The sequence below is a fragment of the Ruditapes philippinarum genome, unplaced genomic scaffold, assembly GCF_026571515.1.
Source record: "Ruditapes philippinarum isolate M1 unplaced genomic scaffold, ASM2657151v2 ctg866_1_1_1_1, whole genome shotgun sequence".
Taxonomy (NCBI): domain Eukaryota; kingdom Metazoa; phylum Mollusca; class Bivalvia; order Venerida; family Veneridae; genus Ruditapes; species Ruditapes philippinarum.
In genome coordinates, this window is record NW_026855260.1 from 322,301 (window position 1) to 394,389 (window position 72,089).

A 72,089-nucleotide genomic window follows, 5' to 3' on the forward strand; every position below is an offset into this window, starting at 1 on the left:
CCCCCCGAGATATCATCAATTTGTTATATACATGAACAAAATCAAACACCGGCTGTCTTAACAGACGAGTATATCTAGCTATCGGGTAACTGTTTAGTGGAAACTCGATAGAGCCTCGTTGACGCAATAAGCAATTACCCTCGAGCTAGATACATGTCGATCTTTTTCCGCAACCGGTATAAAATTATTATAATCCAAAATGATTTCGTGATAAAATAATCCGTGATAATTGATCTCAAAAATAAATGTTTTTTTGTCTTTCAATGCTGATTCAATTAAACAATTTACATCGTTTTAGTATGGTACGTTATAATCCACAAGGATTATGCACACTACGAAATATCTTGCTCAGAAATATTAAGAATATCTCTCGAAACATTAAGCTTTGCAAATTTCCTTTCTTCTGACATGTCTGATTACATTCAATGTAATGGACTTTTATCGCTAAGTCGTATCCCTATGTGGTAATAAATACGTGTTCAGCTAAGTAAATGCGGTGGCATCAATTTTTGTTTCCAGGCTCAAGTCGACAATATTCGCATAACACGAAGTCAGATAAAATATAAATGAGTTCTTTATTATAATATTAATCATGCATGCACAAGCATGTTTTATTTCCTTACTCCTGTTTGCAATATTTCATGATGATATGCTTCATAAAAATGTAAATTGTATTTTAAGACAAAGACTACAATTACAGCAAGAAGAACTTTTTAAAGTTACTCCCCTTGTGGCTTGGGTTTGCCTTTAATGGTAGAGGCATTATACTTGCAGCCACCGTGAATCCCTTACCTGATCGTAGGAGGGGACTAAATGGGGTTGAATTACTTGTGTAAATGCATCTACAGTAAGAAACTTCGATTTGAGCCTTATGTTGTTTAAAGTTTTTAGCTCCCAAGATTAGATAAAATTAATTTTCCTGCTTTTGCGCCGTATGACAAAATTGTGTTTGGACACCGAAACCCAAACAAAACAAAATTAATGTTAATGCTTCGAACCATATACTATACATGTACGATATTGACATAAGTATTGAGATAAGTATTTGGCTTTATGTTTACAACTTTCGACCCCCTAAATCAGCCGTAAATGCAGTAACGTTCATTATAGAAAAATGAAGGCCGAACAAAAAAGAGCATCGAATTTTGTGTTTACGCTCGTCTATAAAAAGCAACCACTATCAATCAAAATGACTAATTTCAATGACTTCCAAAAGAAATGAAAGAAATATGGACGTAAGCTTTCTTAAAAGTGAATATACATAATTTTTAAACTGCTAAACAAAAATGATAAAACCCATATTTAAATTTATAGAAAAATAATAGTTGGGCCTTTTTGTCGCGAAATAGTTTCCATGCGGGTAACAGGGGAAAAAACAGTACCTTTGAAAATAAAAACTTTAGGGTTTCTTGAAAAAAAACCCCAAAAAAATTTTGAATTTATATCCGAAAAATTTTTTTCCTAATGCTTTTTTTTTTCAAAAAATTTTTGGGGAAAATCCCTTAAAAATTTGCTTTAAATTTTTTAAATATGACAACTGGTATAGGCGACCTTTAAATATACACGAGTTAATTATCTACATTATAGTGTTTGCTTAACAAAGACGTCGACAGCATATTGATTATAATTGCTCGACTTTATTTTATTAATCAGACGACCTAAAGAATTTTTTATTTTAATATGCACATTGTTTGTAAACGATATACTTTCTTATACCAATCTTTAAATAGGGATGCAATTTGAGAGTAAAGAAAGAACAGTATATTTGTGACAAATGCATTTTCGGACGTGGGCAGTTTTTTTTCCAGCTTCATCCATGAACAGCCTGCGCCGGTTTATTTTTTCAAAGTGAATATTGACATCAGATAAAAAAATCAAACCCATTCATGATTTCCAAAGTGTATCACTTTTTATAAAAATACTATTTATTTACAATATATTCACTGCTGGTTTATTGATTTTTCAATTCATCATCATGCAACTTAGAACCGTAGTGCACTTATATTTGCATTTTTACTAACAAAAACGTTGTTATATTATATAATACACTCTCATCAACACGTTTACGGCTTGATTCCTATTTTGTTGAAGCTTTTAACCACATCTTTGTTACTAATGTAATACATGTATGTGTAAGTATTCTTTTAACATTTTGATTAAAAATATTATGATGAAAGGATAAATGGTATCATATATTTTGTTGTTAATTAATCTCGGCCGAAAAAAAAACCCTATGATTTTTTCCCTTTCAAATAGACTGTGTATTGATTAACAAAACCCATGTATCGCACTAGTTTGGACCTTTCAAAACTGTGAATAAACGAAATGCGGGTGATTGAGCCTTTTAGTTGCTGATTTAATGTCAGTATAGAATTGATCTCTGTGGAACCAATTAGTCAACCGTATAGTCTTTTGATTATGCATTTAGGTTAATATATCTAGAGTTTCTTTGAATGAATAAATGAATGAATGAGAAAGCAGGTATAATGAGTGCAAACTGCCGTATTTATCTACATGAATACTCAATAAAATAAATGTATTGTAATCTATCATAGGTTTAAGTATTCCAGACTAATATTGCTTTAAAAGCAGGTGTTATGTGCATGTAAAAAATCCGTCGAGGTAATCGATTCTAATAACTTATTGAGGATTGAGAGATAAACCAAAATGGTTTTGCAACTTCCAACTGATTTATAACAACGTTCAACAAATACAATATTCTGGGTATTCATAAAGCTTTACCGTTTACATATCCCATCTTTTATTCAGTACTGAATAATAAGGAATAGTTTCAACTTTCTAAACCTTCATAACTAGATGACAGGTCAATATATCTGTTTATACTGCCCCATTTAAAGATTGGAAACGTGAGATAATAACAGATCAATCAAATCTTATTTTCGTAAATTTATTTCAGCGTTTATTATTAATGCATAATTATGCATATTCCATTTGTCTATAAAGATTAGATGTAGAAATATTAAAGAACAATCTAGAGAAACAATTATAAATAGCAAAATATTTTTTTACCAATTTCAAAGTTGTTCATCTTACTTCATTTCTACCAAATGCAAAGTTGATCTATGCACTAATTTCAAATCGTATGTATCTAGACTTTTTCTTTCTAAATTGAACTCCTGTTATTAATAAACCTATTTATCATTCATTTTCTAACCAAAATATAAACACGTTCCAGGGAAATTTTCATAATATGTAGTGTTTTGTTGATGACTCAAATCTAAACCTTTAAATTGAAACTGAAAGACTTAAACTTTACCACTGAAGCAAATAATGTAATTGGTCTAAATTGTTCTTTGATATGTTCTAGGCAAGTTTATCAATGATGAAAAATGTGCTAAGATCAGCGTTTCTTTCTGGCAATATAATTATTGTAGAAATTACAATGAATACGATAATACTTTGACTGTTATGATGAATCATTACCATTTGCATTACAATTTTTATTTGTAGTCACAACACTTCCATTTTCCAACACAATTGTAAGCTTGTCATATTAACATATTACGAGCATGGTATGCGGCGCAAACGTTCGTTTGATAAAAAAAAACATCATTTTTTTAAGATTTTAAAAAGTTGGAAAAAAAAACAGTTTTCAAAATAATTCCCGTTGTTGTTATATTATTACTGCCTGTTGTGATGATCAGCAAGTATTCCACAGTTCATATCGAGATATAAAATTGGTCCTAATTGCTTGCATTTGCTTTAAGACGGACGAATTAAAAACGACAAGGCACATACAAATACATATAATTACATTTATTATGTAATCTTTATATTATCTTATTTCTTTTCGATCAGATAATATTGCAAATTGTAGTTTTAGGCTAACCTATCTAATTTTATAATTCTGTCTGGTATGAAAGAAATTTTTAGAAGGATAATAACCCCTGAGATACTTTACTTGTTTTCATCAACTCGTTTCAATATTGCACAGATTTGCAAAAGTATTTGCAAGGCAATGATTTCCTTTAATTATATTTTTATACCATTTTTATGGTTACATTGATTTACAAGTGAAAAGTGACGTTTTAAAGTGTCTTTCCCCTAAATTAGTAACTGCATTGATAATTAATATCTTAATAAAACTGAATTGTGTCTGCACGACAGGCTATAAAATGTAACGTCATTTTTAAGAAATGAATTGCCTATAAATAAGAAAATACATTTTTAAAATTTAAAAATTAGCGATCGCTTTTAAGAAAATTTTTAATTTTTTTGAAGTATTAATAAGAATACTTCTTGGCTCCGCTTTGCGTTTTTTAAAAAAATTTTTGTTTTGATGTATTTTTTAACCCGACATAGTTTTAATAATTTTTAAAAAACTAGAAAAATTTTTTTACCCCCCCTTTTTTCGTAATGAAATTTCCCCCAAGGCCTCTGGATTTAAATTTACTTTTAATGAAAAGTGTACACTGACTAAAATTTGTACTGTTAATAGGTAAAGTTTTTTTTAAAAGTCAGTGGTCTTTTTCCTAAAAAAAATAAATAAAAGGGCCGCCTTTTTTTCTCCGATTTATTCTTATTTTCAACGTTAAAACCCCGATAGGACATAATTTCTCCTCTGGATCCCCATGACACCATAAAAATTGTTGTTTGCACCTGGTGTGCTTTTCGCGTAAAAATACTTTTTGCGAATAGCAAAAAATGAACATCGTTTTTTAACGAAGTAAGCAAAGTTTTAATTTTGTGCAAAATGAGCATGCAGAAGATCTAAACATGCAAAAAAAGGGTTTTTTAACAAATTAACAGGACACTTACAGATATGGGGACATGGGTATCTCTTTTTTTGTCAAAACAGAAATCAATTTCACAATCAAACCGTGTAAATGGGGTTTGTTTTTGTTTCCTAAATAAAACTAGCATTGTATGTTTTTTGATTTTTAGATATTCCCCTTTTCTTTAAAGAATAAAAAAAAAGAGAATTAGGCCCCTGGTACGTACGTAAAATACACTTTAAAAATTAAAATAAGGGAGTTAGTTATGTTACCTTTGGTTTTTTGAAAGTTTTTTAGTTAAATTTTTAGACATCTCATATTTTTGTTCGGGGTAATAAAATAAATAACACATGGGTTTGTGAGTAACAGTTAAAATATCATCCCTCGTAAAAATACTGTTACCCTCGGCTACGCCTCGGGTAACAGTATTTTCCTCGGGATGATATTTTTACTGTTACCGACAAACCCATGTGTTATTTATATAATATTCCGTACAATATAATTATTGTTATCTAAATAGGCGAGTGAAGGGCGATGCTCTCCATGCTGTCAATAAAACAATAAAAACGTCAACAGCGCACAAGAAGGAAGCTTTATTTTTAATTTGTAAAATGAATTAAACTTTGTAAACAACTTCATAAAGCTCCCAAAAATGTTTTTTAATATCAAAATAAAATCATACCTCTGGCAAAATTGTTTTTATTTGAAAGATGTTTTGAACAAAACGTAATGGCTATAATTATGTCCATAAATGGGCAGTTTCAGTACATATTTATGTGAGCTATTTCTTTTAATGACCTGTGTTACGCAACAGTCAGTTGTCTTTACGTAACACGTAACGCGTGGAATTATAAGCAAAGCGATAATTTGCAACACAATTAAATAAAATTAAAAGTGATATTATTATAAAATGTACTTTCAAGTTGTTATTAAAATAAAACTAAAGCTTTTTGCGTGTTTAAGCTTGATTTTAGATGTATGTTATTAACCGATATAGTATAAATATATTTTGTAAGAGCTAGTAATTTACGTTCGATACAACATAATAAGTGAAGGTAGCTTTATTTTTAATTTATACAATTCCTTCAAACTTTGTAAACAAATGCTTAAAGCTTCAAGAAACTATTATTGTAAATATCAAAATAAACTCAAACCTGTGACAACATTTTTATTATTCTTATACCTGATAGATGTTTTGAATCAAGCTTCATGCCTAAATGTCCATAAACGGGCATTTTCAGTACATAATTATGTGAGCTATTTTCCTTTATAACCCGAGGAAGGCAAAACTAAGTTGTATTTTAGTAATACGTAACGCGTGGAATTATAAGCAATGCGATAATTTGCCACACAATTAAATAAAATTTAATGTAAAATTATTATATAATGTACTTTCAATTTGTTATCAAAATAAAACTAACACAGCACGTGTTTTTTGCGTGACATTTTTCTTGACAGTTATATATAATCATGTACAATAACTCTATTAAATATAAGCATGCTTCAGACTCTTACTTCGACAACTCAAAATTGTATAAAAAGTTATAATATCTTTTTTTTCAAAAATAAGGAGTGGTACACGCGCAAGACATTTATGTTTTATTTCGAAAAGAAAAACATTTTTATTAAAATAAAATAAAGACGAAAATATACATACATTAGAATAGCATATTTACATATTAAAAAAAGTGAAATACAATAAACAAACAGAATTAGCAAATTTAATCCAAAATCCTTGATGATCCCCGAAAAAAAATTCATTTTTGAAGGAAAATATGAATAAAACTGATGCATTTTATTACTTTTTTTTTACTTAATTTGATCTATGATTTTTTCCGTGTACAAGCGATATTTTAAAGATGTGCAGACCTACATGCAGGCGACTGATGGGGGTAACTTGTATTCCGGTTGTATATACATGTTACATGTACATGCAAAGTTGCACGATTATGTTCAGCCAATAAAAATTGAGGATGTTTGTTTGTTTTGCAAGTAAGATTAAAATATAATACACTGAGTGAACACCAGATGCAATATTTTGAAAAATATAATAGCTGGTGTTCACGAATGAAATAATTTTCAATCTTATATGTAACACAAATAAATTTTCTTTTTATCTCATGCTTTTTAAGTGATTTTAAGTAATATTTGCTGATTTTGCCACGTAACATCGCGCATTCTCCTTTTTGACGTCATCACATCATGACGTCACATTATCAATTTTGAAATATAGTTCTATTATATCCTCTAACTTTGTTACATTTTAAACATGATATATGGTGAGATCGACTTTCTTTTCCTAAAGAATCAAAATTTACGCATGACGGCTTTTATTTCTGCCTGTTATTCCATTTAGATTTGATGTTCTTCTCATCTGCATTCAGACATAGCTCGGCTACAGTGAAAATTATATTTTATAAATTTCGCTAGTGGTTTACCAGATTATAATCATTTTCCTGTTTTTCATATAGTAGCCTAATACATTAAGCTTGAACGGTTGACTGACCAATCTAACTAACTGTTTTTCCTATCGCCAAACTGTTACGCCTTATTTTACCTGTACGTTTTAAGCACGTAACAACTAATTTGCAACACGTTTGCTTCTTAAAATCTATATAGACAGTTAAAATCAGAAAACGTCTTTCAGTTCTTCAAAAATTATCGGAATAAATGTTTTGGTACTTAGATCCATCAAAATGTATCCAATGATACCATTGATTTGTCTAAAATCAGTGGAGGGCATGTTATGGCGTCATTTGAAAAATGAATTCCGTCACTACTATTAATAAAATGAGTATGGCAGATCCGGTCTTATCCGATCTCTCTAGATCGGCAAATACAGCATACAATATAAAGACTGTATTTTTTGTGCTGAAACTAATGAAATAACTGCTTACGAAGTGAGAATGACCAGCAGAAATATATGTGGCTGTTCGACGATATCCAATATATAATTGACCATATACTGTCATGTGAAATCTCTTATATTTGTTTTAAAGTCTATAAAACACATTTCCACTTTGTTTATTCTGCAAGATCTTAAATTTATCGCCGCCTAGCCTATGCAATTTGAATACCAATATTTACAGAGCTCAGAACAAATCACTCACTCTTTGAATGTGCCATTGCTTTTTGGAGATAAAATGCACAGAAAAGTGTGCATTTATAAGTACATGTACATATAGTCAAACGGACGTTGCGTCATTAGTTATTTCATAAACGTCATATTTTTCTGAAAAAGACTTAAAGTCGAAGCTAAAGAAAAAGGTTTGTTTTCATTGAGCTGATTATACATGCAAAGTACGCACAAAACGTGCGTAAACGAATAAAATTACAAAGCTCGTGCAGTTGTTATGTGTGATTCATGACATCGTTTTCATACAGCTGACAGGTCTACGACTCCGGTAATTCCATATCTAACAAACCTCTACTATGGCAACGCACTCGCACTGCAAAGGATGACAAATTTTTTTTTATATATACGATATGCAAAAATGGGGAGTCCACGGCTGAGGGATAAAAGTCGTTGACTTCAAACCACAAGCCCTTCAACGCATAGGGTTCTAATCTTGTAAGGAACTTTGGATTCTTAAATTTTTGGAAGCTAACCAGCCAGCTTTCTGAACGATTTTAATCCCACTCAGACACCCTTTCTTTTTCGAAGTGTTACTTTTACAGTGTTTGTGTGACTTTAAACCTAGACAAAGAAAAAGATGGCAGGGCACAGATAAGAATCAAATTGGAGGTACATATGGAATGGGTATATTTTATTTTGTTTCTTTCCATAAAACTATACATTTTTCATTTTGATAGTCATAAACAGTTATACATTGGTACTGCGAAGGGAATGCGAGAAAATATTGTGAAGTTATTTAATTGACATATCTTGATCAGCATTCGTTCATTTTTTCAGGTATTGTGTTTAATCTAATACCAAGACTGGCATGCACTGTGACATATATAAAGTGTAATTGATCAATAAAAAATGCATTAAAATGTAGACAACATATTATCAGTGTTTAATCCAACAACTTATGTGACAAGTACGTATTTTGACAATACGTAGACATAGAATGCTACATATTATGTACCTCCAATATTAACATAATGAAATAACCATGCCTATTTAATGTCCACCAGCTGGGTAGATAAACTTCCCCTGATCAGTACAGTAGCCAAGCACGGATCGTTAATGCGTAATATTAACAAATTAAAAAGTGGAAAATTTTGCCTTTGCGTGTGCTGACATGGCTGATCTCAGGTTTCTGATAAAGGCAAACAGAACAGACTGCATGACCTCAAAAGTATGACAAAAAAAAAAAAAAAAAAAAAAAAAAAAAAAAACTAGAAGAAAATATAATTTGAAAAGTAATTTTACTATAATTATGTTTCATTATTTTGTTTTATTTCTGTAAGTATACGTGATTAAATAATGTGTTTTTCTAGCCTTAAAATTGGATGATGATAATTATTATATCTAAAAATTACTATTTACAAAAAGGATTGACCTCTTTGTAGAATTACAAAACTGTATGTGCCCATCATGATGGATTTTTTCTTTACTGTTATACAATATCCTGTGTTATATTTTGTAAACGCAATTAAATAATAATTAATTCAAAATAATATGCATTTTTGTCGGGAGTAACTTGATAAGCTAATATGATAAGTCTGGAATATCTAGAATGACATACGTACCATCTTAAAATAACGTATTATTGTTGTAATAACATGTGTTTATTTCAATTTTATTTATCTTTTTATTTATTTTTTATCTATTTTATTTTTATTTTCATTTTTTATCCATAGGACAGTGTGTGTGGGGGGTTAAGGGTGAAAATTCATAAGAAATATAAATCATTTTCCAGAATAATAATTTCCAAACTCATTTAAATAAAGGTTGAACAATATAAATGTACGCTATTTTCAGTTACTGAATACATATACTCTGTTGAAACAGCTTGGTTACTTAAAACCTGCAGGAAGCGTATAACATAGTTCTACTTATCTCTTCGGGAGTACTTATCTCATTTATTTTAATAGTTGACACTTTTTACGACTCTCTGCAGCCAGTAAATATTGAACAGGGAAATGCTATTTATATTTTATTGACATGCGAAATATAATGATATTTTCTGTGCCTTTTTATTACGACTTAAGATTGCGTTTCTCAAAAATATATTTTTATAGAAAGTATATAAGCAAACTTTTTTTTATCTAATTATTGAATTGAAGTGTCTTCAATCTTACAACACAAATCAGAAATCATGCAAATAATTATTAATTACAATTGCTGTTTTCCTACTGATGGTCATTTACTCTTAAACAGTCATAATTCTATTCTAGAAAAAAAGAAACTATTGTACTGTGCTATGTAGTGTATTGCTGTATAACTTTGGAGAATGAATTTATCATCTTTTCTGTGTCATTGTGCTATAAAGGGAGGCAAGACAGTGACGACATGGTGTGGGCGATGCCCTTGTTGTTTCCTCCCTTGTTAACGCTTTTTTGGAAATTACTCCTTATAAAAAAGCGACTGTTTCACTAGATGATGCAAATACTTTAAAAGTTTAAATTTGTAGACCTTGTCAAAGAGGATCACTAAGAATCTACGGTAGTCGACTACACACAAAAGACATTGTGTTTTTTCAATAAAAGAAACGACAGACGGCTTTTGCCTGTATGATATTGTATGTAGGAATTCGAAATCGATAAAGATACTTATAATGAGCAAAAAAAAATGTATGATCCTAGAGTTCTGTATAAATTATCTGAAAGTGTAACTGAAAGATGAAATTGCAAATAAAGTAGTCCAGTCGTATTGGCTTGTTTCTTTAACAGTTTAAGTTAACTTGAGGCCATAATTAAGTCTAGTTTATTTATACAACAACGTTTATTTCCACATTATATAACACAATTTCAAATGCTTGAAAAACGTCATGATAGTGTTTCTTTACACAGTTAAAAATATATAGCTAACCTGCTATGAACACTGGCCATCAGAAATTCCGTTGGCCATATTTATGTGATGAGCCATTAACGGAATTAAAAAAAAATAAAAAATATTGATTATTGATGTATCAGTGTAGTTTAAAGACGAGTAAGAAACGCAGAAAGGTCAGTGAACATATCCTATGCTGCACGAAACAAAGATTATGTATATGTAATTCTATATTCAAACAGCTTATGTTTGTGGAATTAAAAAAATAAATAAAAAATGTTGATTGATTATTAATGTATTAATGTCGCCTAATGACGAGAAAAAACGCTGAAAAGTATGTGAGCATAAATATCCTATGCACGGAAATAATATTATAAAACTCATTTGTTAACTCATACAACTATTAAGTCTAAGAACTTATAAATAACTCCAACTTACAGGAATAGTTCATATCACACTCGTTACCTCCCTTTAATTGTATCTTACAACTTAGCCTGAGCAGCAGAAAAACGCCACAAGCAGCAGTAGAAAAATACGCATTATACTGTTCATTTTAATACTAATTGATTAAAGGAATGCAAAACTACCTTAGATTTTAATGTAACACATCACTGTTTCATAGGCTATCCGTTTTAATTTGACAAGATAATTTAGTCTAGTTTATTTACGAAGTTAAACTATTCCCACATCATATAAACTCAATTTCAAATGCTTAGATAACGTCTTTATTGTTAAGTTTCGCTAAACTGTTAAGAATAAAAAAGCTAACCCGCTATGAGCACTGGTCATCGGTAAAACGGAGGGAACTAGAGTTTCATTAGTGACAATAATACAGTACCATCATCCATTGCATCTATTGTACTTAGTCTTATTTATTTATAAAGCTGATATGTGACATAATTCCGTTTCGCCACATTAATGTGGTCAGCCATTATCGATCTTTAAAACAAAATATATTGATTATTTATGTATCAGTGGCCAAATAATGAAAAAACAACGTTGAAATGCGGAATATTTCCGTGACGTAATATGAATGTGGTCAGTCATTAGCGGAATGAAAAAAAAATGTATTATTGTAGCCTAATGTCATTGACGGAAAATAAACACTGAATAGTCTGTGAACATTTCGTATGCACGAAAGATTATTAAAATTCAATTATTTACTTATACAACTATAACCCTATAAAGAAAACTAACTCCCTTTTATGATATTTTAGAATTGGGCATTTACGTACCTGATTTAAATAACTGTTCCTAAATACAATTTCATGTTTTAGACCTACGATTGTCTTATTTGTCAATTTGCCACTAACACAAATACACTCCTATATGTATAGACATAACTACAATTATTTGACATTTAAATTACTGATATGGTTAATTGTCTGGGCGGCACATTTCATGCATTGCCACGGGAAGTCAATCTAGTGTAACATTAATCCAATTTAAAACGTTTGACCTTTCCTATAATAATAATGATGATAATAATAATAATAATAATAATAATAATAATAATTATAATAATAATAATAATAATAATAATAATGATCAACATATATTGCATCTATCATCTAGATTAATTTATGAAGCTAATATCGGCATTATGCCATGTGGTCAGCCATTAGCGAATTAACAAAAAATAAGAAAAGAAAAATACATCTTGATTATTGATGTATCGGTGTAGCCTAATGACGGAAAGTCTATGAACTTATCCTATGCACGAAAGAAAGATAATCAAAATTCAATTTATAATCCTCTTAAGATAAATAGCTCATATTTACTCTTATTCGGAAAACTTACTTCTATCTATATGAACATTTAATAGCAAGCTCATTACCTTCCTTTAACGATATTTTAGAGCACTATTGAGCATTTACGAACTGGATTTAAATAACCGTCCCTACATACAAGTTAACGTTTTAGACATCATATTTCTCATTTAACTATTTGCCGCTAAGATAAAAATGTCACATAATCAAATCTAAAATTGGCTTGACTTTTTAAATGCTTGTATATTTAATTGTCTGAACGGCAAATTTCAGACATTGTCCATGAAAAGTCCATCTAGTGTTTAAAAGTACTGCAATTAAGGATTGGACATTCCACTTCTTATTAAAGAGAACAAAAACACTACGCACACTTTATCTTCCACGTATATGTTGAAGCTATAATGCTGAGTATGGATATGAATTTATAGAATTGTGTCCGTTAATAAACTTAAATATTGAGTATTTTGCAGGACAACAGTTAAAGGTGAGGAAAAGAAATATGGCACTAGCACCCGTAGAGAATGAAGCATTATAATTTTCCTGATATATTACTTACTAGACTAAATAAAGGTAAAACTACCTAAACTTTCAAAGAAACACATCATTGTTTCATATGCTAGCTTTTTTAAAACTAACTACTGGGTATTAAGTATTTTAATTCAGCAGTCTATGTAATATTCCCTTTGGAAATACTTCTATTTTATGGGCACATTGGCAACTTATTACTATCAATTGATAAACTAGTGCATCCTATCGTTAGAGATTTAGTGTGATATTTGATTAATTTATTCGGTACTAAATGGTTCTCAGTAAGAACTGCAATCAATTATCTGTTACCAATTTAAAATTAAAGAGTAGGACAAATTTCCCTCTGTCTTCAAATTTATTTATACATTAAAACAATGAAGCATGGATTGAAAATGATAATTTAATTAAGCAATAAGGATTTCAATAATATCCAGTAGGCTACACCTATGCGCTTCCTTCCATTTTATATTCATATCAAACCGTTAGCCATTATAGCCCTTCAGGTCGTTGTTAGGTCGTTTTGCGCAATAAGATCATTCTGAACAAAACGGGGTGACGAATGTCTGTAAAATTTGCACTAAAGTAATTGGTTCCGATCTCCATCAAATGGTACATCACGACTGATGTTGACAGACAAAAATCCAGACCCGTCAAATATCCTTTTAAAAAAGGTCTCCATTTAAATAATTACTATTTTTATTTCCATTCTCGGACGTCCAATTGAACAATAGGGAATTTAGAACGAAGTTAAATTGTTGTTAAAGAAATGTTACATCAATATCTATGAAAACATCTGAAAACACTTAGGTTTTTGAGAAGTCTTGTCAAAATTTAATGAATACGAACAAAGTAGAATATATGTAAGTTATTCGTTGACAATAGCTCTCCATATTCTTTTTCCGATCCACGCACGTTTTCTTTCGCGTTCCCTTTCTTTCATGTCTTCACATTCTACTTGCAGTGCTTCCCTTTCTTTTATTAACCGTTCCATATCGAGCACTTGCTTCACTTCTTCCAGTTCTGTTCTATATTTTTCTAATATGATATTCGCTTCTTCTTTTTCTTTATCAAATTTTTCCATTACTAATACCTCGAACTTTTCCCTTTCGATTTTCAGCTGTTGCAGCTGATCTTCCAAAATATTTTCGTAATGCCTTTTCATATATTGAGCTTTTTGCTGAATTTCTTCCTTTTGCTCTTTCTGTTGTTTCTGTAATATCCTTGCATAGTCCTCTTCCTTACGCCGAAGTTCATCTGCAGATATAAAGTCATACTTGCTTTTTCCTTTTATTTGTTTATAATCATTGACTATATTCATGTATAAATTATTTATATGCATTTATATATCATATTAACATATTCTATATCAAACCGGAACAGCCAGTTGTTTACCTATATTGCATGACTTTGAAAATATGTCTAGGTTGACGAAAATGGGGCAAGAATTGTCAAATTGTTAGTCAGTGTTATTGAATTTTTACAGTGATATTATATGACGCAAAACAAAGGTATGTATAAAAATTAAAACGTATATTTGCCTTTAAAGGCCTTTTACAAATTTCATTTTTGTTAATATGATGTCTAGAATTTATTTAAACTTGCACATGTAAATTAAAATAAGACTTGTCAACATACATGTATGGTTAACATACTACGACACATTTAATGTATCCTTAACGTTTATCTGTAACGAATATTTAATGTTATCTGTAATTTGTCAATAAATAAGATCATTCTATCATGTAAGGCAATAACTATCAATACCCTCTTTTTCTTGTTTGGACATGCCTTCATCGGCCTGAAGTATTCTTTCTTCTGTTTTCTTCATATTTTCCACAAAGTGATGCCACGTCCATGAAATCTGTTTAGTTAAAATATATTTTATTCAAACAAGACAACAGAACAAAATATTGAAAAAGATCCGATCCGAAAACATAACTGGTTTATAAAGTTTTTTTTTATATAGTCGTCGGGTTGTCCGTTCGTCCGTCAGTCAGTTCGTCAGTCTGTTCGTCAGTAAATACGTAACGAATACGTGTCCGGCCTATAACTTCGTTATTTGAAGTCGGATTTTACAACTTTTGTACAGAAATAATCACCATATTGGACGACATGTCAAGTGTAACATTTAGGTCGCTATCTTAAAGGTCAAAGTCAATACATGACCTTGCAGCAAAATCGTGTCCGGCCCAGAACTTTGTTATTTGAAGTCGGATTTTATAACTATTTCACGAAAATGATCACCATTTTGAGACGACGTGTAGCGCGCAATATTTGGGTTGTTTTCACAATTTCAACTTTGTGACATAACTCTGACACTACAAGAGGTATACCTTCCTGTGTCCAAAACCTATTCGGGGAGGATCAACCGTCTCTTGCTTAATTTAGGATTAATTACTTTCAATAAGACGGGTTTTTGAAACATTGTGAAGCATTAGATGAAGAAAAATATCAATACTAGTAGATAAAAGATCATCTCGTACGACTTGAAACTTTTATTAGAGAAGCCCTTGTAAATAAACAATACCTGGTATCAATTTTTTTTTATCTTGAGAAGGCTTACGATACTACTTGGAAATATGGTATCCTAAAAGATCTAAAGGATGCTGGACTTAAAGGCAGACTTTCTCTTTTCATTTCTGGATTTATAATAGATAGGCACTTTAAAGTAAGACTTGGTTCAACTTTTTCTGAGGAGCACCAACAAGAATAAGGTGTTCCTCAAGGAAGCATACTTTCTGTTACACTTTTTGGCCTTATATTAAACAATATTGCTAGCGCGCTTACACCAGGCATAGACTGTCCTCTATATGTAGACAATTTGCTTATCTGCTATCGATCGAAAAGTATGAAAAATTGAAAGGCAACTTCAAAAAATTTAGATAATATTCAAAAATGGGCAATAGAAAATGGTTTTAAATTTTCAAAGTCAAAAACTCAATGTGTTCATTTTTGTCGATTGCGGAAACAACATAATGACCCTAAACTTTACATTTCTGGTTCTAAAATTCCAGTTGTTGATAAGTTAAATTTTTAGGAATTATATTTGATAAAAAAAACTTTTATACCACATATTAAACATTTGAAAACTAAATGCCTAAAAGCCTTAAATTTACTTAAGGTTTTATCAAGTACAAATTGGGGATCAAAATCTTCCACATTACTAAAATTGTACAAAAGTCTTATCCGATAAAAAATTAGATTCTGTAGTATATGGGTCTGCACGAAAATAATATCTTCAAATGCTAGATACCAAACATCACCAGGGTTTACGTTTAGCTTCAGGTGCTTTTCGCACCTCACCTATAGAAAGTCTATATGCGGAAGCTGGGGAACCATTGCTTCATCTTCGTCGAAAAAAGCTATTACTTCAGTATGCAACTAGAATTTCATCTAATAGCAAAAATCCAGCTTAAAATATAATTTTCAAACCAAGTCATACTAAAGAATTTGTTAACAAACCAAAGGAAATTAAACCAATAGACCTCCGTTTAAAATATTATTTAGATAAACTTAAAATTAATCCAGACAGTATCCTTCAAAATGACGATGAGGATGTTCAACCTTGGACTTATAATTCCACGAAAATAAATATTAACCTTTCAAATATAAAAAAGTCATCAAATTCACCTGAACAGTTCAAAGACAAGTTTCTAGCAATTAAGGAAGAACATGAAGATGTTATACATATTTATACGGACGGTTCAAAAGAGGGTTGCAAAGTAGGTGCGGCTGTGTTTGAAAATAATTTTACATATAGTATTAGGTTACCAGATAATGCATCAATTTTTACTGCTGAAGCAAAAGCTATCGATTTAGCATTGTCATACATAGCACAGCATACCCATGATAAATTTGTGATATTTTCTGACTCGTTTTCTGTTTTAATATCTATTAAAAATAAAAAAAAATCTGACAATGACATGATAAAGACACTTCTTTAACGATTTCATGATATACTTAAAACAAAATGTGTTAAATTATATTTGATTCTAAGTCATGTAAGTATATGAGGAAAGAAAAGGTAGATGCTATAGCAAAACAATCATTAAATTTTCAAAAAAAAACTGACTTATTGCTACCTGCTTGCGATTTTAGACCGGCTATAAATAGACTCGTATCATCTGAATGGAAAGCAAATTGGGACAATGCTGTTTTTATTAAAATTCAAGATATAAACCCATCCCTTGATGTGTCACCATCTCTAATTCTGTCAAACCGCCGTGATCAACAGTTCTTCTTCGGTGCCGAATTGGACACACTAAACTTACCCACTCTTATCTCCTCACAAACAACAATGCCCCTTTCTGTGTGGGTTGTAATTAAAATTTTACTGTCAAGCATTTTCTTCTTGAATGTCATGATTTTTCACAGGCCCGTAATAGATTTTATTCTGTAAATTTACTCAAAGCACTCTTTGATACAATTCCATCAAAAAACATCACTGATTATTTGAAAGAGATAAACTTGTATTCTAAGATCTAATTGGCTCATTTTTATTGTCATTTACAAAGTTTTACATAACATGTTAATCCTATTATAGCATTCGGAACGATATGGCCAATTGTGTGTCGGCGTGCCTTGAAAATCCAAACAAACAAACAGATAAAAGAAGATTTAAAATTTGAAAAAGAAGGCGTCACTAAGTTGAATTAACGACATACGAGGCGAAAAAGGACATAAAGTAGATGTTTATATATGACAGAAGTAGGAATAGGGTATGAATCAATTAAACGCAATAATTGTCTTGTAAATAAACGTGTCAGGGTACAGACTTTCATAATTTGAGATAAAAAATAAACATAATGAAAAGAGGAGAATCTATATGATGAGTAAACTGGAGGAACATTACAGGGAAACATACATTATAGAAATCGTTTGCTATTTTGGATATATATTTTATGCTGATGCTGATGTCGTTACTTATGTTTGTGTCACCGTTAAGTAGTGTGTGGAGAATTACATGACAGTCAGCTGGACAAGTCTGTGTCTGAGAGTACTATATTGTTTGCACTTAAAGAAAAAATGATGGTTAGTCAACATTGACAAAACTGTGTAAAAACATAATATTAATACATTTTGTTTTTAATGTTGTTCAAAATGTTTAGCGCTACAATATATAAGCGCATTGGATCAATAGTGAGATGTATATATTTGATTTTCACCTCTTGTGCTGTAAAATCCTGGAGCTCATTCTCATATTGATCCTTGAATTGCTTGACATCTCGTTGAAACATTTGGTATCCGCCTGCTGTTTCGTAATCTTTATCACTGATCTTTTCATCAAAATGCGTCTTGGCTTTAAGTAATTTTTGCTGACAGGTTTCCGTGATTTTTATTTGATTTTCATTCTTAATTTTTCTCCAGATTGCCTCCATTTTTGTCTTTTAGAAAAAAGAAATAAATAATCAGAATATAATGCCATTTATAACAACAAAAAAAACATTAATAAGCAATATACAGATTTAAGAGCAACGTAATACTAGGCCCAAACTAATCCCTGACCTGTGCAAATGAAATAATCTGATCAATTTATTTTTCAAGGCATTGAAAACTCTTTTGATAGGAATAACATAATCATGTATGTCACATATGGGCGGAAAACCTTCAGTAGAAATTAAAATATTTCTTTTGATTTAGTAAGTACCGTATAAAATATCATCTTGTCAGTATACTACAACAGCCACCGGAAAATCTTTGCACCACCGAAAACGTGGCAAACTTCCTTACAGTTTATTCTTGTCCTTAAAACTTGAAAAACATTTTATACGATATATTTACGATAAATTAGAACTATTATTATTATTATAATTATAATTATTATTAACATTATTATAATTATTATTAATTTTTATTATTTTTACTATTATTATTATTATTATTATTATTATTGATGGTGATGATGATGATATTGATTATAATTTTTATTCTAATTGATTAATACTACTACTACTACTACTACTATTACTACCACTACTATTACCACTACCAAAACCACTACCACTACTTCTACTACTTCTACTTTTATTTAATCTTCGGTTTCATTTTGCTCATTTTCGTCTTATTTACGATGACATTAATTAATGTTTATCGGTCATACTTTAAGAAGATAATGAAGAGTGAAAGTTGTGTTTTTTGTCATTTGTATGTTCATTTATTGCCATATTAACCTCTATAGTTGTATATTGTATCGGGCTGTTTTATGTAAATAGTATAAATGAAAACCTGGGCTTCCTTTTCAAATCTTGACTGCTTATCGTGGATAACGTTTTCTCGAAGATATCTTAGAGCTGACTTTTGTGCGTCTGTGTAAAATTCTTTTAATACATTTTCAGACACTGGTAATTTTTTTATTTCCATCTGGTTTCCAAATCTTTTTACAGCCTCATTTTCAACTTTAGCATTTTCGTTTTTCGAAACAACTGTAAAAGCATCATCAACATCTGGAACAGCACCGTCGTTGATTGACTTAATGTAACAGTCTACTAAAGTGGTAAACACTGAAAAAGGATACACTATATATATATAGAAGAATATAAGAAATTGATAAATGGATAAAAGCTAAGGGCTTTTACGGTGGAGGCTATGGTGTTCCTTTGCACATTATTGTAGGCAAAAACGGGAAGCTGAGTAGAACCATCAACGATACGTTAGATAGATGGAGAGCTATCACACACGTATATTAGTTACAAAATAGCAGTGTTTTGATTAGTCTGCTTTAAAACAAAGGCATCTTAAATCAGTTTGCCTCCAGAAGGTAATATAGAAGCTGCTTTATCTTAAATAGATATATAAATGTCGCATTTAAACTTTCGTATTTAATTATTTTTTATTCGAAACAGGAAACACCTGGTAAACTGCATTGATAAATTTATTTTATTGTTTCATCTTGGTTATTTTGTTTAAAGTGATAACAAATGACAACATTGGGATCTGGAACGCGCGGTGACCGAGATCGTCTCACAGAATAAATTGTTTTCAATTGTATGTTTGTCGTAATTTGTTATACTTGATAAATGACAACTTATCATTAATCACGTGTTCATTAATCAAGACGCATAACTTGAACTGAACAAGAATTTGAATTTGTAACACAGTTATCAACATCTCCAACCTCAGGGAAGCTTTACATAATGAAAACAATAAAATTATTTCGAATAAATTTATTTTGAAATATGACCCCGAACCCTACTTTTTCATGATAATATAAATACGTGTTTCTATTTACATCGGCTGTGAAAGTGTTAACTATTGATTTGTTCAACAATGTTTTCTTTAATTCAGAGTTAAAAATAGAGGATCCGTATTGGAAAACATTCTGTTATTTATATGAAATGTAATGGATTTGTCATTTTCATTTTCTTAATAAATTTTCACATTTATTGTTAAATACATAATGGAATATAACATATTTAACAATCGTTGAAGGTTGCATTGATTATTAAAGTATATATGCAAACTTTTAATTCTTAAAACATGTATTAAAACTTATTTGCTTACTCTGTCCATTAATTGGTTTACTGGTTAGCAATTTCTTCGGTTGTATACTGTATATATACGATACAAACCGAGTTGTAACTTCTTTGAATTTTGGAGATAACTCGCACAATCTCAGGCGTTCTAGATTCTCCATAACATCTTCGCCACCTGGTACTGGAAATGCGAAACACCTACGATTCTGGAAGTATTTCTTAATAACTTCACGTGGTTTGTTGTACTTTTCTGATTTGCCAGATTTGTCAGATAGACTTTGTTCAAGATACTCGTTCTCTGATATCATCTTCCCATTTTTTATCAGTTTTAATCTGAAATCCCTCAAACAAAGAACAAAATCTGGCATAATTAGATTAAGTTCTTGGTTGTCTTCCGATGATTTTCCTTTGTATTTGATATTTTTTGCTATTTCCGTTACAAATCTTAAGTATTTAAGTTAATTTGAAATGTAATGTGTACTTAAAAACAACAAACGTTATAAAGCATACATTGTAAATAATGTTTGAGATATTACAGAGTAAATAAATATCGCTTCACATTTGCATGTGTTTTTCAATCTGTCTGTCACAAAACCTGGCCTTGACTTTTTTCCTAAAGCAAATACATGTACTATTAGTTTTGCAAGATTGATCAATAATAGGATTGCACATTGTTTTCTATCTAAATGATTTTTGTCAAAGTGATGACGATTTAATGACCTTATTTTTAAAGTTTGTCCGGACCACTATTATACCCATTAAATGCGTATTTATGAGAATCGTTACGTGATAGATCGGTAACTCAAATACTTGCACATGTTTTTACGGCTAAGTTAGTTGATTAGTTACGCCACTTGAATATCAAGCATTTTGGCTCATTAATGATTATTGCGTTTGCTGTTTCACAGTGGCTGCAATATGCTTCAAAGTAGCTGCAACATATAGGGACAAAATTATCCATTAACCACAGAAAACAACAACTTAATTGTTTATCAATGGGACATACATGTGACAAAGGATCGCACTAGTTACCATGAGTATGGTACTATATTAGATACAAACTTAATTAAATCAAACAACAGAAAACAGTAAGGATCCTCGGCTGAGATTTACGCCATAATTATCCAGATGTTTTTGATATTTCATCATCTCTATATATGTTTAAAAATGTGTTCACTTCCGGTTAGTAGGGTTCTGAAGTTAAACAAATGTTCCAATTAAAGTTAACAGACGAACTAAGGAAGTCAATTTTTATATATTTTTTGTTAAAGATGGATCATCTTTTGCTTTGCCATTAAGTCCGTCTAAGCCAGTTCGTACTTAAATACTTTGTTTGCATCTACAAATATTTTTTTTCTTTTTTCTATTACATTATTGAAAAATGAGCTGGTGTCTGTTTCACAATTTAAGAAATGATTGGACTGTACAGACGATAACTCGAGAGCTGAAAGGGTATAATTCATTTGTAAAATTTCTAAGACATGTGATGTTTGTAAACTAAAAGGATACGTAAGCTTGGCAACTGCGTCGTTATTGAAAACACCCATCATATTATAAACTAGACAATTACATAAAAGTGTCGCTAATGTGAATATCTTGTTGTCGTGACCTGAGTCGCCCTGTTAAATGGACAAAATAGTAATTGTTCGCTTTTTACATGAAGAAATAATAAAAATCATTAGAAATCTTATAACATTAGTTTGACGTTAACTTTTAAAATTAATATATTACGGTATTTTATTTTTTTCCACAAGATTTCGCTAGTATCACGCGATAATTATCGTCTCAAAGGGCGAAATGTAGTACTAAATTTCGCATGTCTTAAATTCAGCTAGTCTCTTAAGCGCCTTTTCTTTAGAAAGGAAATATATACAAGCAAAATTGTAAAATTCGCCTCGATAATAATCGTCTTAATGTTCGTATGGGTAGTGGTATGAGACCTAAGCACAGGTTTTTTGTTGGCGGAGAAAAATTGATGAATTTGTTTGTTTACAAGAGACAAATCAGTTGTATGTGTGTTTAAAAGTTACATCTATATATGGAATTTCCAGACTCGTATATGTTGCCAAAGACAATTACTGCTGAGCTACGGTATTGCAATTAGAACCTTTCAGTACCGGATTAATCACACGAGGCGGAGTTTCTTCTCGAGCTGGTAACAAACGGTAGCACCGTTAACGGAGGCGTTTATATGTTAAGGGGCAGGGCGTGAAGTGGTTGCACACTTGGTTCAAGCGAGCGAATTAGTTGCACACTTGACAAAATGGCGAACACGGCGTGATTTTTTTAAACGGGTGAACGAATTTTTCCCAGGCAAATGGGTTTCTTTGTTATTTTGAAGTTAATTAGTATGCCTATTTCATAATGCAATATATATGCCACACTCGGTTAAAGGTTTCAGCATCCTAGATTCTGTTTTGACGAAGTTATTGAAGATATAAACTGATCATGTACATATTTTGAAATTTGACATGTGACAGTTATGGTCGGTTTTTCTCTTAATTTATTCGGAATTGAACTGCATTTAACAATAACAAAATATGTTTCTGTCAATGCTGTACAAATGGTTTAGCTTGCAAGTCCGACGATAACGTTCAATACACAAAAATATCATGTTCAAGCACATTTTGGTTGCAGATTTATACTTCAAGCATTTTTTGTTGCAAACTTTTGTGTCAATAATATGGCATGCATATTTTTAGCGAGGAATAACTAATCATTTTTTTTTTAAATAATTAGCAATATTATGGCAATTATACCCATTCATCTAATAAGAAATACGTATATATACAAATTGTGCATGCGTGCAGATATATCCTAACACAGGGTCTTTCAAATAGATATATAACACAATATGCTAAATTGAAGTTCAGTTGTGTTTATCTTCATCATTTTTTCTCCTCGATATACTTCTTTTCTTTGTACAAAGTCATATGACTTTTTTTTATATCTTGGCATGACTAAACTAACTGAAAAGGAAAAGAAAAAAAGCAACAAACAGCTTTCATTATTGTTCGTTTTTTGAGATTTGAAATAAATTTGATTATATAGTAGATAAAAGCTATATTAACATTGACACAAGGGCATTAGTCATATGTTTCTTTAAATTGTTACTTATTATTGACCAATCGAAACATCTTCCAAATTCCCTAACTCGAACAATGACTTTAAGTAATTTTGTCACGTATCAGTCAATGTAAACAACCAATCGTATATCAGTTATATTATGATCTAATAGTCAAAGTCATCTTTAGAATACCAATTGACATATGATATACATCAAATCCGAAATATTGTAAACAAGCATGTCATTTTAACTATTGGTTTCTAAAAATATTTTAAGTACATTTACATACTTTATGTCTAAAGCAACTGCTGATCTTTACATACGAAACAAACAAATTAACAGTTCATGTGTTTTTGATAAACTTTGGAAATTTTGCCGAGTAAAATCGTATACATGTGTGCACATGTCCTTATGTTTATGATGAAAATAATTCACTTACATACAACCATACAACCATACTCTCACATACGTTTGTTTTGTATATAGTTTTCATTTGCATTTTACATATGAAGACATATTTTAAAATTGAAGTATCAAAAAACATTTTTCTATATGCTTTTATTTTGCTTCCAGGCTTTTACTGATGATTATAGTATTGAACTGAGAATCATGTAATTTGAAACATAAAGTGCATAATTGTTGTAAAAAAAGAAAGTATAAATAACATTTATAACAAATACAAGTAACACAACATAAATGTCAAAAATTGCAATTGAAAATTACTTCTACACTCCTTTTGCAAAGTTTTACTATGGATTTCAATGGAATAAGAATAAGTTTGCAACAAAAAATGCTTGAAGTATAAGTCTGCAACCAAAACGTGCTTGAACAAGATATTTTTGTGTATTGAACGTTATCTTCGGACTTGCGAACTAAACCACTTGTACAGCATTAACAGAACCATATTTTGTTATTGTTAAATGCAGTTCAAAACTTACAAATTCGAATAAATTAGGGGAAAAACCGACCATAACAGTCACATGTCAAAATTCAAAATATATAGATGATCAGTTTATATCTTCAATAACTTCGTCAAAACAGAATCTAGGATGCTGAGATCTTTGACCGAGTGTGGCATATATATTGCATTATTCACTGTACATTTATTACATATGACGATGGCAGACGGAACAATTAGCGATTTAACAGATGCTAAAGACTATGTTCATTCAGTGATTGAAATCCCATTATTTGTGAACTGTACAAGTGAAAGTAAGTGCTACACAAGGAAAAGACAATTGAGCGAAAGTAACCTATTAGATGATAGTGATGTTTGTGTTAAATCGAAAGTTTTGTACAGGGTAAGAAGTCTAGTACAGGTAGCCCTGGTTCAGAAGATTCTTTAAATGATGCAGACAATTCTGTTTTACTAGAATACTTTTCTTTTTGTTTAAGAAACTCTCTGAAGAAATTGCTTCACTTAACAACAATATGAATGACAGAATAGACCAACTTGAGGTAAATATTTGTCACAAAATTGGTAACATGATTGATAAAAGGGTCAACGCAGAGGCGAAAAAGGTAAGTGCAGATGTAAATAGACAAATAAATTCATTCACAGATGAAATACGCCAGGAAATTGCTCATATAGAAGGAAAAGTGCAAAAGATTTCAGAGTCTGCCGAAACTGGTAATAATAATTCTAATAGGAAATTGAATATTGTGATAAGGGGTTTGTCATTCCATGAAGGTGAAAATCTGTCAATAGAAAAGTTGATTTGATGATCATGAATGTTCGTGGTGTATCTGACGTGTCTGTATTAAAAACAGAAAGAAAAACATCAAACAGAGAAGATAATTGTGGGCTGATAATTGCCACATTTCAGTCTCTGGATGACAGAAGAAAAGTTTTGTCAGTGAAAAACAAGCTCAAGGATTTAAAACAATATGATACTGTATTTATCAACAAGGACGAGTCATATGAAGAGCGACAGGCAAATATGAACTTTAGAGTAATTGTTACCTCCCTTTAAAATAAAGGTAGTAATATAGCGCTACAAGGAAATCGTATTGTACATCAAAACAACAGGGATGATGAACGGATGTCGAGATCCCAGGACTCAAATAGTCAAAAAGAAAATCGCAATTCTAACGGGAATCTCGGATCATGGTCGAACAGGAACAATAGTGAGGATAATGACTCTTATATGAAAAAGAGGAATGCAAACAGATATAGACACAGTAATGAGAAAAGTGACCGTTATGCAAATAACAGAAATGAAAACAGTAATGATAGTGATCAACGTAATAACGGGAGCAATGCTCATAAAAAGCAAAATGAAAATGACAGACTTAATTCTTTTTCAGACAGGTTTAAACAGTCAACCTACAGAGGGCGTGGAAGAAGTAAGAATGGAAGAATAAGAAATAACAGTGGCAACTCGAACTATAGTAGTTAGATATTAGCAGGTTTTTGGAATGGAGGGTTTAATTGTAACCAGTTGTCTGATAATTTTATATTAAGGTCAAAATGTATAAATGTTTTAAATACAGATATAATTGGTGTTGCTGAAACACATTTGATGGGTCAAGATGTTTTGAATTTAGAAAATTACACCTGGTACGGCAATAATAGAAAACAGATACATCGTAATGCTAGAAAGCGTTCTGGTAGGGTAGGATTTTTTGTAAAGAATAGTCTTTTACTTGATTTTAACATCTCAACTTTATATGATACATTAGATGACATACTATGGTTGAAAATGCAACATAAATTTGAAGATTCTTGTATATTACCATGTGTTTGCTACTTACCTCCGGAAAATTCTAGTCGATACATTGATGTTATTAGTTTTTATGATAATCTGTTGGAAAGTATATACACTTATCAAAACGATGGCATGGTATTTATTTGCGGAGATTTAAATAGCCGTTGTGGTAACAATGAAGACTTCATTTCTGGTTTTGATATTATTGAGCATCGTAATGTTGTTGATTTTGTAAGTAATTCATATGGAGATCATTTAATTCAATTTTTTGTTGACACAAATATGTGCATGTTAAATGGTCGTAATTTTATACAAAATGATTTTACTTATATATCTGTAAAAGGAGCCTCTGTTGTAGATTATTGCTAGGTCAGCCACGAAAATCTTACATACTTTACTGATTTTAACGTTAAACATGTATCAGATGTTTTAAATTGTATGAGTATTGGAAATGTTTTAGCTAGAAATATACCTGATCATTCTGTATTATTATGGAATATCAATGTAAATGTTGGCATGCAAACTCTTACATTGAATGAATCTGTACCTGGTTTTGATAAGTTTAACTTAGATACTGTACCAGATAGTTTTCTATCAGAAGATGATACAATTACACAAATTCATGCTCTTAAAGCTAAACTAGAACATATTATGAGAATGCAATCCGACATAGATTTAGCTTATAATGAATGGTGTAAGATTGTAAGCTCAGAAATGTATGATAAAATTGCTTAGAAAAGAATAGATCCTGGAATTCCATCCAGGTTAAGAAATAAGAAACCAAAACCGTGGTGGAACCTCAAACTATCTACTTTATGGACGGCTGTTCATACTGCTGAGCATAATTGGTTGAAAAATTAAAATAGATCTATTAAAACTGAGCTCAAGCATATTTATGTTAATGTAAGAAAACAGTTTGCAAAGAAATCCAAAAAAGTAAAAGATTATTTTGGTATAAATCTCAAAATGATTTACTGTCAAGTTTGAATTCCAATGATAATGAATTTTGGAAATCTATTGGTAAAATAGGAATTGCAAATGATCACAAAAAGTCTATACCATTACAGGTTGTGTTGGATAATGGTGATATATCAGGTGACCCCAAGACAGTTTTGAATAAATGGAAGACTGATTTTAGTAGTTTATACAATGCAAATTCTACTGTTAATAATACAGATTTTAGATGTGATGAAAATGTAACTGATTCTTTACTAGATAATGATATATGTATTTTGGAGGTGAAAAAAGCTATAGACAAGGCAAAATTAAAAAAGGCATCTGGTATTGATCATATACCTTCAGAGGTTCTAAAAAATGACTCCTCAGTTTTTGTTTTACATACTTTATTCAATGTATGCTTTAGTACTGGTCAAGTACCGGCGTTGTGGTCAAAAAGTATTATAAACCCAATACCAAAGTCGTCGTCCACTGATTTAAAAAACCCTCTTTCATACAGAGGAATATCACTGGCATGTACCATGTATAAGATTTATACCAGTATCCTTAGTGAACGCATTGTAAAATGGACTGATGCTAGGGATCTTATTGTTGAAGAGCAAAAATGGCTTTCATCAGAAACGCAGTACTGTAGATCATATCTCAAGCTTAACAAATATTATAGATAAAAGAAAGAAAAGTAAGCAGTCTACTTATACTGCCTTTTATAGACTTTAGTAAGGCATTTGATTCAATTGACATATGTATTCTTTGTCAAAAACTTACAAATGCAGGTATGTCTACAAAGATGCTCTCTGCGATAAGATCCCTGTATCAAGATGTTTCATGTTGTGTACGCGTGAATAGTTATTATACAGAATGGTTTGATGTCACAACCGGTGTACGATACTATTTAACATTTATGTAAATGATTTGGCAATAATGTTAAAACTCTGGGGAAAGGAGTATGTGTTGATGTTGAACGTGTTTGCATCTTGTTATATGCAGATGATATTGTTTTAATTTCAGAAAATGAAAGAGATCAACAAGAAATGCTGAATTTATTAAACGGCTGGTGTTCAACTAATAAAATGTTTGTTAATGCAAAGAAAAGCCATATTGTCCATTTTAGGCCAATGTCTGTACCAAGTTCTTATTTTGTATTTAAATGTGGTGAAATTGTTCTAGAATATTCAAATTGATATGTATATCTCGGTTTGTTGTTATCTGAACATTTGGATCTTAATTCTACTGCAAAAATGGTTGCGCAGAGTGCTGGACGTGCCCTCGGACTTCTCATTGCTAAATATAAAACTTTTAGTTGGTTTCCCTATGATGTTTACACAAAGTTATATTATTCAAATGTAGTACCTATTATCAGATATGGAGCGGCCATTTGGGACACTAAATCGTTTTCATGTATAAATTCCGTTCATCACATAGCAATGAGATTTTTCTTGGGTATCGGAAAGTATACACCTAATGCGGCTGTGCAAGGTGATATGGATGGAAACCTATTATTGTTGAACAATGGAAGGCTGTTTGTAATCACTGGAGCCGTTCTTTTAACTATCATGACTAAAGGATTAATAAGAAAAAAATTTAATTGGTGTTTAAGTAAAGGAAGTAGAACCTGTAAAAACTGGACATGTATTGTTAAATAAAAATTAGCTAACAGTGGACTACATAGTTATGTCAATATTCCATTTACACAAAGAAACTTGTTAGAAGATATTACAAATTGTATTATGAACGAACATATCATTCAGTGGCACAATGACATTTTACGTGTAAATGGAGTCAATGGTAAAGGAAGAAATAAGCTCCGAACCTATAAACTGTTTAAAAGTGTATATGAAAGTTATTGTAAAATGCATATGTCGTATCCTCATAGATCAGCACTGTCTAGGTTCAGATGTGGGGAGCGCCACTTAGACTTGAAACAGGTCGTTATGAAAATATCACAGAAGAGGAAATACTAATATCGTCGGCTTACTCTTAAAATGTCTTAACTGTCAAAATGCTATTTTGAGAAAAACGACTTTTAACATTTTGCATCTTAATATTTTTTTCCACGTGACCCCACTGAATTGAAATTTTTCATACATCTTTATTTAGGATTTTAATGCCCACAAAAGGCGTTTTTTTTTCTTTCTGGAGAAAGACTGAGAGTAAATATGAAAAAAACAAATTTGAGATAGAGCAAAAGGTCAAAATATTTCTTAAAAAGTCACTCTAAAAGTGCGTCATTGGAGATAGAGCAAAGTAATACCAAAATTAAATGAAGGAGCCAGAGATACGATACTTTAATGGTAGAAATTATTACATGCACTTATTATGCTTGTCCGTATGTGCAATTAGATTTTATTGTAAATCATTACATGCCGTCGCCATAATTTTTCAACGCAAATGAGTGACTGGATGTTTCATTGTATATAATAGTATCCAACTTGCTAAATAACTTATGGGAAAATAAATTCAGATAACCAAAAACATCAAAAGCATCAAACCTAATGTGTTAAGACTTTATGATATTGGCCCCCAGATATTTAGTCACAACAAGTTAAACAATTTATAACTGTTTATCATAACTTTTGTAATATTAATAAATATGACATCGTGTCATGACAAATAGAAATTGATATCTTAAACATAAATACTGATCGTAAGTTACGTTACAAAGAAACATATCTTAATTATAGACAAATATTGATATACATCATATAAAAGGTATAAAATTGTCTTTATATTTGCATATACAGAATGTTTCTTTGCAAAATCTCAATCTGTATGTATTAACATAATTATACAACTGACATAAATGCAAAATGTCTGTATTCAACAAAAACATAAAACAGCGTCTCGTCATACCTTAAAAAAAACATGAAAGATTTGAGTTTTCTATTATCTAACATCTTTTCAATGGATTAAGGTTAACATTATTTAAATGTTATTTACTTTATTTAACAATGTAAGAAAACCTGTTGCCAAGGTACTTCATCACATCTGCCATGTAGTAGTCATTATTATTAAACGTAAATCAGCTATTCATGTGGCTTGTAGTTTTAAATATAAATGCAACAATAACATGATGCCAAAGTACAACATCAAAAAAGAAAATATATTCCAACGTCTCATCATAACATTGAATTTAATTCCTCAAACATAATATTAATCACCTGTAGATGTAGATGAGTATTTGATAAATTGTGTTATAGAATAATACCATAATCAAATTCCTATGATGACTGTTTGCGTAATACTATAACACTTGCATTTATAAAGGTTTATATTTTGCACAGACTTTTCATGAACATGCGATCCTCTGTCGGTATAAATCGTAGCATGGTTTCTTTATCATTTTTCTTGTAATCAGACAAACCCTTTCCACATTTTAGAATTTAGGCAAAGGAAGTAGGTTCTTTACAAGATAATTTTGTTGGCCTTAGAATTGTCGCCTCTGTGTACTGGTTTAAAAAACACTTGAAACGGCAATCCGTTCACATATTTGAATGCTTTAACTCTTGTAAATGGGTCAGAGTTAAATGTGAATTATCTGCGACTGCTCGCAAGTAAAAAATCACGTCATTTTTAGTTCTATGATAACGGTTTTATCTGGACGACTTGCTTAAGTTTGCTAATTAGACTTAGAGGACTGTAAATTTCTGAAACTTTCAGCTTTTTCTCTGAATGTGAGTGAATGTTATCAATTTCCTGCATACTGAAATGTCCAGGAGTACAACATTTCTGAACAATTTCAACCACTTCAGGAGCATTTTGTTGAAATAGTTATAAAGCAGTGGTCATCATGCTGTTCCGGTTTTGTGGTACACAACTATCAGATCACAACGTTATTTTCTTAATATGAGGATGAGCATTCAAAGCGTTTTCTAAAATAAGAGTAATAACAGCACTAGCAAGTTCATTAGATCCTCGTCCATCAACTTGTTCATTTCATATAACATTATATTCAACTTTGTCCAGAAAGCAGTGACACAATAGGATAATCAGCCTCAAAATCACACAAAAGTCTTGACAATCGCTTATTGGGTCGTTAAATTTTCTACAAAATTTGTTCATTTTTGTCATGCCGATATAGCCCAAAATGTGTATGAGGACGCCGTCGGGCAACAACACGAGGTTTAACCTATAATGATATTTAAATTAAAGTAGATTATAATATCAGTGATTTAAGCATAGCTCACGATAAAAATGAAAAGGTAAACTTTAGTTTACTTATTAATGTATCCGAAATATTGTTTATCCGAATTATATTTACTAGGTTTTGCAAAACTTCTTAAAATTCTGAGATTACAGTGCATTCGACATTAAAAAAGCAAATTGCAGTTACACGTACAGAGATTTTAGTTTAATATACTCACATATTATTACTTTATCTTGCTTGAAAACACAATCAATGGCATTACAAAAAATATTGGCAAGACAATTCTCTACCGGAAGTTTTGACTTAGCGCACTATCATTGCAAAAACGACCAAGGTCACCTGACCATCAGTTCGTGTTTTGATTGGCTTATTTCAGGTTTCACTATTAAATTGTCCTAAGTAACGTACATACCCTACTATAAGGATAAAACAATCATGCGAAATGTGGACAGAGCAAAGTTCATACTCGGTAACAACGTTTCTAGGTCATCATAACCTTGAACCCAAAGCTTAAAAGATAGAGCAATGAAAGGTAAAAAGAATGGTTCAATTATCTCAAATTTTGCAAAAATGGACATAGGACACTTTTAGAGTTAGGAGACGCTATGTTTGTTCTGTTAAGTCGGCATAGAAAATGAAAAACATGTTCTTTTGGAGTGTCCCATGTATGAATCAGATAGAGCTGAATTAACAAATAAGGCTTATAGTTTAAATGAAGATTACAATACCATGAATGAAACAGATAAACTGGTTTTTCTTTTTACAAACCTAGATACATGTATGATAAGATTACTTACAAAAACCTGTTGTAACATTCTTACTAAAAGAAATAGTATATTATAGTCAAAAAACTCAAGAAAAATAAGATCTTAGCAGATGATTAGTATGTTTTAAGTCAGAATTTTTAGACCATTTTATGTGATATATTATCCCTTTTAATTACTATTTTACGGTGTTTTAACTTGTAAATGTCTGTATGATAGCAAGAATTGTAAATAAGGGAGACAACTACATAATGTAAATAGACAGTATATGTCTGTGTAGGTTATGAAGTTGTCCCCTTATAAGCTATTATACTCTCATATAATTCTATAATAAGAATTGCTATACTTGAAATGTATGTATTATATCTGTTTTATGTCTGTTTTTATATATGTAAATCATGTATAGATGAGACTTAAATAAATAAATATAAATACATATGTTGTGCGTTCTTCACGGAATTAAGACCGCATTAAAGGGCGCTGATTATCTCATAAGAGACTAGCGATAATCATCGCCTCTATAGGGCGACATTAAGGCAATATTTCGCAGTTATTAAATTTCGCCAGTCTTTTGAGCGATAATTAGCGCCCTTCAACGCGATTATTATCGCGTGAGGAACACACAACGTCCAAAAAAAGACGATAATTATTAGTTGAAATTGTTAAATTTCGCTTGTATAAGTGTCCTCGGTTTTTAAAAAGGCGATAATTATCGATTGAGAAACTAGCAAAATTTAAGACATGCGAAATTTAGTACTTAATATCGCCCTTTAGAGGCAATAATCATCGCGTGTTAACTAGCGGAATTTTGTGGACGAAATAGGATACCGTAATATACAGTTTTCTTTTTGTTTGTTTGTTTGATATTCGCAACATAAATGAAACCTTTCTGACAAAAACACACGTCAATACAAACGTATTTTTCTTCTTTAGGTACTGGCAGTGTTAGGGGTTTAACTGTTCGTCGCACCAGCACAGTATATGTCAAATGATTGAGGTGGACCCAATGCGCCCCTGCGTGCATATTTGTAGGTACAAGTGGACACCTTGGTAGAATCACCGATTTTCTGGAAACTACCTTGATTGCTTCCTGACCAACAAACGTCCCATCTACTTTGTAAAGTTGGTATCAGTTGTATGTAAAATCGTAAAATCATGTTTACCTTCATACAAATTTGACATACCTTATCAATATCACCTAATCCCTCTGTATCAATCAGCAACAGAACTGTGTTAGACTTTTTTGGATGTATTTTACACCATGCCCAAATTCCTTTCGTTTGCGATTCAATTGTATCTCCCAATGCAAATCCTGCATCAAAACCATTACTGACAGCATCATGTAACTTAAAAATCAAGGAGTGTCTAAAGGATACAATATTCAATATTCTATAATTATTTGTTTTTCTTTTTGAAATTGACACCAATTTGAAAGTGGAGTGGTCATTTGTATAGTATATGTTGTATGTCTGAAATTTATTTTCCTAAATTTATTTTAAACCTTATAAAGTATATAACATTAAAGAAAAATATCCTTATCTGATATCCAGCGTCAAGTTTGTATTAAGTACACTTTACCTTCAGATGAGACTGCTTCGGCTAACTGATTCATCAGATACGATTTCCCGGTTCTGTACAAACCAACTATGGCTACTACAACTATTGGCCATTCTATTTTACTTATTTCATTTAATACGGTAGGTTCAATCTTTAGAGCGATTTCCGTTTCTTCACCCTTCTCGTTTTTTATACTTTCAGCGCTAATCAAACACATGGGATGTTTAAATATGTCCATGTCATTTGGGGACCAGCAACTGTTATATAAAAACATTTCCTATTGAAAATAAAAAGACCAGTACAACATATTTTTGTTTTGTTTCTGTTTTATATTATTAAGATAATATGTTACTTTAACCGGTTGACTTAATTTTTGATGTAGGTAGAATAAATTCGGTATGTATTATCGTAATTACATATCAAATACAATTTATATCCAATCATTTAATAATATCAAATGTTGCATAATGAAGTTATATTTTTTTCGAATAAAGTAAATGAGTTTTACTCTGTGAATATTGCAATTTTTACGTTGTCTCACCTCGGAAAATGCAATAAAAATGAATATAATTCAACAATCGGTTGCTATACTAAATTACAAATAAGACACCTAGATAAACTAGAACATCTTTGTAAACGACTCAGAGATATAGTTAACAAAACGGCATGAAATATGGTAAACAGCAACCATATGGAAAAACAAACTAACTCTTTTTATGTAGTATTTTTTTATTTAATAAACATCATTGTTTAGTGACTTACAGAGGTCCTTTGATTAACACGTCGTTTACTTTTGCTTGCAGTTCTTTTTTAAATTCTGGTGTTGACCTTTAATGATAAAAAACACTTTGTAAGCAAATATGAACAGGCAATGCAAAACATCCTAGTACCGATATATGAATGTTAACATGTAATTCATTTTTATGGCTTTATATCATACATATAATGCTCAAATGAACATTTATTAATATTTGAAGTTCCAAAAGCATAATTTGTAAGGATATTACAGGTTATTATAGTCATTCTTTCCCAAAAAGAAATGAATGCATATATTTTCCTGATTACATGAATGTGCAGTACATATTTTACATATTTTTCGACGTTTAAAAATGTTTTAGAAGTATGATTATATACATAATATATAAGTGTGGTTACAACCTTAATTACAGCATACAGGATCTTTAAAGGGTGTTTCCTATACTTTCTTTTTTCTCTTGGGTCGACACAATATTTCAATTACAAGACCTTAAGAATAAAATAACGGACATCCGGTACACAGTGACAACAAGAGCAATACACCGGCACCCGCTTAGAAGTATTAATCATTTAATCATTTAAATGATGACCATTTTAATTCAGAGATATCTTATTAACGAACGAAGATCAACATTTTTTTTTACTCAACTTTAATAAAAATCAAATACACATTTATTAATTCGCAGCAGTGTGACTGATCGTCTGAAATGCTATTGAAACATTTAAAAATTGAGATGCATTTTAAAAATTTGTTGTTTAACTTGTAAATGAATACAAAGAAGCACAATTGAAGCACTGGTACTTTTTAAAAGTTTTGGTCATGATCAAATGTATTTATATGGGGTGATATTTAAATATATGAGATCTGTCAGTAATAGGATATGTTAACAAGGATAGGATCAAAGTGAACGGAATGTGTAGATATATCTTTGTCTGCGCGATTTGTTTTATTAAACTAGTCAAAATTAACAACTTATTTTACATTTTTGTTTAAATATTTCGTTAATTTATCGGATTTAAGTCATATCGACCCTATAGAATTGGCAAAATCGGAACGTTTTATAGCGCCAAACAGCAAACTGGAAATGTGGCTCGCTTTGTTCGATTGAACCTATTCATTGAGTAAATTGTTATAACAAGTTATCGTCTATATAATTATGACACATTTTCAGAATAAGTGTAAGTTAACGTCAGGTGTCATTCCGTGCTTTATCACATACACGAGCGATATTTCCATGTCATTTGGGGACCAGCCACTGTTATATAAAAACATTTTCTATTGAAAATAAAAAGACCATTACAACATATTTTTTTCTGTTTTATATTATTAAGATAATATGTTGCTTTAACCGTTTGACTTAATTTTTGATGTAGGTAGAATAAATTCTGTATGTATTATCGTAATTACATATCAAATACAATTTATATCCAATCATTTAATAATAACAAATGTTGCATAATCAAATTATATTTTTTTTCTAATAATTTATAAGTAAATGAGTTTGACACTGTAAATAGTGCAAGGTTTACGTTGTCTCACCTCCGGAAATGCAATAAAAATGAATATATTTCAACAATCGGTTGCTATACTAAATAACAAATAAGACACCTAGATAAACTAGAACATCTTTGTAAACGACTCAGAGATATAGTTAACAAAACGGCATGAAATATGGTAAACAGAAACCATATGGAAAAACAAACTAACTCTTTTGATGTAGTAATTTTTATTTAATAAGCATCATTGTTTAGTGACTTACAGAGGTCCTTTGATTAACACGTCGTTTTCTTTTCCTTGCAGTTCTTTTTTAAATTCTGGTTTTGACCTTTAATGATAAAAACACTTTGTAAGCAAATATGAACAGACAATGCAAAACATCCAAGTACCGATATATGAATGTTAACATGTAATTCATTTTTTATGGCTTTATATCATACATATAATGCTCAAATGAACATTTATTAATATTTGAAGTTCCAAAAGCATAATTTCTAAGGATATTACAGTACATGTTATTATAGTCATTCTTTTCCAAAAAGAAATGAATGCATATATTTTCGTGATTACATGTAAGGTAGACAAAAATGTGCAGTTCATATTTTACATATTCTTCGACGTTTAAAGATGTTTTAGAAGTATGATTATATACATACTATATAAGTGTGGTTACAACCTTAATTACAACATACAGGATTTTAAAGGGTGTGTCTTATACTTTCTGTTTTCTCTTGGGTCGACAAATATTTCAATTACAAGACCTTAAGAATAAAATAACGAACATCCGGTACACAGTGACAACAAGAGCAATACACCGGCACCCGCTTAGAAGTATTAATCATTTAATCATTTAAATGATGACCATTTTAATTCAGAGATATCTTATTAACGAACGAAGATCAACATGTTTTTTTTTCACTCAACTTTTAATAAAAATCAAATACACATTTATTAATTCGCAGCAGTGTGACTGATCGTCTGAAATACTATTGAAACATTTAAAAATTGAGATGCATTTTAAAAATTTGTTGTTTAACTTGTAAATGAATACAAAGAAGCACTATTGAAGCACGGTTACTTTTCAAAAGTTTTGGTCATAATCAAATGTATTTATATGGGGTGATATTTGAATATATGCGATCTGTCAGTAATAGGATATGTTAACAAAGATAGGATCAAAGTGAACGGAATGTGTAGATATATCTTTGTCTGCGCGATTTGTTTTATTAAACTAGTCAAAATTAACAACTTATTTTACATTCTTGTTTAAACATTTCTTAAATTTATCGGATTTAAGTCATATCGACCCTATAGAATTGTCAAAATCGGAACTTTTTAAAGCGCCAAACAGCAAAATGTAAATGTGGCTGGCTTTGTTCGATTGAACATATTCATTGAGTAAATTGTTATAACAAGTTATCGTCTATATAATTATGACACATTTTCAGAATAAGTGGTGTAAGTTAACGTCAGGGGTCATTCCGTGCTTTATCACATACACGAGCGAGCGCAAATATTAACTATCGTATGCCAGAATATAAGTTTCCTGATAGGAAAAAAACTTTTAACAATATTAGAATTGCAGCCACCTTTATCTCTGCGTGATCAAAACTGGGGACTACCAGGGTGTTCTAAAAATAATGTCATTTGTGTATTATCTCGTGAACATCGTGCACTTTGTATTATTAACCACTTTGGACTTGTATAATAATCACTGAAGCATTACAGTTCACATTTTCACTGACCTTGATACAATATACATTGCTTTGTAGCGTATTCATTACACTATACATTAAATGAATGGCAGAAGAGCTAAATATGTGCTTGACATTAGGGCTTATATAAAAGGCCGGACATTACTAGACATAAAGCATGTAGATATTCACCGTGTGGGGTGCAACATTTGTTGGGAGGGTATAATGTCTCACATATATTTTTGTAAATTTTAGAATAAACACAAAAAACAGTCAGCAGCAAGTCAAAGATGCTACTATCCTAGGCCATCCTGCACCAACAAAGAATAAAAGATAGAAACAATAGAAATATTCTGAACACAGATACCCGATACACTTTGAGGAATTTATCATGGTTAATAAATTTGTCTTAAGCACTTAGTCTAGATCGTGGTATTAAAAAGACACATCTTCAACTTCAGAAAATAAATGCAAGGATATCCCATTTGCTAACATACGAACAAAAGAGAACTCGTGTTGCAAATGCAAAAAAAGCTTCTACAAATGTATCCCAAATATAACAAAAAACGCTTTTAACAACTTCGTTACCTGACTACTTGTGACGGGTTTACTATTTTGAGTCAAAGCAGAAATGTAGATTTTTGGGCCAATAAAAATGCAAAACGTCTAAATATCGCAAAGCGCAAACCCACTGTAAAAAATGTTTTGAATGCGATCTCTTTGATAGTAAAGGATCAGTAATTCCGATACCAAAAGACAGAACAGTAACAGTAAAGCTGTACAAAAAAGTTGTTTTGAAAAATTAAGTCCTGCTACAATCGGCTTGTGACCGATTTATTGGCATCAGAAAAAGTTACTGTCCTTCCGCATCCTCCGTAGTCATCAGACTTGGCCGCTTGTGACTTTGTCTTGTTTCAAAAACTCAAATTGTCTGGAACAGGAAACAAGTCGAGAAATGCCCTTGGGTGGTCTGCTGTTTATCAGTACCTAATGAGTGTCCCCATGACTGAGTATGAATTCTGCTTTCAAAGTTAGACTGAGTGACGCAAACTGTGTGTTCAGGTGGGTGGGGAGTATTTTGAGGGCAAGGGAAATTTAAAATGCGGAATAAACTTTTAGTTTAGGAAATTAGAAAAGCAAAGGCTAATGACATTAGTTTTGGAACACCCTCGTAAATTGGTTCGAATTCATGGAATAGAGAAAAACAGAATCCATATGAAAGTCCAACACGGCAAAATTGTCAAATTTTGCAGGCTCGAGTCTATGCATCTCTTTACTCGAGCAGGTTAAGTGGTTTTGCCAACTAAATCATATGTAGGCATTTATTGGGCTACATTGAACGCCACTATTGCCCCAAAAGATAGTGTTAGGGGCATGCGATTAAAAAGTTTTTGATCAAATAATTTTAGTTAAAACAATTTAATTTTTAACAAAAATAGAAACAAAGGGCCAGTGGCTGTTTTTAGCTCTAAATTTTTGGTCTCAGTAAGGAAAAAGTTAAATTTTTTTTATTCCTAAAATAATTAACTAAATCAAAATAATCCTTTTACTATTTCGGTTCACGGAATATATTTTACTTTAAAAATATCTTTAGAGGTAACAAGATAGCCTAACAATACATCAAAAATTTTAAAAATAAAATTGTGTTCCATTTTAAACCAGCTTTAAAGGACAAACTAAAAACACATCGATGATTTAACATTTTTTTACATAGTTATTTTTATAAATGGAAAGTTAATTTTTTTCTTAAGAATTTTTAAAAAGAAACTTTATACTTATCGTACTTTTCTGATTTTTTTTCCTGGAAAAAATTTTATAAACAAAAGGGGCTGAAATGACAAGTATCCATTAAAAAATTACGGCATTTTCTCAAAGAAGAGAACTACATTAATTTTGCTGAGGACACCAGTAATGCTTTGGGTTATACTAGAGACACAAAGAAATTTTATTTGAAACCAAAAAATTGCAGAATTAGGAGGGTTTGGATTTATGCTCATGCATTTAAATATTCTAAAGGGAATTGCATGAATTCATGGTTTTTGTTACAATTTCAAAAAAAAAAAGTAAATTTAAAATTTTTTTCTGGCAATTTTAAAAAAAATTTTTTGGGGAAAAAATTTTGGTAACTACATTAAGGTGGAGTCTGGGTTGAAACCGTTTTGCATGTTTTATTCAAAATATTTTGTGCCAAGGGTTATTTTTAAAACCCCTAAATTGATAAAATATTATAAAAAATTTTAATCATAACTACCTTGAAATGAGGCGTCGCTGTGTGTTTGTGTCTGGCACGACACGTCATCTTTGCGTACTGTGAAACTTTTAGTGTAAAGTATGTTTAATTTTTGTGAATGAAACAGTTATGAACTTAGAACAAATTAACAGACTACAACATAACCATATTAAACATTTGACCTCAAAGTGTGACCTTGAACCGTAGAGATAGAGGTATGGGTGTTTTTGAGCTCGACATATCGTTTTTCTGGTGTAAATAATTGCCAAGTATTTTCAAAATTCCTTGATAGTTAAAAAAGTTATGTACAGGACTCAAAATATACCCTATAACAGACTTTGTAATTATTTGATCTCCAATGATGACCTTGACGTTGTAGATAGGCGATAGGTTAGTGCGCATGACACATTGTCTCAGTATTGTAAACATTTGTGCAAAGTAACGTCAAGTTATGGCCCCGGAACAAAAAATAAATTACCCCTTTAAAAAAAAATGTTAATATTTGACCTTCACCCTGTACAATTGCTTTAGGTTTTCTAATAATAAATTGTCCCGCAAAAGTTCTTCATTTGGTATCGATATCAAAAGAAACTCCATCCCCTTAGTAAATTGAGTTTTTTAATTTGGTTAAAATACTTTTTAAAAGTACAGCTTTTGTTTTTTTTTTTTTTGTGTATTCATTGTAAAATTTCCTTCCCCCTTTCCTTTGCTTTTTAAAACAAATTTTTTTGAATGTCCACAAAATTTATAAACATGCCATCATTAAAAATATCTTGTAAAGATTTTGCTCCCAATAGTAGTCCTCACATCGCGTATTACCCCATGATGTACAACAATTAAAGCTCGTGGCTCTGCATGAAGAGTTAGTTGATGGTACTCTAGTTTTACATTCATCTTGGGAAATATCTTGCAATCATGAAATTTATAAGTAAAGTCTCTTATAACAGGTAAAATTCTGTTTCGCTCAATATAGTTACGTGTTTGGCACTCTCAAATGTACACACGCCTTTATCATATGCAATACCAGTGACTCTTTATCCATATTGAAATGTCTCTGTTTTTCTTGGACAACTAGGAGTGAACACCATTATACAGGCTCTCGTGGGTCCGATGTCTCAAAGATCACTTCTTGTGACTTACGGGTTTCAAACTATCAGTAAAAACCTGAAGTAAAATGGCATTGGTTTTAGGGCTTTTGTTGAACGGGTTTAAAGCTTTTTCCTTTATATAAAATTGCACAAAAATTTTATGTTTTTATTTTTCTTATTCGCAATTTTTCCTAAGTATAAAAAACCTTTTTAAAGTTCAATTTAATCTATTTCCGACGCTCGTATTTTCAAAATTTTTTCGTTTTTTAATTTAAATTCGTTAGGTTTTTGTATGATGCCCCGGTGTATAACTTAATATCATAAAGTTCTTTTGTCTTGGTCCCTTAAATTTTGCAACAAATGTTGTTTTTTTTTGTACAAATTCCTAAACGTACTTCAAAATTACCCAGATACTCCGCCTTTTTTTGAATTTTTTTCAAGTTTATATGCCTGTCTTTGCCCTGCCCTTTTTTTGTTGGGTCCAGCTGGGCTCCTTGCCTCTGTTTCTTGTTGCTTGGTCATATGGGGGTTGCGTTCATTGAACGCCGCCTGTCCTTGTTGATCTTGTTTTTCATATTTTATATGTTCAGTATCACGCAGTTGCTTATGAATGTGATAACATTTTACATGTAACTATAACATCTGCTCCACTGTGAGATTTCATGTAAACAATGACATCATTTAAAATAATTGGAACTGTCGTTTTAAAATTGACTAGTCTGTGTACTCCTACTTACCCAATTCTAAGATGTTTCACTGGATCATTAACAATATGAAGATCTTGTATATCTGAATCATCTGTGTCTGACTCACCCATGGGCCATCGCACGTCTCTGGTAGCTACTCCTCTAGTATGTCTGTTAAAATATCTGTTCTTTTGTGTGTTTACAAAAAAAATTTTCCGCACAATGTTTAACTTACCAAATTTTACCATAGGGGACTCTCGTTATTTTGGGGTTTCCTGGGGACCCCCTTGCTATGGTTCTTGTTTTTGGGTTGTTAGGGGGTTTGGTTTATTGGAAGGCCCGGTCTTTTTGTTTTTGTACATATTCTTTCTGCTTTTCCAGCAACATTATTTATACTTCGAGGGCGCATACTTCTGAACTTTTAAAAGTTAAGTATCTTTGGGGACTTTCATCTCAGTCAATGTTTCATGAAGTGTCCATTCCTTTTGTAATGGTTTCCGATTTTTATCTTGAAAGGTTTTCATCGTGAAGTCTACATATTTCACATTTTGATTGGCCATAAATAGTATATGACTCCTATTGATTTTCGAGTCACTAGTCCAAGGGCAAGATCACAAGGACTTTAAATGTCAGAATGGTTTCCGCTCATTATCTTGGTTACAATTTATTGCAAAGTCTTGATATTTCACAAATTTATTGGTCATACCCAGTAGATGAGCCCTAATGATTTTGGGACATAAGGTCAAATGTCAAGGTCACAGGGGCCTTAAATGTCAGAATGGTTTCCGCTCATTATCTTAATTACAATGTACCACAGGGGCATTGAATGACAATATGATTTCTGCTTATTGTCTTGTCTACTTTTTATCAAAGAGTCTTCATATTTCACATATTGGCCATAACTAGTAGATGACTATTGATTTTGGGGTCACCAGGTCAAAATCAAGGTCAGAGGGTCTTTGAATGGAAATATGATTTCAGATCATTATCATGCAAACTATTTATCATAAAGTCTTCATATTTCACGTACTGATTGGTCATAACTAGTAAGTGACCCCTAGTGACGCCTTGTGATTTTGGGGTCACTAGGTCAAAGGTCAAGGTAACAGGGTTGTTGAATGTTAGTATGGTTTCCGCTCATTATCCTGAAAGCTATTTATCACAAAGTTTTCATATTTTTAATATTGATTGGTCATAACAATTAGATGACACCTATTTATTTTGGGTCACTAGTTCAAAGGTTTATGTCACAGGGGCCTTGAATGTCTCATAAGCTTGAAAACTATTAATAAAACAATCTTCATTATTATTTATTTTTTCCATAATTGAACACTTCAATGTTCCGATTTATGGCAAGTTTCTATAACAAAATTAGCAATTATGTCAGTCAAGTGCTAGAAACGGGGGATATGTGTCGACATTTCTTGTTTGCATTATTTGTTCCAATATTCTTCCATTAATGTTATGAAAGTTGCAGTTTACAGTTTTTTTCTCGAAATCTCGCTGCATATGGTGATGTCCTTTCCCCTTCCGTGAGTCTCATTTTTAATTACATTTATAAATATATCGAATAGTTCAAATACTTTTTCGGTGCAAAATATTCTGTTCTCTAAGCTTGATATAAACATCAACCTCACCCGAGTCTTGAAGTTTCTTGCTTCCCATCAAATACCAGCATTATATCATTTGTGTTGTTTTATGTTGCTTAATGCAGGCAAGTCTCATGTCGCACTCCAGTTCACCTAACCAATAATCCCATCTACTTCACCCCGCTGTGTGGTCTCGAAATAGGAGCTTATAGTTATACTCTAGCATGTGCTAAGTAAGCATCCAAATTCTGATGTTACCTCTCGCCAATGTAGCTATATTAATAACTTATTCATGATTGTAAGTTTTTTATTCACTACTAATAATACACAGAACGTTCTCAATGATATCTAAACTCAAGAAGCTTATTTACATAAGCTGCATAAATTTGTCAATATATTATTAGGAGCCTGGGTCGCGACGTAGTCTCTAATTCTGAATTACATTTTTTTTAATTCTTCAAGATAAAAAGAATTGACCGTAACTACATACACCTAAATAGACAATTGACCTAACGACCGGTGACCATACTTCTAAGTGTCGTGTGCGCAGACACATCTGTCAAATCATATATTTAATGACAAGTTATGTCGGCACGAATTGACTACGACGAGTTATTTTTATCTGTCAGACGTATCTGAGTGGTCACAAGGACTTGTTATTACAAAGGAACTTGCTAGACAGAGTAATAAACGTCTTCCTTGTGCTTCTGTACTTGCTGCGCTTCTAGACTTGCTGCGCTTCCTGGACTTGCTGCACTTTGCTGCGCTTCAAGACTTGCTGCACGTTTGGACTTGCTGCACTCCTGGACTTGCTACGCTTTTGGACTTGCTGCGCTTCCTCAACTTGCTGCGCTTTTGGACTTGCCGCGCTTCCTGGACTTGCTGTGCTTCCTGGACTTGCTGCGCTTCCTGGAATTGCTGCGCTTCCTGGACTTGCCGCGCTTCGTAGACTTGCTGCGCTTCTTAGAATTGCTGCGCTTCCTGGAATTGCTGTGCTTCTTAGACTTGCTTCGCTTCCTGGACTTGCTTCACCACTTCTGCAGAAAACTCTAAGACAATACTGAAAGGTCCTTATTCGGGAACTAAGTTTTTTTTTTATTTTTCTGATCTTCTATTAATGAACATCAGTTCTCTTTATTTGTCTCAATATATATAGCAACGGCACGAACCTGATAGAAAACAATTGACGTGACGTCACAATATAATCGACGTCGCAGTAAAATAAAACAAAAGTGTGTTTCTTTTGACGCACTAAAATACTTATAACTTGAGTTTAAAAATACCTATCAACATGAAATAAAGTGCAAATTAAAATTCAGCTAAATATCTAAAAACTGATTTAAAAATGAATTGAATCAGATTCGTGCTGCTGAAACAAACATAAAATAAAACGATAAAAATACTAAAAAAAATACAATCTTGACATCCTCCCACTTTTCCTTCGAAGAGACGGGGGCAATAAACATATTAACTACATTGTGAAATACATTTACTTAAAAAGGTGTATTAAATATATGATTAAAAATCTGAAATGCCAAAACGTTTCAGAAAAGGATGAAATTATTTATAGTGCAAACCGTTATGTAAGCAATGCGTTTTCTGAGGATGTTTACATGATTTGCTAGCAAAATTGCAAATTGATTAACAGTAATACAACCTTTTGGTGGTCTATGACGTTCTTCTTGTATAATCTTTTGTGGAGTCTGTATGAAACAAACAAAAATGTTTTAGCAAATACAGCAACGAATGTCATAACAAATTGTCCATTCAAATATTGTTAAAGCCGCAAATGTTCTTCAAAAGCAATATCTTAAAAAATATATTTCATATTTTAATATTTGAAATCTGTAAACTATGACATTGGAGAAATTGTGTAATACCTGAATGGGTTGTTTACTTTTCAATTCAAAGAAATCACGTTTTGACTTGACGTCCATGCTTGCCTTTTTGTCACAATAGTCGGCCAATGCACAGGTATAGTTTGGATAGCTAAGGATAAAGATATGATTTTGTCAAAATATTCTTTGTTCTGCTTACCACCCACTAATTTAAAAATGGTTTCAACTTTTAGGTAACTTGAACTTTACAACATTTCACTACAGCTTTACTGACACTGTGATTAATTTTATTGATTAATTGTTTTAAATCGGTAGCATTTTCACTACAGTTTGTACAACGTCAGTTAAATATTGGAAGGACTTAAAAATAAAGTTTTCTTAGATTCAAGCTATATATAGATACAAAACGAAGTACTAAATATAATGTTTATTTATTTTCTGGTAGAATGCATGTTAGAAACTTAATTTTAATTATATTTATTGAAGGGTGTCGGTTGAATTGTAAAGTATACCACTTATGTAAAATGATACAATATCTCACAAATACGTTTGTTTTAATTGTGGCAAAACAGAAATGGTTCATTACACCTATACAAGGATTTTAATTAGAGTTGACTCATAATAACCTTTGTCCTCACATCTAAATATCTGGAGGCAATAATATAACCTTTATGTGTGTTGACTTCTTTTTAAAACCACACGTACTGTGTTTCTCACTCGACATTCATAGTTAAATTTGTCTGACCTCTTTCCTTCTGCACAATTTGTCGTTTGAACGATTTCTATCAAATCATAAGACTGTTTTTCAGTATTCAGTAAATGATAAAACGTTCACAAAACAGTTCGTGTTAAGCCTGCGTATATCTAAAATATATTATTACTGATATATATTTTTTTACAAAAGCAATTGTACAAAATGCATTTAACCATAATTTAATTGAATGGAAAACAAAATGGGCCAAAGCCTTGTTTAACAAACTTCATGATATCAAACCGTGCTTAACATATCGCTATATCTGTCTCTTCTCATGAGCAAATGGTTCTTCTTAGATGTAGAATTGAAAATATTTAAGTTACACATTTTCATCTTTTAACAGGAAATGGCGCTCGTTTTGGTAAAGGTTGCAATAGATATTTCTGTCAAACATTTCCACTTTGATTGCCGTAGTATTACACCAGCTCCTATCTGATAAATTTAAGATTATAGATTCATTTTGATATCTTGCAAGTAGGTGGCTTGCCACCGTATTTCCTTGACCTTCGTTGTGATTCTGTTTTGCAGAGAAACTTATTTTTTGAAACATACAAACAAACCGTACTTTGCAGATAGGCAGCAGACAAAGTATCAAACTATCGCTGTCCTTGAAAGTTCAAAATAATTGTTCACTTACCAAAACAAATAAGTTATTTGAAAGAAATGAACTTTTTGACTCATTTCCTTCTAATGCTTTGATCACTTACGTAAAAGAAATAACACTGTATCATAATATTTTAAGACTTAAAGTGTATAAAAGCTATATATGTGATGCAAAAATTATTGTTTGAATTAAAAATAAGATACACTTCAAAAATGCTTGTATGAAATAAATATGGTAATATATTGCCTTAAAACCGAGTGGCTTATTCGCAAAATCATAGGTAAACGAATAAAATCCTTCTTAAAATAGCAAAATAATATTTTATTATGTTTACGTATGTTATTCATTTGTAGTTAATAACAGTGACATTCTATAATACATCTTTTTCGAGAATCAACCATATAATAATAGAACCAATATAATTTTACTGTTGATGATTTAATTAAAATATTTCATAAGCTATAGGTTTATACTCTTTAACTAACTCATTGTATAACCTTGCACTAACCCTTTCTTAAGGTTTAATAATCTTACAGTCGCCTGCGCTTATAACTATTTCAATCTGACATTGAAATATCGTTCGTTATATCCAAAATTTGCTAACAGCGAAGTAACAGCAACTTCCTGACTTGTTAAGTTGGGCAAATCTGCCGTGAAAAAGCCATACTTATCACTAGTCACATGTGTAATAGCGGTTACTTATTGCGGGGTCATTTTATTGAGCAATACACATGTGCTTATCATTTGTATTCCTTTGATATTTGTTTGTTATTATTCGGGTAATAATGTATACACAAACATCGCTTGAATGGTAATTGTTTGGTATTTACAGCGATTTATCAACTGAAGGTGGGAAATACAAACTTACCGTAACAAGGAAATTATGTTGTGAGAACATTTCATCAAAATATTTACTCCTTGAATCTATTACTGACCTGAGCAATAACTTGATTGAATAATTATAGGATAGCGTTATTCATGATCTTAATTGAGCGCATCCCGATATTTCAATAATAACAGTTTGTGTTTTACCCTAAGAAATTTACATGGTTTTTACCGTTTGGGGCTTTAAAATATGGTAAGCTATGGCGAATCTTCGTTTTTAGCGACTACGTATTAAGCGATATTATTTAATACAAAATAAAAAAAGAATCGACCGGATATATCAGATTTAGTTCGCTTTAAACGATTATTCTTTATAAGCGAGTTTGTTATAAGTGGAGTCGACGAAAAAACAAACACAAAAAAAAAACAACAAAAAAACAAACAAACAACAACAAAAAAAAACAAAGAAGCTACTAAGCATGAAAACACTTATATCTGCATGTTTTTAATCAATAAAATATAGTTTGAATGTTAAATCAGGATATTTCTTTTGAACATTTCCTGAATCGTTTCCGGAGTTAGCACAATGAATAAAAGACATTTTCTGTTGTTTCATAAACACAGTTGCTGGTAAGGCATATTTATAATAGTTTTATTTTTAACAAAATAGAAACTTAACATTCAATGTTATTTAACTAAAATGCAGACTTCTGGACACATAATAAAAATAATGTGAGAAAAATAATCACTAACGAAACACATTGTTATTGAATTGACCACACGCACGCACACACATTAAAAGTGTTCACAGACTGAAAAATATGCCATTTTCGTATCATTATTGTCAACTAGTCAACAAGTATAAATACTGACAGTAAATAAGAAATATGATGATTCTGTTCCTTATATAAAATTGACATTTCAAGACGTATTGATTTAATTCATAAAAAGCAACCTACCTTGTTTCTGTTAAATAATGAAATCAAAAACCTTACACACCACGCTCCCTTAGCAGCTAATTGAATACTCTACTGTTATCACAACCCGTTGCGTTATCGAGCATTGTCCTTGACTGTAGACTTCAAACGACCCATTAAGATTTGCAAAATCTATGTGACCTATAATTTTTCATGTGATGTCCCGTTAAATTATGTACTTCGGCATATGTTGTATATTGATGTGCTCAATCTTGCCCTGTGTAAATATACACTTTCATTATTTGAACTAACAAGGTCAATATATTTACAATTAATAATATGTAAACTTACGTAAAATCCGTAATTTCCCATACAGTCGACTATAGCAAACATTGTTCAAGATATCGGTAAACTAGAGTATTTCAATAATACATATTATGATTAAAGCATGTATTTCCATATGTGCAGATACAATGTATTTCATAACTCTGGAGAGAATGAGAGTGGCAAATTATTTTTCTATAGTTTACGTTTAAAAATGTCCTTATCTATGAAAGTTCCTATATAATTTTACCACAATGATAAGACTAATAAAAATAAAACAATGCAATAAATAGATACGAACTTCTATTGTGGGTCTACTTATCAACAGTCTTCGAATGTTCACCGTCTCCAAAAGCTGTCGAAAACCGCCAATTGGAGAAAGTCATAATTGCTATGAATTGAAAAGACTAAATAACGAAGTTAACAGGACGATGGCTATATAAGGTAAATATGAATATGTATTGAATGATAATGAAAGGGACTTTGAAGAAATATAAGAAAACGATAAATGATAAAATTAAACAAATATTAAGTTGGCGAATGATATGTTAGTATTGTTGATTGTATGCTTATTCCGTTGTTATGAATGTATATTGTGGTGATAGTTAATTCGCTAAGAATAATAATTCGCTCATTTATTTTAATTTCATACATGTATATGTTTATCCCCCGTCTAGGGGAAAGGTGTTAGGGCTGTTTAGGATAATTCTGTGGGTCTTATTCTGTCCATATGAAAGGGACTTTGAAGAATTATAAGAAAACGATAAATGATAAAAATAAACACACATTGTTTGCAAAAACTATTTAAGTAATGTTGATTGTATGCTTATTATGTTACAATGTATGTTTGTGGTAGAAATAGTTTAAACAATTTCATTTCCTCATTTATTTAAATCTAATATTATATAATAACTCTATTTGTTGTTTTCCAAGGAGCACCCTTTCGGAGTACCCGTCTAGGTGGAGGGGGTTAGGGCCGTTTAGATTCAGGGGGTCTTTCCTGGAAAAGTGCCGTCCATATGTTGTACAAGGGACAACTATAAAGTGGGAAGGGACGATTAAAAAGGCTTTCTTGATGGGTATAAATCGAAAGGGTTTCACAAAAAAAATGCCTTCTTTAGATGTTTTATGGCGTACTCTTAATTGAGTTGGGAGTTTTTGATGAATTTCTTTTTTCAGACAGGGATTCGTGGGAAAAAAAATCTCCCATAGGTTTTTCGAGGAGTTTCATCAAAGACGGGAGGGGGGGGGGTTAAAATGATTGTCCAAGGGGATTATGTTTGTTTGTTTGCTTGGGATTAACGCCTTAACGAGACATGACTGGTCTTACCGCGCTGAATACTATAATTGTTGACACACGATACTAAATTCTAAAAAAGTTACTACAATATTATTAAATAAGATAGTTAAATCTTTGAACACAGGTTAATCTCTTTTAAGTAGAGCATCAATGTTTTAGAACAAAACCCTCTGAAAGTGAATTTGCTTTTTGATGTGTATCACGAACCTGTGATTCAAGGCAAAACTGTTCGGCAGCGAAAAGTTAAAAGCGACCTATACAAAATGGAGCATTATCACCTGTTTACTTAATGTGTATTTTAAATGTGTTCTTTTCGATATCTAAGAAGAATCAGTTTATCCTGACGGTTTACAAAAGAGATAGAGATTGCGACACGTTCAGGCAGGGTTTTTTTATCATAAATGTTGTTGCTATATCTCAATTTCATTTCCATTCAGATGACGTTACTAATTGACGGTTTTAAATCACTATTTGGTAAAAGTATTTCTTATTGTTGAGTATTGGAAGATTCTTTACCCAAATCATTATTTATCTATTCCTCGCATCCTTTAATCCTATATTCATAAGATATCAAGAGTTAACGCCTCATCATTTTATCGGATATAAGACTTTAAATGGACGCGGATAGTTAATCTGAAAAAAAAATACAAATTACAGTTATACTGTAAAATTTAAAACTAGTATATTCAAATAGTCTTTGCTTCAATAGTAAATATAGATGCATTAGTAGTCTCATTAAAGATGTAAAATGATTTCCAAAGACGTTCCCACCTACTTAACAACGGTCTTTGGAACCATTAGTGTTAACTTGGTACAAATATTCATGTTCTGTTTTGAATTTTGAAAAACGTTTCTTTAAAACTTACGAGAATTTGATGATTTTTTTTTCAAATTTAAAAGACTAGTAAAAGCTTAGGGAAAATTGTTAGCATACGGAGGAAAACTTCCTCAACATGTTTATGAACATATTTTGGGTTTATTTTACGTTTTACTAAACTACCCTTTTACACAAAGGCCAAATAGTTAAATTTCTTTTGGTTTGTTTAAAAATTGTATGACTGTATTTTAGTTTAAAGTTAATTTTCTAGCATAATTTTTATCATTTGGCGATACTCTAGCTGCATATTGATGAGAATGCTTCGTTTGTACGTAAATAAACGGAAGTTATTCTTGCTTCAGCATAAAAATCGATGTGGTTCAAAATGCGCCTATAGTCAAACGAAAGCCTTCGTAATGTATTGTGAAACGGTATACTAGCTGAACCATAGAGTCATAATTTAACTTTGATCGTATATGGCTTCTGTATATCTTGAATCTTAAGTATGACCTTGTTAATCAATTAATACATTTAATGTTGTTAAGCATTTTTTGTGTGGAATAATGGAACGTTTTTTTATCAAATATAACATTAAATTTTGTTTCATCAACAACAGTATTTTTGAACCAGATATGAAAAGTTCAGGGGCATTATTATTGTTTTCCGTAATTGACAGAAATAAACAGATTTTTTTTTATTTTGAAAGTCTTAATCCACTTTCTGCTGCCCATTTGTTAATTTTATATTAATTTTGTTGACGTTTTCGTTAAATTGTTTGCATATTTTCGACCGATAACATGTTAGAAAATAGTCAACATCAAGAGCAATCTAAGAGTTTTTAAAACCAAACAGTGTAACCGAACGTATACTTCCCTGAGTACCATCTTGTTTTTTTCGACGGTTCTTAAAACTGATCGAAACACGTCTTACTTTAAAGTTAATATCGCATAGAAGGCAAGAAATAGAGATTTCAAGTCTACCATTCATTTCCTCGTCCTATAGATCTGTAACAATACCATATGTCCATGTTATATCAAAAAACGGAACCAAATTCGAGTCGAGGAAGGTGATTGGTTGTACTACGATTTATTAGAAATCTGACCAAAAGTAAGAACTTTAGTAATTAATTCTTTATAAGTTCTAAATACCAATCAAGGCGGTGTTTATCATTTTTTTCAAATGTTTTGCATATACAGATTGTAAGTGAAATATAACGGTATATTGCAAATCAGTGCAGTCTTTTACAGGTTCAAGAATAAAAAAAAAAAAAAAAAAAAAAAAAAAAAAAAAAAAAAAAAAAACAACAACAACAAAAAAAAAACAATTCCTCCTTATCAAACATGTCATCATCTGGCCAGCTTCTGTATCGTTTGCCTTCTTGGTAGAATCAAGTTAAATTAATAAAATTAATAAAAAAGGAAGAAGTGTATATTCTATTATTTGCTGAAGTATAATTTATTTGTTATCTTTCAACTTAAGATTTATGCTGTAAAAATTAATTTGAAACAATTATTAGAGAAGTAGTCTGCAAATACTTTATGCATTTGTTTGCGCATTTAGCTTTTGTATTGGTGCATTTTGCTTTCAAGAGCTTTAAGGTAAACAGTGGCTTTCCAAAAAAAAATCGCTTATTTTTTAACTGCCTCCCATACCTTTTCACATCGGAGACTTTGGCTTTATGTTTGAAACAGACGTCTGCCATCACTGGCTTATGAATTGACGAACTGTTTACTATTTGTAACATTTCTTTTACTTTAAAGTTCAAGGTTTTCAGATGATGGACAATGCTCATTGTTTAAGGCTTCCGTTTGCGTGCAGCTTTATTGCATTCATCGTTGAACCATCGTTTCTTTACTTTGCTGGTAGTACTAGTACTGTTGTAAGCAGGTTGTTATAATGTTGAAGAACATGAATCAGCTTTACAATCAGAATTGAAATCTAAATCGGTCTCTGTAATCTCTTCAGAATAGAGCCTTGAACATGTTTCCCAATTTTTATTTTATTGAAATATCGACGTTCTTTAACTGTGACAAAGTTATTTGATGTTCATTACAATAGAAAATGGTTTCCGACGTACTTGTCATCAAAAACTGCCAAATGAAGTCTAATTATAGTGTAGAGTGGACAAACGAAAGACCAATTCAAGGAATTGAGCCTGTAATAGAATGTAAGTATGTTGGAGTATTTCTGTTTAACAGACACATTTAAAAATTGTCTATAATTTCTCAGTAAATGTACCCATACTTTTTGTAGATTGGCTAGCACGTTGTTATGGGCATTAAAATCGCCCAACAAAGTAAAAGTTTAGAGAGGTTCTTTAAAAGTATGTTCCAAGATCATCAACTGTCACCGATAAATTTAGAGTTGATGTATCGAACAAACAGTTACAGGTCGGTGTAAAATAACCCGTCCATTTTGCTTGTAATTCTGTTTTCAATTTTAATTGCCTTTGAGGAAGGAAATGACGAATCGCTTGATGTTCTAGGGTTACTAGTACATTTACGAGGGTGCATCAATAAATTCGTAAACTAATTCAATAGCGGGGAAATGATTTAATCCAAATACCTTAAATGATTACTCCTGCTCAAAGTTATGTCCCATGCATGATTTGCACTTCTCCCATCTCTCGACCCATGACTCGAACACGTGTTGCATCCCGTCACGAGACATCTCCCGCAGCTGTTTGTCCACGCCACACCTCAGTTCCACTATTGACTCAAGTTTCGTACCACGAAGATTGTTATGTAAAGTTGGAAACAGCCAGAAGTCACAAATTGCTAGGTCCGGGCTGTAGGGCGGGTGCGGTAACAGTTCGATGTCGAGTTTTTCTAGTGTGTCCATGACCACCTAGCTTGAATGGCTCGGCGCGTTGTCGTGATGTGATATGTATCCGGACCTTTGTAGATATGGGCGCTTTTTCCTTATTGCCGCTATGAGTTACGTTGTAAAAAATGGTGCATAATAGTTCCCAGTGAGTGTCGTTTTCGGAGGAGCAAATTGGTTTAGCACTACACCGTATGTATCACAGAATAAAATGACCAGAATCTTCACGGCTGACTTGGAAATCATCGATTTTGTAGGGGAATGCGATTAAGGATGCTTCCAGACAGAACGCTGACGTTTGCATTCCGGTTCAAAAAAGTAAATCCACGTTTCATCATATGTTATCACTCAATTAAGAAAGTAATCGCCTTCTTCACAATACCTCATATCGTATGCTGACACATTTTCACCCATACGACATCTGCTCTGACGTCAACAAACGAGGCACCTATCTTGCTGAAACGCGGCGCATTCCTAATATGTCATAATGCCATGAGCTGTTCCATATGAAATAGCGAACGTATTTGCTACGTGCTCCACACTTACTCGTCTATCTTGAAGTTTGTACTCCTGAATGACAGCCACTGTTTCATCACCTAGTTCAGTCACTGGTAGACCTTTACGACTGTCGTCTTCAGTTAACTCTCTACCGTCTTTAAACCGCTTCATCCACTTTAAAATGGAACCTTTTGACAGAGCAGCCTCTCCTTAAACTAGTTTACAAATCTTCACTTATCGAAAAAAGACTTACCGAGTTTTATGTAAAATTTTATAACGATGCGCTGTTCGTTAACGCTGTGTGACGCCATTTTCGAACGGACGTCCGTAACGTGACGTCATTTTGGATTATGACGTCATTATTGATGACGTCAAAGTTTGTACATAGAACGATTCAATTTGAAATAATCTGTTTTCACAGCATTTAAAGTTTCATTTTAAACGGACCAGTAGTTTTGACGCTATTAAATTAGTTTACGAATTTTATTGATGCACCCTCGTACAATTGTAAAGAGTATAATCGTTGATTGTCGGATCATCATAATGGGACGACACATTCTACTCTACAAGACACATAACAAATAAATCATTATTTTCATATATCGAACAAAGGCTGTTCAAATGCAAAATAGAATGGATTATGTTAAATATTTAACAAAAAATATATAGGAACTTGTATAGGGCCTCCAACACTCGGTGTCCGTAGAAGAGAGAGGTTTACATACTCGTCCTCCATTGACTCGGTATCTTCTAAAACGTCACATAGATTTTATTACAAAACCGGTTCTGCATAGCCGCTCAGTGATGACAAACCGCTATTTTGACAAGTTTGTATTAGAAACGCATTCAGAACATACAATTTTTGCTTTGACAGCCGGCTTTTATAGAGGAGTTTTTGATAACGACTGTGTCTGTACAGTTGACGACTGCTTACATGAAGACAAATTTGACTGTTTAGGTGGTGAAAGTTTTTCAATAGGAGGATACTTACAAAGCTGAACGGCACTACAGAGTCCACCATCTTAACTGACCTTGGTACAGAAACTTAATAGGACAGGCTTTCAACATCCTTGCATTCATCTTGAAATAAAATATCATTTTGATCATTTGACACATGATTTCTTTGTCCGTAACGCACAAAGGGCAAGTACGGGAGGCTGCGAAATGATTTCCTCCGGAGTTTGCACATTTGACAGTGAGATTACAGTCTAAAATATCGTCATAGGTTATGCCATATATATTTTGTTTCGCTGCGACCAACTTTAAAATATGTATAACATTGAATTGGGTTTGAATTGTATACCTCAACGCGAACGTTGTTGTAGCGAACCCGAATAGATAATGGCAGAATCGGGGCAGGGAATTTATTTGTTTGTGTTTGTTTGTTAGCTATTTCTAGTTGTAGAGCTACGCTTAACATTTGAAATAAGTTGGTAATGGAGCTCTGCAACGATGCCTGTTTTTTTTTTTTCAATTCACGGCAGTCTGCTTACTTTATCACACCCTTGAAAAAATTCAAAGATTATGGAAGCTAGGCAAGAACATCAAGTTAAGAGCACTTTTTTTACATTTTATAAATACATAAGCTTGATGTTTGCAGTCTTCAAAGATGTTTGCGGTCTACCAAGAGCCCATTATTTCGGCGTTTCTTGCTTGACTGATTGTATTGTTCCTTTTAGAAAGTCGCTTTTTGGTGAGCAACTACACTTAGTGTGACGATGATGAAAGTAATGATGTACATGCGTTGATTAAGCATTTATTCAACAAAGTAATGATGCTTATCTTAATTATTGAAATAATAAATGTTTATGATGATGATTCATTTACTTTAATGGTGATGATGATCATTATATCGGTGATTGTTGTCATACTTTTGATTTTCGAAATGATAACTGTTTTCTTAATCATTTGAAAAGTCATGTTGCTGATGATTCTTCTGACAAGCACAAGTATGCTGATTTCATTGATAAGAAATATGATATTTATGGTGATGAGCTGAACACAAATTCTTAGTATAGTGAAATACAATGTTTGCTATACGCATGAGTATTTTATCAATCTTAAAGGTGATCTTGATTGGGTTAAATGACTACTTAAAAACTCATATTTACAAATTAATGCATAGTAAATTTATGTGGTTATGTCACTGATTAAATATTCACCTATCAAGAAACATACAAATTCGACCTGACCTTGATTTTTGCCTTTGACCCGGCAACCTCTACTGACCAAGAAAAATGAATCTGTGAATTTTGAGAACCAAAATCCATTTGATTGACAAGTTATTGGTCGGAAACCGTTAAGACATACAAGGTCAATAAGACCTTGACATTCGACTCATTGATACAACCATCTATGTTAAATCATCTACATGCCAAGATCAATGCAGCTGTGAAGGTTGAAAACCAAGGGCTCATAGGATAACAAGTTATGGTCATAAACTGTTTTGTCATACAATGTAATTTTTACCTTGGCCTTTTACCCCTTTATCCTTAAAAAATAAGAACCTTCTACTTGTCATAACAAGTTTAAAATTCATAGGCCCAATCGTTCTTAAGTTTTGATCGGAAACCGTTTCGTCGAAGAGACGACCGACCGATCGACATGTGCAAAGCATTATAACTGCACTTCTTTGAATTAGGGAATTAAATGGTATTCTAGATGTACTTAATTGTAAAAAAGTTTAAATTAATTTCATATACATCTAAGGTATAATAAAACATCTTTAAAAAATAAAACTTGCATTTTCTGTTTCATGTTAAACATTTTGATGGAGGTTTTTTCCACTTCTAAGTCCTTCATTAGAACACTTCATTGAAAACACGAACTTGCTCAGTATGAACATATGAACTTATAAAATCGATGATAAAATAAATTTGTGAATATGTAAATGTTATGTCACTATTTAGATCTGAAATAGTACAACATTGTCAAAGGGTTTCAAATATAAATAAATTGATAATACTTTTATATGTGTTCAGTTTTTAAATGTGTTCAGTGAAATTTAAATCGAAATCACAGTCATTTTTGCCTAAACGTTATAAGTTTTACTTAATGCTGTATGCCTCAACATGAACATGTAAAACATTTAAGATAACGTAAAAGTATTCAATATTTAAGTAATAATCTACATGTTACATGTGTATGCGGTAAGTGATGGATTTATAGTGTTTATAGCCACATTAATTCTGCGTTACCTACGCAATAAAGGCTATGTTTAATTTTTTTTATATAATTTTGGTAATTAACATGGATTGTGAGTGTTGTTTGAAATGTGTAAAGTGCTTCCTTTATGTTACTGCACAGTATTTTACTAAAATACTTAGAAAAATCATGACAATTATCATAAATATGGAGGCGTGATATTTTTATCTCGTTTAATATATGTAATTTGCTCAGTTCTTAAAAAACTATTAAACAACGCTAATAGCGATCAGTCAGTTTAGAGATAATATTTTGTCACAGGGATAAATTTGTCATTATACAATTGTAAACTAGTTTTAATTAACATATACCACAGCGTGCATATATTTAACACCATGCATAATAACACATGTCAGGTAATTAAGCAATCTATAAGGAAAAGGATGGTATTAGAAAACATCGACGTGATAATCACATTATGTCATATGTCATATCTCGGCAGCCGTCCCACCTTACCGGCTTTTCTGGTTAACTCACCGTTCATTGTCATAAGCTCCGCAAGTGAAAGGCACAACCAATCTCCTTTATCATTCGCAAAAGATTAATGTTCAAAATTAAATGTCACGGATAAATTTTGCCTTTCATCTAAATAATTCAAGTATGTTACAATTGATAATCACTGATATAGCATATCTTTACATCAGTTAGTTCATCTCCCGGTGGTCTCAAATATACGTGAATATTTTATAGGTCCCTGGTTAATATTATCATATGCAAACAAACTTTTAATGTTCTCATATATCCTACTTTATAACGTACCCGTAGGATAGGGTACATGTGTCCCATATGGTGGATGATATGTGCCGTTCGTCTATCGCCCCAAGACCCGCCAAGCCGAGACGTTACAAGCTAAAAAGGCGATGGTGCAGAGCAAAAAAAAACCGCTAATAAGCAGGTGCCCAGAGCGCGATTTAAGAAATAAAACGGCGAGGGCGCGGAGCAAATACAAGCTTATTCGCGGGGACGCAGGGCAAAGTTTAACTTTTTAAACTTCGCCGCACGTTCCCGCTTTTTAGTGTGATTTCGCTCCGCCCCACGGCGTTTTATTTCTTAAATCTCGCCCGCACCCTCGCACAGCGTTCCGCTTAAAAGCGGGTTTTGCTAATCCCGCCCCACCATTTTAAATTGTTTATCCTCAAATTTTCGATTGGCGGGGTCGCGGATTTAAAACTGATTTGAAATCGATTTAAATGGATATCTATGCAGTTTTTGTACTAAATTTAATCTTTGTTGAACAATACAAATATAAGTAATTCCGCAGTATTGTTTGTATAAATAATGTATATTTAAAGGTATAACAGTTTATTCAATTTCAAATCGTTTAGTAAAATTGACGACTGAATACTTTTTTGCAGATGCCAATGAGCATCACATATATATTTCTTAATTTCATTTTTTTTCCAACAACATACTTTGTCAGTTTGACATATTCTCCATTTTGCTTTTGCTGTCAGTTTTCCTTTCTATGGAAACACTGAGTAGAGAACACCAGTTGTGATTGATAAATATATACCCGCCATTTGTTATTAAGTAACTACTAGTACATAATAAATATGGCATATCACACTTGATCTATATATCGCCAGGATAACGGGGAATGTATCAAAATTATTATCTACATACGTTACTCTATATCTCTAGAAACCAAACACTTATAAACTGATATGAATGCGTACAAACATTGACTTCTTGCAATGAAATCATAAATAAATAAGTTTTATAAAGTTTTAACATTTAATAACTTTATTACAAAATAACATACTTGCTAGCTAAGTATGAACTAGCGTCAAAACGTTCAATACTTACAACTATATTAGAATTACTTCCACGGACATGGGACTTTTAAAGTTACTTCTGCTTTAACACTGAACAACTAATTTATGAGGACATGGGATTTCAAACCACGCACTTAAGTACTCTGACCTATTCGCAAAGCTACAAAACTATGTTTTCACACTACACAGTATTTAAAACCAATTTTGTAGGGTAAATAACATTTGTCGTATTTCTTTGGGTAGATGAAACACATTCTTATAAGCAAATAATTGTGACGAAACCCCACAATCATTTGATAACAACAAACATGAATAAACATTTATCTCATCAAGCGATGGGCAGTTTGAATTTACAATTATGCACAACACAACTAAATAAATTCATTTTATAAATTTGAAACATGATAACCAAGAAAAAAGGCGTATATAACTTTTTTGATATGAGCATGTGTACTTCTGTATTATATTTTTAATTAATTTCCAATTATCAATGACCCAGCGTGAAATTTCTGTTATTTAAGAGGTGCGATGTTGGAAGGGTAAGCTAACAGCTTCGGGTCTTCACATTTAAATTATCACCTGGAAGTCTTTCAGGACTAGCATACTTAGATACAGCCGATACGACTAATATATTGATTGGAATAGATGGTCCACTGGTGGTACTGAATGTTTCAATAGCTTTGGCTGCTGCTCTGTATAAATAAAAAAGATGACTGACAGGATCATTTTGTATGAGTTTGAAGTGACACTCGTTTCTTTCTTCTTTTTTTTCATTTTGCAACCATGAATGGGAATAACGTGTTACGGTAAATTAACTTTGGTAAATCATTACTGGTTTCGAATTGGTATAAAATGTTGGTAAAACTATGTTATACTGATAAATTACAATGTAGATAAGTATACTCCATCAAACAGCTTACTTACACTTTCCTTTTAAACCAACTTGCTTTAACAACACCCGTCCCCTGGAGCAAGACGTACCTTCCGAACACGAATGTTATAAAGCCTCATGTGCCGCTTTGATTGACGTCTTGCCTCACCACTAGCAACTCCGAAGCACTTTCATAAACAGCAACGGATTCAGCAGGCACCTTAATGTGAAAAGAGATGTATGGCTCGATCCAAATGAAAGCGTCTATTTTAGGGCGAGTATTGCGCCTAAACATAAGAAAAGGCGATGTCCGACCTGTCTTTCCGTGACGAAAAATTTATTATTCTTGCCATATATGAGAGCCACTCTTATTTGACGAACATATTCCGTTTCCGTCTAGTTGGATATTATCTGTATATAAACAGTATGGATATTGACAATGTGCTTTACAGATTATAGCATAGTTTTCTTATTACATTTTTGTTGAACAATGAATAATGAAAAAATACCAGCTAAAAGTTTATTTAAAGCAAGAAACCCCGAGTAGTGAGTATTGATACAAGAATTAAGACTACATTTATATATATACCTTAGACTGGATTGTTTTTAACTTTGTTTAGTTAGTTCATACCTACAAGTTTTCTACTAAAAGAATCCTCTAATTAGCATAATTATGTTTGTTTTGTTTTTTTGTTAACCAACATTGAAATTGTTAATAAAATAACATGTCGTAAAAATGAAAGGTAGAAAATTAAAGCTGTGCATATAAGTGCACATGTCCTTGTAATATTGAAACAGAAAATGGATATAAGTCTCAAGTTATAAATTTTAAACAAGTTATATATATATATATATATACAGTCAGTCAGACGATTTAATTGTAGATTAAAAACAAAATAGTTTAAGCTCAATTTGGAAATCCCTAAATTTCGTTTAAATGTAATAATTGAATATAATAACTCGCCTGAACTTCTGTTCATTACTTAAATTTAAGGTGACAACGGTGTCAATTATCACTAAGAATACGTTAAAGTAGATTTCTCAATCTTTTCTGAATATATTCATGATTTAATTTTGAAAGCAGTTAGTCCAGAAACTATGTTTTAAACGCTTTAAAACGATACCTATACCATTTCCATCCTCTATGCGCGTAAGCTGTCAATTATCGATAAAGCGCCGCCCCCTATTGAGGCATTAATGAGGGAAATCGGTAGTTCCATATATCCATGCATTACCGGTTCATTTGTTATTAGTCGATATTACTCGCAAATTATGTATCATAAAAACATTGTACATCGTTTATGAATATTTCAACATTGTATCGTCTAACATATAAGTAGCCATTTTAGAAATTAAGAAATTGTCGGCCAATGTGTAACAAATAATTTAGCATAGCGGTAAATCGCACGACCATGTGAATGGTTAAAAATATGTAGCTGTATCCATCTATCTTTATCCATAATGTGTGAAATACATTATATTGAGTTTATGATCTTAATTACGGATTCAAGAGCTTGCTTTACATGCAGCCTCTTTTTTTCTAACAATGTCCAAAGAAACAGACAACACTTTTATGTGAACGCCTATAAATGACAGGTGGTCATGTGTCCTTAATGTTTACAAATTTCTCAAATATCTTTACGATAGTCTTCGGATGATTAATTCTTTATGAATCAATGAAAAAGAAATGAATTTTTTTTTCAGTGAACGGTTTAAATATATTGTTCACTAGTAAATCGAACACAATTTATTGATTGTCCCTGGAAAACTGAATCTAGGTATGCCGTGCATAGATAAAATCCGGAATAATAAAAGTCAAGAACGTCAGATCATATTGATCAAGAAATTCCTTTTAATTCAATTAAATTATGTCAAGCATTTATATGAACTCATTGGACAAAAAATATAATATCTCGTTTTTATTTGTACAACATACCATGCACGGACTTTAAAAGTCTGTCAGGAGCACAGTTTTTCGTTATTTTAATTTATATTTTAACGGAGTGTCATACACGAATACACAGGCAGAGTGACACTGATATAATATTATAATAATAATGATGAAGATGCTAGATAATAATAAAAGATCAAAAGTGAAACAATCTGATTACCCGATAGCAGTACGAACGTTAATTGCGTTCCATTTTATCCCACTGAATGCCTCAAATTTTACCGATAGTCACGTGATATGTGCGACAGTTACCAGACGGACAGTAAATCACGTTATAATTTGAAGAAATTCTGCTATAAAATGATATTGATCAGCTGCTTTTTAAATGGTCACATGTCACGGGGTCATAAAAGTTGTTAGAGTATGTGTTACCGCATCGTGTCACCCCCTTTAGTGTGACATTTGCGTGTTATACCATAATTTAACGGAAAACGTAGGAGTCTGAGAGAGAACTGCCGATTTATGACACTTCGTTTGATGCGCGTCGGACTAACTTTGAATCGGCATATTAACTTTTTCAATCAACAAAATGTTCTGAATAATTATGTATAAAAATGTTACCCTACCCCACCCACTTTAAACACTTATTTTCTTTTTCCCTATATAAAATGCCTTATTGAAAATATCCCTAAAATTGACCTTAATTAGAGGCTGTTGTCAAAGCTTGCCTGTTACATGTATTCAAAAACTATATAACTCGTATTTAATAAATAAAAACTGCGGAACAGATGAGACCTAATAAGTCACCGATAATTATACAAAAATTAGGAAACAATCGTACTGATAATTGGATTCAAAGAGACTAAGACCTTACTAAATGGAATTTTACCTCACAATTTAGAACGCAAACATACATACAAACTGTATTTTTCGACAATGATCCCTAAACCCAATAATTGTTTTGTTCCTTTTGATAAGCCGTTCAAGATCAGCGACGGGGAAAGGTCACCAAAATGTAGAACCAGCTTAGTAACCCTAAAAAGAATATTTTCTTTCTGGATGTTATTTATTTATCAGTTTTTATTTTCTCATTATTCACCAACAACATATATCTCAGTTGTTTTATTTCAATATTGACACAATACAAATCTTTACAGACATAATACGTCTGTCATGTCTGTCTTGCAATGGAATAAACATTTCATTACATGGATTAATGGGTTTTGTACCAGATCCAATAATGGTCTATGTCTACGGATGCAAAGATTATATACGAAAAGTCGAGGGGAAAAAGCAGAGGACTTGAACTTACTGTTATTTTGTGCCACAGTTTTTGTTGTGTACTTCTGATTAAAATTGTTTAGTCCTTCATTTTTTATTAAGAGGCAACAATATCTATAATGTTTTTGCCAAATTAAAATACATTTTGCTATGCATAAAATTAAAGTAAAATTGACACGGTGAAGTGTAGTATGTGTGTAAGAAATATTGTCGGATCAAACCTGAACATATATGCGATCATCTTTGACCGAGTAAAACGATTTGACATTGTGTATTCATTATAATCTTTTTTTTAATCCCTTTTCGCTCGTAAAACACAGCTCTCATAAAAAGCAATTTGCAATTTCCTAAGAGTAATTAGATATGACAAGCGTAAAGCTGATCTTTTAATAGGGCATTTCCTATCAATTGAGCATTTTGTAGATTTCAAATACAAGTGAAATCGTATAGTACTTTATAATCTAAATTTCTTGATACTTAGTTATACCTAATATGTTTCATACTTTACTTCTGTCATACATGCAATTAGAAAAATGAATCGCGAACAGTTTTCAAGTTCTAGTTTCCTAATTTTTCTAGTTATTCAGAAAGTAAATTTTGTGTGAATCACTAGTTTTGCTTTTCTCTTGGTTCTTAATGATAAAAATATAATGTATGGTTAGTATTTTGCATAATACAACACATACTTGATGTTTAGCAATATCAGAAAACACATGAATGAATTGTTTATTAATTTATTAACAATTCATTGTGTTTTCGGTTTTAGAATTTTATTTATTTGTTCATACCGACTGCTACTTTGCAGATTTAATCAAGTCAAACTACCGATTTATAACATTGAAACTGAATTATTTAAGGACACTCAGGACAATCAGACCTCTCGATTTATTACAGAAATCACATTTTAAGCAAATTTCTATAAATTAAATGTAAATTTAATTGTTAAAGTCATTTCATAGTCAATGTCAAATTAGAACTATTACACATGCGGGTGTTGTCTATATGTTCTTAAATCCATGCATAAATCAAGTCGGTAATTCAATACGAGTACAATCTAATAAGTGTAATAAAAAATATGATCAATGTTAAACTTTAAAGAGAGCAACAGCCGTTTATTTCCTTTCCCATAGAAACCACTTTTTTCTGTTGATACAATTTAAATGGCGTTCATAATCTTCATAAAGTTATATATCTACACAACTAACATTATAAACCTATCTGTTACACTGTGAGTTACGGCAGGATCCAGATCTATGCGGTTTTTATTTTAAAAAAATATGTGACCATAGAAATAAAAGTAAAAGCAGAAATCAAATGATGTGAATTATACATCTCAGTATGTTCTCTTTCAACATAATATTAAGTTACTTGTGTCTTAATTCTGTACTTTATTAGCTTTGGCTTGACCTTGACTTTTTCTGACGGACGAGAAGATGAAAAGAACCTTCAGTGAAACTTGTTAAATCCATGATTATGCCTAAGAAATGAAACAAATATATACTTCTATAGAAATATCATTGTAACACTTTATAACATTTAAATCATGGTTTTTGAGAATGTTAAATGCTTGTTACCTAAAGAAAATAGGACTAAATGTAAAATTATACGCCATAAAGTAGCAACATGTAAGCAAATTAGTATTTTGACTTCCATATACAATACTAAATCACTAGAAATTTACTTATTCCGATAAGCAACAGAAGTTGAAGACAGTTAATGTAATTGGCCAGTAAGCAGCTTGTTGGAAAATATAAAAGAATACAATCAATACAAAGATTTTGAGATAAAAAAAAAATGAAAGCATTTCTGGGGCATAATGGACCTTCAAGGATTATTAGAGGTCATAATTCTTAAATGTAAATGCAAATTATTACAGTATTTGGCGTGATTAAAGTAACTTAGATAAAGGTTCAAAAGGAAAAACTTCATGTCAAATATTTCTAAGTTATAAGTTCTGGGCATAGTAAATTTTTACAAGGAAACTTGACTTTTCCTCAAATGACCAACAGATCCTTCATTATTAATGGTAGATCATCGGCATTGGAATTTTGGATGAGAATTACACTGCAAGTAATTAAATACTAAGTAACCCAAGAGTTGGAATATTAAAGACAAGGACCATGTTTATTTTACATATATCAGATACAAACTTGCCAAATATCTAAGCTCGATGCTTTGCGGACTATGGACTCCGAGATAAAATTCCTCAGATTTTCTGTTTGAAGTCTTATTCTCACCTATCAAGTGAACTTCTTTTGCATTAATTATGAATCATTTATATACACGCACTTTTTGTACCGTGTCACCTAGAAACAATTTTTGTGAAGTTTGGTTAAAAACACAATATGCTTTGAATTTATGAAAATTGACAAACATACCAAAGAGCGACAACACGCTTATTAGCGCCCCCTGCTTATTAGCGTGATTTTCGCTCCTCGCCCCCGCCATTTCAACTTGTTTATTCTCGACTTTTCGCTTGGTGGCATTGCGGGATGAAAACACGCCAATTAGCGGGGGCGCGCGGCAAAGTATTATTTATTAAACTTCGCACCGCGCCCCCGCTAATAAGTTTGCTTTTGTCCCGCGATCTCGCCGTTTTATTTCTTAAATCTCGCTTCGCGCCCCCGCGGGACTAAGCTTTTATTTATTTAACTTCAACCCGCGCCATTGCTAATTAGATTGTTTTCTCTCCGCGTCCTCGATATTGTAACTTGTTACTTTTCGACTTTTCGCTTGGCAGGGTCGCGGGGCGAAAACACGAATGACACAAATTAGCCACCATACTCTATTAAGGTGGTTAACACTGACAAAAGGATACAATTTGTTTTTATGTAAGGTATAAATCTTGATCTTTTCATACGTTAACACTATTGTTCCAGTCCGATGTCTTATATGATAACTATTTAATTATTATTGTATGGAATTATGAAATATAGAATAAGTTTTAGCGGTTACGTTGAAATTTTCATAATATTTCCTCACAATACTAATTTTGCAATTTTGTTATTACTTTGGTGTAATTTATTTTTCAAATTTATTGGAATTTAGAAGGTTTGATAGTTTTTCAACTGTTGCAATAAAGATATTGATAGGCGGAATATGTTCCAATGCTCGCTACCTACTTTCCTTAGTTATTTAATAATAAATGAATAAGTAAGTTAACATGGATGTTTGGTGATTTTAAAGAAATGAAACACAATACTTCAAAAAATTTCGTATAAAGCAATATACTTTTGTGTGTACTGTTGCTGTTATCAGAAAGTACTGTTATTCTTTTTTTAACTCACAGTCGATGCTTTTGATTTGTATCACGTAACCAATAAGTGTATTATGTCTTTATTGTACGCTCGCCGTCCTATAAATTCCCTCTTACATGACAACCTTCTACATTTACCATCTTCGAAGCTGATTATTAACGATGAAACTGTTCATGTCATGTCATCTTAGTACAACAACTGATTACAATATAATATATATAAAGACAAATACTATGGAAGGGATTATCCACCACTCTAATTAATATGAATACATTGTAATTAATATGAAGACATTCTTATTATTTTGAAAACATTCTTATTGATAGGAAGACGTTATTATTATGAAAACTTGTTATTAATATGAAGACATTATTTTTAATGCGTTGTAATACGTTGTAATCATTATGCAATAGAATGATTTTGTACTTGTTGACGTAACTAGAGTTCTAATTGAAATATGCGAACATTCAATTTACACTTCAGTTCTAAGGCTGTAAACTTGCAAACTATAATAAGATATTTAATTTGCCGGCTTTTAAATATGTTTCCTTTAATTGACACAAATTATATTCTTACAGTGTTTCAGTATTTATTTTACAAAAATCATGGTAATTTAGTCCCATGCTGACATCGTATATTATGTATCCGAAACAGCAGTTTGCATAGCAGACTAAGAATCAAAATTAATTAGGTTTTTGTGCTAGAATTGGCCCTTTTAATAAACGGGGAATAACTGGTAAAATGTAAAAAATAATAACCGCTCCCTGACCGGTGTTCACAAATATGATACTACGAAAACTAATCTGATCATGTGGAGGTTAATGACTACCAAATATTTCTCCCTATATATAACGTATAGTAAAAAGGCCAAGTTTGAGGCAAAATATCTCAAAAACCGCCGCATACAGTATGCCACATGCATACCTTTTCTGAAAGATCTTCAAAAAATGAGCTGAATTAAAGAACAAAAATGATATGTTGCGCATTATGCAAGAGAGAACATGTTCGTTGTTGCTGTATTTAGAGCTAGTAACAGTTTTTTTCATGGCAGGTTATTACGATGTTTGAACGGATCTTTTCCATGAAGTGATTTCACGTCCGCACCGAAAGGGATCAGTTAGTATTAAACAGCGACCTCTGTCGTAAGAAAACGCACTACAAAACTTGGTTCCCCGCTTCGTTTTTTGATAACGTCAACATTGTTATGAAGACGATTTTGTTTTAATGAGTCAATGTTAAACAGCATTTTATACTGCGAATGATGTTTCGATTGTTTTGATTAAATGTTGAACATTTTATTACAAATTAATTAACATATATTCGGAAGCGTCCATACACTGAATACCTAATGTTGATTTTAATGTGTAATTTTGAATTAAAATGTATTAAAATATTTTAAGGGAAATCATACCAATTTCTAGAATGAAACAAGAAAAACGTGTATAAAAAATAAAATTAACGTATAAATAAGAAATATTTCAAAATACCTTTATAATTATAAAGATACAAAATACACTAAGTCTTGAAAATAACCAAAATCTAAACGAATAAGTAAAAACAAAAATTGGAATGTCATAAAGCATAATAGGTGAACTAGCGGATAATCCCTTCCATAAAATACAGGTGCAATCTTTGAACGCCACTAGGCTCAGGTTTTATATACACTACATTTTCTATACACATATTTCAGTTTTGTAATAAACATATAATAACGATACTGTAATGTCCAATAATATGAATACAGGACATATTTTAGGAGATCATAATATACGCTAAAGAGGCTGGAATTGGATGAAAAATTAAGAATATATTGGAACTTCCTGTACTCAGTTGAAATCATTGGTAGCTATCTTGTGCAATAATGTGTAAAGTTAACATTAAAACTTGAAATAGAAGAGTGGGCGTTTAGAAAAGAGCTTGTGGCATTTGATACCATTGTAAACGAAGGGTTTAAATAAAATATGTTTCCTGTCTAAATGTCAGATGGTGCATGATTAATGTAATTTCAGTAATAGAAACCTTTTAACTAGTTTACAATTTGGCATTAAAATGTACATTCCCATGAAACTGGAAAGGAAGTTGCTGTTTAATATAACAACGGCTCGATATGTTTATTTTAGTCTCATGTAATCATGTTGAATGTCACAAGTTCTATGATAGTCAAACCTGAAAGAAACATAATACCGGAGTTCATATAATACTGATATGTTTTGTTTGTGTTGTTGATGTTGTTGTCTTTTTGTTTTTTGTTTTTTTTGTTTTTATTTATTTTTTTTTTTTTTTTTTTTTTTTTTTTTTTTTTGGGGGGGGGGGGGGGTTAAGTCACATCGACACAGTATAGGTCATATCGCGACGTTCAAGCTTTACTGGTGGAGAAAGTCCTCAGTACCCCTCCATGCATTATTTCAGACACGAACGGGCACCTGAGTAGAACCACCGACGTTCCGTAAGCTAGCTGGATAGCTTCCTCACATGAAAGAATCCAAAGTCCCTGTCGGGATTCGAACACACAGCGTACTGATATTTAAAAGTATTAATAGGATAAATTGAATAAAAAATGAATAGAATTAATCATCAAAATACACATTAACTTTCAAAAAGAAAAAAGTTTTTTTGACAGTCCTAACATTATTGAGTTAGCAAGCTTAGAAAGTAACGAACTGCACATCTTATCACCCTACACAAACATTTGAGCTAGAAACTCACAGAAGGCGATCAACCTACTTGGTTTAAACATATTTATTCAACAAAACATTTAACAAGTGAACAATATTTACAAAGTACATTTTAGGCTTAGGCAGAAAGCTATAAAGCTTATAAATGTCCTCTCCCAGTTATAATAATTTACAATAACAAAGTTCATGGCATAATCATACACAACGGTTAGTTGACGTATTCAAAGACATTCACATAATAGTTAAGAGTTAAGTATTTAGCAATGTAACATATGTAAGAGCAAACAGTAAAAAGGAGAAGAAAAAAAGATTGAAGAATAAAGCAACTCACAAAAGAGTACAAATAGACAAACACCTATCTTAGTATTTTTTTGTTTTTATAATTTAGTAAGAAGAAGAAAATAATATCTTATTTGAATGCTTACAGCTGTATATTAGCAGATACGCACAATAGGTATACACTGAATATATAAAGAAAAAAGGATATAAGAAAAAGGAAGGAAGAAATGGATGAACAATTATGGAACAATAACGAGGAAATAAGATGCATAATCTAGTAAATGTCAAATATGTTAAGACATCTCTGGTTTTAAGTACGCTAAAATCGTTTTGTATCTCGGATATATTTTTGAACTGATTTAAAGATTGATACATTAGAATCATAAGGTAAAGTAGTGGAACCAGTAAGAATGACATTGATGGAAGGATTACAAAATTGAGATATAGTACTTATTAATTCAGGTCGTAGGTTAGTATATTTAGGGCATTCAAGAAGTAGTGATAAGCATTTTCTCTCGCACCACATTCACACAAAGGATAGTCGGTAATGTTCTTATCAAATAAATCGGCAGAAAGAGAGCTGCAGTTAGTACGTAATCTTGTGTGAAAAATTTGTAATTTACGCTCACCGCATAAAAAATGGGCAGGTACTTTGGCATATCAGTATTAAGAAGTCGCTTAAATGATGTTAACGTTGTAGCAATTTGTGTTTGAGGTGGAAGAGAGTTGAAATCCCTAATAACAGAAGGTAAGAATGATTTATAGTAAAATTCTGTATTTGTACGAATAAATTGTATGTCGTCTGCGTTCCTGAGAGGGTAACGGTGCTCACTGCCAATCGACGGAGGGACAAGATCAGAAAGATATTGTGGTGTAAGGTTGTTTTTCATTTTAAAAAATAGAATAAGTTTATGTTTGTGTCTCCTTTTTTCTAGGGATTCCCAGCCAATTTCATTCATGAGTTTATCGATTGATACGAGCTTAGTTGTTCCAGTAATTATTCTAGCGGCTTCTTGTTGATTTGTTCGAGGTCCTTTTTTATCACTTTGCGTACAATTATCAAAAAGCACATCTCCATATTCTAAAATCGGTCTAATGAAAGATTGATAAATTATTTCTAATGATTTCCTATCAAGTTGGAATTTTAATTTTTCATAACATTTATTCTTTTCCAAGCTTTATTTGTGATATATTCAATATGAGTGGACCATCTTAAATCATGAGCGAAAGTAATTCCCAAGTGTTTATGAATGCGTACTTCTTTTATTTGTGTGCCATGCATAAAGATAGGAGGATGGATTATATTTTGGTTTGTTTTTCGTGTTATTATTAGTGATTCTGTTTTAATGGGATTAAATTTTACCAACCATTGTTCGGCCCAAGAAGTTATCTTATCAAGATCTGAATTAATGATAGTTGAAGCAGTCACGGGGTCTTCGACCACAATAAAAAGGTTAGTGTCGTCGTAGCAATAAAATGAAGAGAAGATCTACAACCTGGTAAAATAACTCTCTGTCTTCTGTCCTTAAGATAAGAAGAAAACCAAGAGGAAAGACGTCCAGAATAATAATAGTTTGTCTGGCTTTTCGATACAGTCGTTTTCGTTTTCTTATAAGCACTCTTAAGTTATTTTTAAACCAAGGTGGTTCGTTTTCGCGGATTAAGACTTTTCTAGTCGGGATACATTGTTTTGAGAGAGATATTATTTTGCTTGTAATGTTATGTGCGTATACGTTTATATCATCGTTTTTAAGGGAATCCCAATCATATTCGGAGGCCAGTTGTCTAAGTAGATCGTAATTTCCTTTATCAAAGATCCAAACATTACGATAGAAGCAAAGTCGCTTTGGTTTTTTCAAGTTAAGTAAACAGTATATGGGACAGTGATACCTGACATCGTGCTAAAGAAAAGGGTCGCAAACGCCGCTCGTATGGATGAGATGTTTATTAGAAGTAAAAATAAGGTCAATTACTGATGAATATGACTCAGTAAAGTGAGTAGGTGAGTCAATAATCTGATGCAAAGACAATTGACAACATATTTCTTTAATTTTCTTACAGGAGGTAGTGTGTGCAGCATTTAGATTAAAGTCACCCATAACTAAGATGTTTTCAATTCCAGTATCGATAGCTAAATGCATAGAGTATAGTATCAAGGCATGACGGGCGTTGTCTATGTTGGGGGGTCTATAATAAACTCCAAAAAGTATATGCTTATTTGAAAAAAGTATTTCGATCCAAATGGATTCGGTACTGTTTATTTCTAAATCATGACGTCTTGTGTAGTGGATATAATCCTTAACATAAACTATTACACCGCCATGGTTATCGGCACGATCTTTCCTTTCGGGATTAGCAAATGAATGAACAATCAGGTCTGACGATGAAATATGTTGGCCTAGCCATGTTTCTGAAAATGAGAGGATATCAAAATCCTTGAGTTCCAAGTAGATGGTGTCAAGTTTTTGAACAATGCTTTGGACGTTGTAATGGACAAACGAAAGGTTCCGGGAAAGATCAATATATTCATTGTCTGAGGAGACAGAAGATACTGATGAAGTACTAAGGACATCAGAATCAGGTCCTGGGTTTTTATGAACATCACCCAATAGAAGAATTATAGTACAAATGTTCCAGGTTTGAACGGACAAGAAAAGCAAAATGATTGAGTAGAGAATATTGAACGAAAAGACAAAGTTGAAATATTGTTTCATACTAGGTGGATGTTTGCGACGAGAGAGGGGCAAAGATATACTTTTTGATTTTAAGTCATGATCACAGATGCACAATCTTATGCTTAGAGGAATATAGCTGAGGTATGTGAATGTGAATAAAAACTGTTGTAAGAGGAGAAATCTAAACATAAAGCGAATGCGAACACTCTCTCCGTTGTTGGCGCTGGCCGCTTTATTTTGTTAATGTAATTTCTAATAACAGAAATAGAAATTTAACAGCCAGCAACAAGAGAGAAA

General features: G+C 31.7%; 1 protein-coding gene and 1 long non-coding RNA gene across 2 annotated transcripts; both read right to left on the reverse strand.

Moving 5' to 3' along the window:
• Positions 1-13,318: 13,318 nt before the first annotated feature.
• Positions 13,319-41,726, reverse strand: LOC132742675 (guanylate-binding protein 1-like). The gene is made up of 10 exons (XM_060731140.1): positions 41,647-41,726; positions 34,406-34,471; positions 33,665-33,900; positions 33,271-33,398; positions 21,956-22,065; positions 20,475-20,890; positions 19,200-19,474; positions 18,140-18,358; positions 14,739-14,835; positions 13,319-14,228 (listed from the first exon to the last, which is right to left on the reverse strand). The coding sequence occupies exons 1-10, from the start codon at positions 41,724-41,726 to the stop codon at positions 13,840-13,842; spliced, it is 2,016 nt and encodes a 671-aa protein (XP_060587123.1). The 3' UTR covers positions 13,319-13,839.
• A 3,115-nt stretch (positions 41,727-44,841) lies between these two features.
• Positions 44,842-48,263, reverse strand: LOC132742671 (uncharacterized). Its single transcript, XR_009627458.1, has 4 exons — positions 48,165-48,263; positions 45,661-45,886; positions 45,065-45,173; positions 44,842-44,887 (listed from the first exon to the last, which is right to left on the reverse strand). It is a non-coding gene; the product is annotated as an uncharacterized LOC132742671 (long non-coding RNA).
• Between the last annotated feature and the right edge of the window lie 23,826 nt (positions 48,264-72,089).

Bases quoted from the DNA above. Each gene is read 5' to 3' on its own strand.
- LOC132742675 (XM_060731140.1), bottom strand. From the start codon at position 41,726: ATGGGTGAGTCAGACACAGATGATTCAGATATACAAGATCTTCATATT. The intron at 33,901-34,405 runs GTAAGTCACTAA...TTTATATAACAG, and splicing joins GTGTTAATCAAAGGACCTCT to TTGCTGGTCCCCAAATGACA. The intron at 20,891-21,955 runs GTATCCTTTTAG...TAAATACTTAAG, and splicing joins GACGCAGTTGCCAAGCTTAC to ATTTGTAACGGAAATAGCAA.